The sequence below is a fragment of the Lolium rigidum genome, chromosome 7 (assembly GCF_022539505.1).
Source record: "Lolium rigidum isolate FL_2022 chromosome 7, APGP_CSIRO_Lrig_0.1, whole genome shotgun sequence".
Lineage (NCBI taxonomy): Eukaryota > Viridiplantae > Streptophyta > Magnoliopsida > Poales > Poaceae > Lolium > Lolium rigidum.
The window spans coordinates 153562909-153634997 of NC_061514.1; the positions used below are offsets into that span (position 1 = coordinate 153562909).

Below are 72089 nucleotides of genomic sequence, written 5' to 3' on the forward strand. Positions count from 1 at the left end.
CACCAAGTGTTGATGGTCAATAAGACCACCAAGTTCAAGAAACAGGGCAAACCTAAGAAGGACCTCAAGAAGGGTGGCAAGAAAGCTGCCGCTCATCCCGAGAAGCCTAAAGGTGGCCCTAAACCCGATACTCGATCGCTATTACCGCAATGGGAAGGGGCACCGGAAGCGGAATTGCTCCAAGTATCCGGCCGATCCGAAGAGCGGCCTTGTCAAGAAGAAGAAAGGTATATCTCGATATACATGTTATAGATGTTTATCTCACTCGGTTCTCGTACTAGTGCCTGGGTATTTGATACTGGTTCGGTTGCTCACATTTGTAACTCGAAACAGAACTACGGAATAAACGAAGCCTAGCGAGGGATGATGTGACGATGCGCGTTGGAAATGGATCCAAGGTCGATGTGATCGTCGGTCGGCACGCTCCCTCTACATCTACCATCGGGATTAGTTTTAGACCTTAATAATTGTTATTTGGTGCCCGCGTTGAGCATGAACATTATATCTGGATCGTGTTTAATGCAAGACGGTTATTCATTCAAGTCTGAGAATAATGGTTGTTCTATTTTTATGAATAATATCTTTTATGGTCATGCGCCTGAGAAGAATGGTTTATTTCTATTGAGTCTCGATAGTAGCAATACACATGTTCATAACATTGATGCTAAACGAATTAAATTGAATGATAATTCTACTTATATGTGGCACTGTCGTCTTGGTCATATTGGAGTGAAACGCATGAAGAAACTCCATGCAGATGGACTACTTGAGTCACTTGACTTTCAGTCACTTGATAGATGCGAAGCATGTCTAATGGGAAAAATGACTAAGACTCCATTCTCTGATATTATGGAGCGAGCTACAGACTTATTGGAAATCATACAAACTGATGTGTGCGGGCCAATGAGTGTAGCCTCGCGCGGTGGTTATCGTTATATTCTAACCTTCACAGATGATCTGAGTAGATATGGGTATATCTATTTCATGAAGCATAAATCCGAGACTTTTCAGAAGTTCAAGGAATTCCAAAGTGAAGTAGAAAATCAACGTAACAAGAAGATCAAGTTTCGCGTTCGATCGCGGAGGCGAATATCTGAGTTATGAGTTTGGCATGCATTTAAAGAAATGCGGAATACTTTCACAGTTGACACCGCCGGGAACACCACAGCCGCAATGGTGTGTCCGAACGTCGTAATCGAACTCTCTTAGATATGGTTCGTTCTATGATGTCTCTTATCGATTTGCCGTTATCTTTTTGGGGTTATGCATTAGAGACAGCAGCATTCACTTTAAATAGGGCACCATCGAAATCCGTTGCAATGACACCGTATGAATTATGGTTTAATAAGAAACCTAAGCTGTCGTTCCTTAAAGTTTGGGGTTGTGAAGCCTATGTAAAAAAGTTACAACCGGACAAGCTAGAACCCAAAGCGGAGAAATGCGTCTTCATAGGATACCCTAAGGAAACTATAGGGTATACTTTCTATCACAGATCCGAAGGCAAAATCTTTGTTGCTAAGAATGGAACCTTTCTTGAGAAAGAATTTCTCACTAAAGAAGTGACTGGAAGAAAAGTAGAACTCGACGAGGTTACTGAACCTTCTCTCGTTGATCGAGTAGCGCAAGATCGGAAGATGTTCCTGTGCCGCCCGCACTGGTAACGAGGAAGCTAATGATAATGATCATGAAACTTCGAGCGAGGTAGCTATCGAACCTCGTAGGTCGACAGGGAGCGTACCACTCCTGATTGGTATGATCCTTGTCTAAATCTCATGATTGTGGACAACAATGATGAGGACCCTACGACGTATGAAGAAGCGAGGATGAGCCCAGATTCCAACAAATGGCAAGAAGCCATGAAATCCGAAATGGGATCCATGTATGATAACAAAGTATGGACTTTGGTAGATCTACCTGATAGCCGCAAGGCTGTTGAGAATAAATGGATCTTCAAGAGAAAAACAGATGTCGACGGTAATGTTACTCGTCTATAAAGCTCGACTTGTCGCAAAGGGTTTCCGACAAATTCAAGGTGTTGACTACGATGAGACTTTCTCACCTGTAGCGAAGCTAAAATCTGTGAGGATTTTGTTAGCAATAGCTGCATTTTTCGATTATGAGATTTGGCAGATGGATGTCAAAACGGCGTTCCTTAATGGTGACATTGAGGAAGAGTTGTATATGGTACAACCCAAAGGTTTTGTCAATCCTAAAAATGCTGGCATGGTATGCAAACTTCAGCATTCCATTTATGGACTGAAGCAAGCATCCAGGAGTTGGAACCGACGCTTTGATAAGGTGATCAAAGACTTTGAGTTTATACAGTGCCATGGAGAGGCCTATATTTACAAGAAAGTGAGTGGGAGCTCTGTAGCATTCCTGATATTATATGTAGATGACATATTATTGATTGGGAATGATATAGAACTATTAAGCAGTGTAAAAGGTTATTTGAATAAGTGTTTTTCAATGAAAGACCTTGGTGAAGCAGACGTACATTTTAGGCATCAAGATTTATCGAGATAGATCAAGACGCCTAATAGGTCTTTCACGAGTACATACTCGGACAAGATTCTAAAGAAGTTTAGAATGGATGAAAGTAAGAAAGGATTCTTACCGATGTTGCCAGGTAAGGTCTTGAGCAAGACTCAAGGTCCAACTACGGCAGAAGAAATAGAGAGGATGAATCAGATCCCCTATGCCTCGGCAGTAGGCTCTATCATGTATGCCATGCTGTGTACTAGACCGGATATAGCACATGCTGTTAGTTTGACTAGCAGATATCAAAGTGATCCAGGAATGGAACACTGGACAGCGGTCAAGAATATCCTGAAGTACTTGAAAAGAACTAAGGATATGTTTCTTTGTTATTTGCGGTGACCAAGAGCTCGTTGTAACAAGTTACACCGATGCAAGTTGGAACACTGATCCTGATGACTCTAAGTCTCAGTCTGGGTACGTGTTTATATTGAATGGTGCTGCGGTAAGCTGGTGCAGCTCCAAGCAGTGCACGGTGGCGAAGTCTTCAACGGAATCGGAATACATAGCGGCTTCGGAGGCTTCATCGGAAGCGGTATGGATGAAGAGGTTCATTGTTGAGCTCGGTGTGGTTCCTAGTGCATTGGACCCACTAGTCATTTATTGTGACAACATGGGTGCCATCGCCAATGCACAAGAACCAAGGTCACACAAGAAGCTAAAGCATATCAAGATGCGTTTTCATTCGATTCGCGAGTACATCGAAGATGGAGAAGTAAAGATTTGCAAAGTACACACCGATCCGAATGTAGCGGATCCGTTGACTAAAGCTCTCCCTAGGGCAAAGCATGACCAACACCCGAATGCCATGGGTGTTAGGTACCTTACAATGTAATCTAGATTATTGACTCTAGTGCAAGTGGGAGACTGTTGGAGATATGCCCAAGAGGCAATAATAAATTGGTTATTATATATCTTTGTGTTTATGATAAATGTTTATATACCATGCTATAATTGTATTAACCGAAACATTGATACATGTGTGTTATGTAAACAACAAGAAGTCCCTAGTAAGCCTCTTGTATAACTAGCTTGTTGATTAATAGATGATCATCGTTTCGTGATCATGAGCATTGGATGTTATTAATGACAAGGTTATATCATTATGTGAATGATGTAATGGACACACCCAATTAAGCGTAGCATAAGATCAAGTCATTAAGTTCATTTGCTATAAGCTTTCGATACATAGTTACCAAGTCCTTTCGACCATGAGATCATATAAATCAGTTATGCCGGAAGGGTACTTTGATTACATCAAACGCCACTGCGTAAATGGGTGGTTATAAAGGTGGGATTAGGTATCCGGAAAGTATGAGCTTGAGGCATATGGATCAACAAGTGGGATTTGTCCATCCCGATGACGGATAGATATACTCTGGGCCCTCTCGGTGGAATGTCGTCTAAATGGCTTGCAAGCATATGAATGGTTCATAAGAGACCACATACCACGGTACGAGTAAAGAGTACTTGTCAGGAGACGAGGTTGAACAAGGTATCGTGATACCAATGATCAAACCTCGGACAAGTAATATATCGCGAGACAAAGGGAATCGTTATCGTATGTAAATGGTTCATTCGATCACTAAGTCATCGTTGAATATGTGGGAGCCATTATGGATCTCCAGATCCCGCTATTGGTTATTGGTCGGAGAGAAGTCTCAACCATGTCTGCATAGTTCGCGAACCGTAGGGTGACACACTTAAGGTTTGATGCCGTTTTGAGTAGATATGGAATTTGGAAATGGAGTTCGAAGTTTTGTTCGGAGTCTCGGATGGGATCCAGGACATCACGAGGAGTTCGGAATGGTCCTGGAGAATAAGATTCATATATAGAAAGTCATATTCCAAGTTTGGAAATGATCCGGTGCATTTATGGAAGGTTCTAGAAGGTTCTAGAAAAGTCCGGAAGAAACGCACTATGGAAGGTGGAGTCCCGGAGGGACTCCACAACCCTGGCCGGCCAAACTCTAAGGGAGGAGTCCCAGGTGGGCTCCACCTAAGGTGGCCGGCCACCCCCCACCAAGGAAAGGTGGGAATCCCACCTCAAGTGGGACTCCCTCCTTGGGTAGGTTTCCCACCAAAGGTAGGTTTGCTTTTGGGGTCTTATTCGAAGACTTGGGATCCAACACTTTGGGGATTCCACCTATATAATGAGGGCCAAGGGGAGGGGGCCAACCACACCCAAGCCATCTAGGACAAAGCCCCCAAGTGGCCGGCGCCCTAGTCCCTCTCCCCAAACCCTAGCCACCTCCTCCTCCATCGCAACTCCGCATACGCTTAGGCGAAGCCCTGCCGGAGTTCTCCACCACCACCGCCACCACGCCGTCGTGCTGCCGGGATTCCGAGGAGGATCTACTACTTTCGCTGCCCGCTGGAACGGGGAGAAGGACGTCGTCTTCATCAACACCGAACGTGTGACCGAGTACGGAGGTGCTGCCCGTTTGTGGCACCGTCGAGATCAAGATCTTCTACGCGCTTTTGCAAGCGGCAAGTGATCGTCTACATCCACCCCGAGATCTAATCTCGTTAAGCTTTGCGAATCTTCGAGGGTTAGTCTCATCATCTCCTTGTTGCTACCGTCTACTAGATTAGATCTTGGCTTGGTTTTCGTTCTTGCGGTAGGAAATTTTTTGTTTTTCTATGCTACGAATCCCATCAGTCATAACTAATTGATTATTTCTACACTCTATGGAAGTTCTGCATGGCTATCAGTGACAAAATGCAAACCCCATATATAGTGGACTAGAAGAAAACAACTTTAGTTTTTTCACTACACAGATGTATACATATGAACACATGTACATATCTTCATACATGTATGTCTACAAGTGAACACATATACTTATATATCCCCATCCATAGATGTATGATACCTGCCTAACAGTAAAAACAAATTGTAAAACAATTTTTTATCATAATGATCAAAGTAAATAATAGATACAATGTAATTGCTTTTGTTTTGAACCCTCCCACATGTAAAAATATTACTTTGAGAAATAATTGGAAATTTTAATGTTTAATCCAAACATGACTAGCTTATTGTATCCCATTTTACCTAGGGTCACAAGGAATAGGGTTCATAGACTTAAGAGTGAAAATACAACATGAAAAGGTAGTTCATAATTATGAATTTAAAACATGAAGGCATAGTGATGAATTCAAATTTAAACATGCATAACGGTTGATATAAAAAAGTAATGCCTATGAATTAATATGTCTAGCATGATGAAAAGTATAACTTCCCCTTCTGTTTCCGAGGATACATTTCAACTCGTAAACGAACAATCCTCGTAATTTATGTAGACAATATGTGGGAACAATTGCAATTTACTAAACTCATCAAAGTTAAGAGCTAAATAAAATCAAAGTACTGCAGGACATTAATATTTATAATTAAAGAATTCTAGGAAATATGGTGGAAAAATGGGTCCATAGGGATAAAGAATTGCAAAGATATGATAATCTCGATGATTGATTCAACTTCCAAAATTGAATTCAAACATATTTGACCATTTATAATTGGTTGTTTTAATATATGACAAGTTCATACAAATCTTGTAAAAAATGAATTGTTTTGAGTAGAAATAGTAAAGACACAAGGTTTGAAATTTGAATGGATTTCTTTCCTAGGGAGTTGTCACATGGTACAATATTGGGGCTGTTGATGCAGAGGAGAAAGTGAAAAAATCCAACTATAATAACACTTGGTATGGTGTCCATCTCCTCACACCATCCGTCTCCACTCGGGTCTCTAATCTTAGTAACCCTAAATGATTTTGACTCTTATAATTTGTAAATCCATTAATAATTGTAAACAAAATCCCAATGAAGAAAATTAATTATATTAGGCATACAATAAAAATATTCAACCAAATTATACTTTTACAAATTCCTTTTATTTTTTAAATAACACAAATATGTCATTAATAAATCCCTAAAATTGATTTTTGGGTTTACTAAATTCCCAATAATACGGATAAGAAGTTCAATACTTGAGTGGGACCAAAATAAAAAAAATCAATTTATTATTTATTTCAAAATTCCATTTTATTTTCTCTCTTAAAATTAGCATGTGGTGAAAAATACTAGAAAAGGCCAAAAAAAATCCAAATGTATACAAATAAAATGCAATATTAATAGTTTGTATATCTATAAATATTTTCATACCAATTTTCTGGATAGTCATGTTAATACACTCCTAGATGTTGAACAAGGTTAGGATAAAGATAAGCAAGTCCTGGAAATATTTAATTCCTTCAAAAAACTTCAAGGTGGTCACTTGTAAAACCATAATATTCATTAAAAATAATTTTATATAGCATTACTATAGAATGTTTTTTTGGGGTGTTTCATTTAACTTTTTAGAGACGCCAACGTATGTAAAAAATCAATTTTGATTATTTGTTAGGATGCCATATTTAAAGTATACTTGTACTCTTTATCCACCTAAAGTAAAATTTGAATGTTTCTAGTACCGTAAACTTGTTATAATGAAATTTATTAAACCTATACCAAATGTAAAAAGGAGGAACATTTTTTTCTTGCTTATTACCATTTTGTTATTTTGACCCTTTTAGAACTGAGAAATAAATCTGCAGTTCGTAACACGCCCAACCAAACTAGCTACCATATTGTTTTGCACTTTAGTCCTTAGGGGTGAGAGAAAGGACTGTCTTAAGTGGATTAATTTGAGGTGAAGAAAGTTTTTATCTTTTCCAATACTAACGTATATTCTCAAAGTTCACTTTCGTCCTTAGTTTTCAAGATTACTTGCTAGTCAACTTTGTTGGGCTAGAAGGACACTTCTCCACCAACTAACTTATATTTAGACATGAGAGACATGCACTATCATAGGAGTTCATTGAAAACGACAAGCAGGCGTTTCATGGGATATCTGACCAGGGCATTTAGAAAAATGGAAAGAGTCAATAATTGCGCCTCATTTCCGAGACAAGGACAAAACTCTTGTGAATCGAACATACCTCTATCTTGCAAAGCCTTATTGAGAAGTGTATCCCTACTTGGGAAAGAGCTATGCATGATCATAGAGGTTTTTTCTTAAAAGAAATATTTAAAAAATGAGAGAAGGAAGCTCCCCAAGCTATTATAAAGTTTTGTCCATGATGGTGTCAAAACTAATTAATAATTGATTAGTTTCACACTGTATGGATAACCTACATTGCTTTTCAGGTGCCTATTGCAAATCCTGACCCATCCATATTGGACAACAAAAAAACACTTGTAGGTTTTCTAGTACACATATGGCTACAGAAGATCACATGTAAGTATCTTCATACATGTATGTCTACAAAAGAACACTTGTAGTTATCGCCATCAATAGATGAACGATTCATGTCTAAGAGAAAATTTTAATCATGTATAATGGTTATTAAACAAAAGTTGTATCTATGAAATAATATGTTTAGCATGTCAAAAAGTATATCTTACCCTTGTGTTGATGAGGATACACTTCGACCTATAAACTTGGACTCCTCGTAATCCATGTAACCAGTACGTGAAAACAACTGCAATTGAATAATTTCTATATTCAAAGTTAAGAGCAGAATAGAAATTAAAGTATTGCAAAATAGTAATATTTTTAAAGAATTCTAGGAAATCTGCTGGAATATGGGTTGATTGGGATAAATAATTGCAAAGATATGATCATCTCGAGTATTAATTCAACATCCAAAATTGAATTGAAATGTACTGACAAAATTGACCTTGTAGAATTGGGTGTCTTAGCTATATCACAAGTTCATACAATGCTTGTAAAATACTCAATTGTTTTAAGTGGAAATGGAGATAATAACATGCTTTCATGGTAGCATATTGGGGTTGTTGAGGCAGAAGAACAAGTGAAACAATGATGTTATAATCAACCTTGGTAGGGAGTCCATCTCCTCACATAGCCTGGCTCCACTCAGGTCTCTAATCTTAATCACTCTATATGATTTTGTCTCTTATAATTTGCAAATCATTCATAATTTTAAAGAACACCTTATGAAGAAAATAATTATATTGGGATTAATAAAATATTCCCACCAAATCATAGTTTTACAAATTCTATTTACCTTAATAAATCCCTAAAAAAAATTGTGTTTAGTTAATTCCGAAAAGTGTGGTAAGAACTTAAGTACTTAAATGGGGACAAAATAAAATCATTTTATTTTCTTATTACATTTCAAAATTCCATTTTATTTCCTATCTTTTGAAAATTAACACGTGGTGGAAGGCTAAAACCTAAATGGATACAAACAAAATGGAACATAATTACTTTGTATTTCTATAAAATATTTCCATATTAATATATAAAATATTTGGATAATCATGTTAATTCAATATTCGATAATGTTTTGAGCGAGGTTAGGAAAAAACATAAAAAATCCCAAAAAAATTATCTCCTTAAAAAATTCAACGTAGTTAATGGGAAAAGAATAAGATTCATTTAAACAATTATTTCATTTAACATTCCTAAATTTAATTTTTCTTGGATATTTCAGATACCATAGTATGTGCAGAAATCAACTTTGATTATTTGTTTGGGTACCATATTTAAAGGAGACTTGTACTCTTTATCTACCAAAAGTATGAGTTGAGGTCTATTTGATTCAAATAATTTCTAAAGGAATTCTGTATGATTCAGACCCATAGAAAAGTTTTCTATAGAGGCTATTTGATTCAAAGATTGAGCTTTCCAAAATTTCTATGGATTGCTTTCCTATACTACAATCCATAGGGATACTAGCAAGAGGTTAGACCTCTTGGAAAATTATCTATGTGTCTGCAACAATGACATGTACTCAATCTCCATAGAATTTCATGTGTTTTTCTTGTGTTGCAATCAAGCGACTTGTTCAACTAATTCATGCTTTTTTATTCCTTTAGAATTTCATGTGCCATGCCATGATGTTCCTGCATTTTTCCTATTCTTGTGCTTTCAAAATACTTTGAATCAAACAAGGCCTGAATGTTTACATAAACTAGTTATAGTTAAATTTATTAAATCTATATACTTAATATTAAAAGTAGGAGGGACGAGGCGAATTGGAGTGGGGAATAGGGGTAGGAGGATGTAGTGGTTGTCATGGCGACCTTATCTTCCGAAAGGGTTGCACAACAGTGGAAATCACTACCACATACAGCCAATGGCTGTAGAACCATTGAGGTGCTAGGAAGACGGCGAAGTGGAGCTAGTGGGCTGGGTTGTGCCAATGCTAGCTAGGCCAGTTACCGGGGTGTACGTGCGAGGAAGGGGATGGAAAGAGGAGGAAAGAGATGTGCGAGAAACCACCCAAAAGGGTAGAAGTTAGGTTTTTAACCTAATCCATTTATTTTATCTGTTTTCAGAACAAAATATGCTTGTTTTGAATTAGTTCGTGATTTGAACATAGCTTGGAAATATTGAAAACGACAAAGCAAAACAACTACGAGGCGAAGTATGTTGATTACTGACATCAGCGATGATGTCATTTATGCATGTATCACATTGCAACTCCTCGGTGAAACGGAGGGCTCACCTTTTTTGCAGCACAAACGTACTGCTCACCTATTGGCTCGGACACTGCCCCTGATTGAGTTCGGTCTATTCTGTTTGACTCTGTACGAATATTGTTGTTTGTGTAATCTCAACCCTTATAATATTATTTAGCACATATTATCATATTTTTGCTTCGCATTATAATACTGTATATATTATACGGTACATTACGTTCCTAATTGCCAAATAGGCTTGACGCATGCAGCATTGCAGTAAGTAGACATACCATAATACTTTTTGTACAACAAGCACGCATCAAAAGAGGTCTGCAGGGTCTAAAGTCGTATGTGTCTCATAAGCTTGTCTACTATCGAAAACATACATTTTACGTTCTGAAAAAGAAGAAAGCATTCCCTTCTCCTTTCCATGGCGACGCACCTTGCGCGCCATAAAAAAAAGTACCGAAACGCCCCTGACACTCCTCTATATATACGTACGCGTCCTGTGTGACTTGTAGTTCGCCAGCCCTAAATTAAGCAGCTCTCGTTAGCTCTCGCAAACCACCTCTCGCTTAGCTACTTAGTTAGCGGTCGGCTCATTAACCACCTTGCTGCTAGCTAGGTAGCTAGTTTCCCAACGATCTTGAAAATGCAGTACGGTGCGGCAGCGGAGCAGGCGTGGTATATGCCGGCGATGCCAGTCGCGGTGGCCGCGGAGATGGCGGCGGAGCGGGTAGAGCGGCTGGCTTCGGAGAGTGCCGTAGTGGTGTTCAGCGTGAGCAGCTGCTGCATGTGCCACGCCGTGAAGCGCCTCTTCTGCGGCATGGGCGTGCACCCCACCGTGCACGAGCTGGACCTCGACCCGCGGGGCCTCGAGCTGGAGCGCGCCCTCGCCGCCCTCCTCGGCTCCGGCGGGGGAGCGGTGCCGGTCGTGCCCGTTGTCTTCATCGGCGGCAAGCTCGTCGGCGCCATGGACCGCGTCATGGCCGCGCACATCAACGGCACCCTCGTGCCCCTGCTCAAGGAGGCCGGCGCGCTCTGGCTGTGAGCTAGCGCCGCCGCCCGTCGCCGGCCGTTTGGCTACTGCTTGGGGCTAATGGTAGGATAGACGATTACATTTCACAGAGATCAGCTGATTATAGATCGATCACTGCGTGTGCCGGTGCGTGTGTGTGGTGTGGGGGAGAGAGTGAGAGGTCGGTGTTTTTTTACTACTACTGCCTCCGTCTTGTTTGAGCTTGTGGGAGCTAGTGCGTGCATGCTTGCACTACCAGTCTATCTACCGGCCGGTGTGTAGGTGTGTGCTTACTTGGTGCTAAAGAGAGATTTGGTGTTCATCTCTCTTTGATCCCATCAATTAGTTATTTGGTTTGCCTTGTTTTAATCTCTCTTATTTATGTGTTCAACCTTAGCTCTTGACATTTTGTATTGTGTGTATCACTCGTTGAGGTGCTTCGGATTTAATTTGGTTGTCACTTATATACAGTAATGCTGGTTATAAATTAATCTAAGAGCTAAGAAGATACACTTACACTCTGATAAAATTTATACTACGAGTACGTCATTTTCTCGAAAAATGCAATACATGCATATAGAGTACTCTCATCGCCAAGAAAAAGATGTTCTATATTTTTCTAAATTTTAATGTATCTAGACGTCATTTATTGTAAAGAAACATCTAAATTTAAACAAAGCTATGATTTTTTTTAGGCGGAGTAAGATGTAACTAGATGTTGCAAAATGGAAGCTATAAATAATTAGTGTAAGCATATTTTTTACGACAAGTGGGCAACGTGCTCGTACTTAGTCGGTGCTCGCCGGCCGGCGAAATTTTATTAGGGGACCTTTCTGCATGCATGCTCATCTTTTTGCATGAGCTAGCTAGCGTTGCGTGTATGCATGTCTTTATGCTTTGTCCGAGATAGCTTTACACTGTTTGCTTCGCCTGTGTCTACTCGCTGCTTGCTTCTTGCCTCCTCCTGCCCATATCCCAGCCATGCCTTTTTTTTAAGGGCCCTGCCTTTTGTTAACATGCATGACCGCGTAAAGTTCAAATGGATATTGTAGTTTGAATACTTGCTAGCTAGTTAGCTTGGCTTCTACGTGCATGCAGCTATATACGCAGGATATTGGACTGTACCGGCCGGCAGCAAAAGGTGATGCTTAGTTAACCCAAAGTGTCATTTTAATAAATAAAAAATGAATAAAGTTTCTCATAGATTAGCATCTCTCAGATTGAGGTATGGTTCCTTGCAAATTATTCAGAATTGAGATTTTTAGTCGAAGATAGTTTAGCTACTCCCTCAGTCTATGTATACAAGGCTACTATTTATTTTGGATACCAAACAAGCAAACTACAATAATAACTACTCCCTCCATCCCGTAAAACATGGAGTATAAATTTCGTTAAAAGTCAACAAATGTAGTTTGATCGAACTTTTAGAAATAATTATTAATCTTTACAATGTGATATCAATCTTATTATACACTATTAGACATATTTTCACACTATGTCAATATAGCATCATAATTGTTGATAGTGTTTCTCTCCAAACTTGGTCAAACTTATGTTGTATGATTTCTGAAAAACATTATACACCTTGTTTCATGAAACGGATGGGGGGCATGCTTAATTGCTTGGAAAACTCATCGTGTCCCAGAATAATATAACATGTTGCATGTCACGCCCTATTCTATTTGGCTCCATGTAACATGTGCAATAGTAAGCACCATTGCACGAGAAAGAAAGAAAATCAACTCTTCTCTGAAGAGATAGTGGCCTTGTATTTGTAAAAGAGAAAACTTTAATAGTGTATTTGTATGCCAAGACAAATGACTAGTTAGATTTTTTTTCTTTGAGATGAAGGCAAAATTAAGCTTTGCCTTATCCATCCATCAATTAAGAAGAAGATACCTAGTTAATTAGCGGGAAACCTTACAAAAGCCAATAAAAAACAGGAACACATTGGGGCCACACCCAGACCCGTGAAGGGGCCAAGCCCAAGACCCACAATAAGTAGATTTATGATTGTGAATTCGGGTTATTCCAGCCTAACAAGTTTGGGATGTTTTACTAGTTGATTCACCAATATTTTCTTACTTTATCATAATTTGAATTAGACTTTTTTGTTCGTAATCATTCAGTTGTAGGGACATTGATGGATAGATGCGTGTTAATGAGATAGCATCAGCGCCACCGCTAGTATAGCAACCACTAGGGCCCACCAACGTCTGCCAAGAATTTTGAAATTGCAAAGACGACTATTCGAGTCACTCCATTTATGCCAAAAGGTGGTAACATGTTTCTACTATTAAAATTATAATTATAATAAAATTTTGAGTAGATTATTACAAGAAAACAAAAGAAAAGAAACACCGGTTAACTGGGAACGTCAAATGCAGCACATGTGAAAATGGCTTCAGGCGGCAAATTTTATTTTCTCCAAAACGGGAAGCAAATAGGAGCCCCAAGCCACGGCCTCCTCGCAGCATTGATTGGGCCGAGCTGGCTAAATCCAGACCAGGCTTTTTTCTTCACCAGACTGTTAGGTAATCAAGCACCCTTCTTTGGGCTGCCATTTTTGGGCCAGATAACCCTGAATAAAGTCGCGTGCGTACGTGCTACATCATCCCTACCGTCTGAAACCCTGAATAAAGTCGGCAAACCTTGTTTATGACTTCCATTTCTCTTGTTGCACGGCTGGTCCATCCATGTGCTCCTAGCTGGATCTATATCCTTATCTGGCTGCAGTTGTTGAGATGACCCGATCCCAAGTCAAGTCATATATATATACACGTAGGAGGTAGGTTCTTTCGTACTCAAGTACTATACATACGAACGCTGGAATGAAAGCAGGTAATATCTATCCAACTATTAATTTTGTACTGAACTGGAGACTTTGCGACCCCGTTACTGAAATAGTAGGACAAACACCAGCACTTTGATATATTTATGATATATGATATACCGCTGGTTGTACGTGCTATAGATGGCTATGTGGCATGTAAGGAGGCCGGATTCCTATCGCTGCAAGTCTAAAATATTTATCCTGTGTTTGGATGTAGAAATTTGGGCTCGGGATCTTGATGGGATTGGGACAGAAAATATGATGATGGCTGAAAGTGACAAAGGTCACATGCAACAGATGCTTGTTTCAAAGTGGCTTTGGATGAGATTGGGACGAAAACATGGTATAGGTGAAAGTGACGAAGTGCGGACACAAATGTGGATCGGAGGTACTTAAGAATAACTTTTTGTGTGTGATTAATTTTACACCTTCACTATCATCTCTACTATATGTGTGTATTGTGTAGGCTAACAAGGCTGCAGGTGGCTACATGAACAAGTTAGTGAGGAATTGGGATTCAATCGTCAGTTCATTGCTATATATATTCAAAAGACCATGCGACTGGTATAGGTGCTAGGACGGGAGATGAGTATGTTCAAGAACATGCCACACAAGTTCCCGAAGAATCTCCAGAAGTGCCTCAAAAGAGGCAACACACTAGGGATGGTAGTTCGTTCATGATAAGAGAGATGAAGAAATGTTTTGATGATGCTTTGAAGACAACCGAGCCACTTCATATGCCAAAGGTGACTCCTCCAACTATAATCCTTGATGCACTAAACGTACCAGGTTTGGAGGATACTGTGATATGTAATATATAAACATTCTAATATTCGCATACTCCCTCCGTCTATAAATAGATATATGAGGTTTGTCAAAAGACACTAAATGGTGTCTAGATGCATCCAAATTTAGACCTCAGACGTCTATTTATAAACATAGGTAGTACATTATTATATTGTCCATACTCTGCGAAATATTCAGTTCCCTAGTTTGTACATCTAAACAAAAATTGGAATTGGGCAGTACCGTTTAATTCTAACAACAAATATCATGCACACCCAAATAACAGAAATTGGAGGCAACTTCCTTTCCATTTTCTGTCCAATTCAATTCCAAGGTTCCAAACACAGCATTGGGGCAATGTATCTAGTGCAGCGCATTGGGCTACAAAACGGACAAGTTCCAAAAACTAAATTCTGTATCCATGGTGACAAAGACAATGTCTGTGGATAATGCAGATATATAATATTACTTGGCAGCAACTTGCTACCGGAAGCGAACGGTACGTTGAATGCTGCAGGCCGTACTTGTTTCTAGCTAATGTAATAACCAAACATAAATTACAGGTTTAAGTACTCGTTAGGAATGATGAGCGGCCTATCTGAACCAACTATCTAACGATACAATACCAACTGCATGTGGGGAGGCACATGGGTTTCTGATTCCACACGCACAAAAGGTACGCAGATGGGGAGCGTAACTAATTTACTCCATGAGCGCTAGCATGCATCTTATACAGCTAAGAATAATTGAAACGCGTTTAGCTTTTTCCAAGTCTCCAATGCAATTTTTCCAAAAAAAAAAAATACATGTGATTTGGTGACCATGTGAACCAACTATCTAACTAGTCATAGGCCCAGAGGTGTACTACTCCCTCCGTCCTACCAAAAGTATCTTAACTTTATCAAAATTTAGATGTATCTACCTACTAGATATATCCAAATTTTAGCAAAACTATGACACTTTTGATATGGGACGGAGGTAGTACTAGATATGAGTTATGACACCCAAAAACATTCTGCTCCTTCCAACATGGCTAATAAATCCCCAAAATAACATTGCCCATTTTAAGCCCCTTATCCTTCCTCGGCAATCAACATCTTATTGGAACTTTCTCCCGATTCATGTTGAATTGTGTTGTCTCCTATACATCCATGCAAAACCTAAGCGATCCAGATTTTTTTTAAACATAAGGCCTAAGCCCAGCTTTAAGTTAATAAAGCCACAACGGCAGAGTACATGGATGCTGAGAACAGCTTACAACCCAAAGAAGCTACAAGCAAAAAACAACAAGATGAAACACAGCTTGCAACACCAAGGCCTCTTCAATGATCAGCAGCCCGGCGCCGGTGGATCTCAAGAGGGAGACAGCAAGTGTGGCCTGACATGGAAAACCCCACGGAATCGAGCATCAGCCTCAGCCATACCATCGCCGAAGAAGGCTCCCTGCCTCCTCGCCCTGGCTCGAAGGGCGCGAGACAAAAATGGCTGATCGAAGTGTCATCAGTTTCATAATTATAAGCTACATTTTTTTTACGTGGGATTGATCTTGAAGACATGTGTTGAGGATTTAAATACCACACTGGCGTGTATTTATACAATGATATTGTAATTCTGCACGGGAATTGAACATTACAACAACAAAAAATTGCATAGAAAAATGCGCTCCCACAAAGAAACATAGTTTAAAGGAAAGCTTAATAAATTGAATTTTGCATGGCCAATAAAAGTGCACAAATCATAAGTATGAAAAGACTAGAGTATGATCTAATAGCATCCCTAACAGTCAAAATCGCAGAATAACCTCCTTTTTACGGGTTTTTGCAAAATAATGTTCATTCCAGATCTCGTAAACTGGAATATCCCGTAATTTTTGTACAACAAACCGGCAAAACTGGCTCCCATCATACTTGCAGCAGCGGTGTGTGTTTTTGCGCTATACCGTATATGAAGATCATGTTGATGGGAGATACTTTCACCCAACTACTGCGGGAAATCTCAATATCAATTTTTTTTTACAATTCCCATATGGATAAATAATTTTTGCATTACCAATTTTTTCAATATCTATTCCGGGTGGACACTCGCCATACAGTAAAATTATAATGCATAATGCTTTTAAGTATGAGGTTCACTAGTGTAGAGGTGCAATTTGTATGAATTCCAACAATTAAATTATTTGAAAATAACAAAAAAGAATTGCGCGCGATTTGAATATTTTAGTGAGAGCCAGTCAGCATAGCATAGGTCCATGCCCTGCCATGGGCTGATGCTCCTAGCAATTCCTTCCGTCCCAAAATCCGCAACCTCTAAATATAGCTCTAGACAAAGCTGTGACACACATTTTTAATAGAGGTAGTATATGTTTGAATGGATAATGTAAAACAAGTATTTGGTAAGTCGCTTGAAAAAGATCTACTAGTAGTATTTAGTAACCAATCTCAATTGGGATAGAAAAGGAACATTAGGAAGACGGCCGGATCGCTACACAGTGTCAGGTTGCTTGAGCAATCCGATCGCACATGGAGCTCAACCGACCGATCGATCGATCGAGATGCTTGGAATCAGCTGGTCCCAAATTCCATCTCACGCACCTCATGTCATGTTGCGTGCACAGTACTCCGTGTATCACATGGATCCATACAGCTTTGGATCGAGCTCGGACGGAGTCATCGCTATCTTTCTTGCTGCTGCTGCTCCTCAGGTGTACGCACTGGCACTGGTCCATATGTAGCAGCGTCCCTTGATTCGTCGCCGAAATATATCGATCTTTGATCCTCCCTTTTCCTGGGAAACAGGATGGGCCTGATTGATCGCGATCTTGGCTCAACACTGCCCATTCAATTTTTTTCTTTATGCGGGATACGCTGCCCATTCAGATCTTCAACTCTATGTCTTTTCTTGCAAGATCATTCGTTCTAACAACTAGCATAAATTGTCTGTATCATTTTTGCGACCATACTCCGGTTTTACATTAACCAGCATACTGGAAATTACACATAGTGACATATGAACTCAGCGACCATAAACTATTTCATTACTACTCTCTCTGTTCTAAATTGCCCTAACATTCTAGGTTTAATCGATGTCAAACTCCGTAAAGTTTGATCAAATGTGCAAGGCAAAATATCAACATCTATAACACACCAAATGTACATACTATGGAACTATATATACTTTGTGATGATTCTAATGATATTGATTTTATATTGTAGACTATGATATTTTTTGTTATACGTTTGGTTAACTTATAAAGATATTGACTAAAACCAGAATGCCGGGTAATTTAGAGGAGAGAGAGCATACCAATTGATTATTCCATTACTTAAACAAATTAAGCTACTTTGGGAAAACATTGGGTTTGTTCCCCTAACATGGCTCGATTGGTCAATCTCGATCTATGCTAGTCTTCTCCTTCATCCTCCTAATTTAACTAAACCAACAAACTAATCACATATTTGGTCCTATCCGACCAATTGGTTGCCACCGCGTGAAATTTTTTCTCTCCAAGCTCAAGCCAAGTCATCAGATCCTCGGCGGAGACATTCCTTACATTTCTAACTCACTCTCAGAACAAATAACAGTGCAATATCTTATCCATTTCACTTTCTAACAATATGTGTGTGTGTGTGTGCGCTCGCGCGCACACGTGTGTTATAAAGTGTCAGGAGGAAATTTGCGCAATGCAATGCACCGAGGTGCACGTTAGCACGGCGAGATAGTAATTACCTTATAAATATATAGTCCAAAGAAACGAGAATTCGTTATTTTTACCCAAAATGACTAATGCCACTCTAGCTATATCTTTTTTCAACTCCTGCATGTGGATCACGCTGAAAAGCAGAAAAAGTAATGGCCGCTATCGGGATTCAGTCACAAATTTTGTTTCTGCAAGAGTCTAATTGTTCTATCATGGCTGCATGCATCAACCTATGCAAATGGCTCTTTTCAATTTTTTTTAAAGAATCCCTATGTCAAATAAGTATGCTCAAATATTGTCCACATTAATGTAATTAATTTGTTTTTAATATGGGTTCTTAAAGGCCATCAAGCACGTTTAATATGGAAATATGCAATATTAGTGGGTACTAATGTTTTATCTCTTATATATGAATAAAATTTAAGTGCGAGATATGACATTTATGAGACAAAACACGTAAAATAAACTAGAATCAAATCAACACTCTAGTGAAAATGAAAGTTGCATTTTGAAGAAAATTTCCAACTTGAGTAATGATTGTACACGTAGGATCGAGAATGTTGATCAGATCCATGTCACACTCACCCAACTGGTTTCATAAGTTCATATTGCTCTGGGGTTTCATGCGTTGGACACATATTTGAAAAACTTCAAGTCATTAGATTTTTTATTGCATAATTAGTTCAAGAACAAGCATGTATTTTCCTATATATTATGAATTAATTAAATATTTTAAATTTGTATGTGAAACATACACAATCTCATTAATTTTTATTCCCCGAACAATAGCTCACCACCGGGCTAGGGTTAGGGTTCACTGGAGCTACAGACAAGATCAACCCATTCACTCTATAGCGTATTTGAGGGAAGTAAATAATATCGTTGTGGTCGAAAAGTCCATGGGTCTAGTAAGACAATAAAGATGGTAGTCAATGATTCGGTGTTAAGGCTAATATATTGTGACATTCATTCTAAGGCCTACATGTCATGTGTTAGTAATTGGGTCGAACGATTATTTTGGGGGGTCAAGCCCCCTTCTTGCTAGTGTAGTTGAGGCGGAAGTCAATCTATTGGTGGTCGATAAGTAAATCGATGGACCTAGTGGAACACAACAAACATGGTACTACACGGCTCAAAGTTAAGGACAACGTGGTGTGGCAGTCGTGTTGCTATGATAGTAGGGACACAACACCACATCAGATCTGGAGAAAGGGAAGGGAGGGGGTTGAGGCACAAAGGTTTTAGCCATCGCTGAAAAAAGAAGTAAGGTCTAATCACACAACATTGTAGAACTCCTTGAGGGAGCAATTACCTATTCTTATTATTTTTTGTACTTTTCCATAGGTGAAACTATTGTAATTGGGTCTCTTAAGTCTTAACCCGCAATGGTTAATTAGGTGAAGTATGGAAGAGAACATTTCAACTGCCTAAGTCGAAGGTTTCTTGCTAACAACTAATAAGTAAACAAGGCTGTCGCAAATATCTAAGACTACAAATGACTCATATATGTATACGACACACAACTTTTCTTTCGAGATTGTCGCACACTATCGTCTATGTCATCCTCACGCTTCAGCCATTGTCACCATGTCACAATTTTGGATTCGGCGTCCAAAAGTATGTAAAATGCTTGCGTGCAATGCGACTACACGACATTTAATGCCGCGGAAGCACCATCAGATCACGACAATGTATACCGCACGACACTTGTCCCAGTGCTAACAACCATGATCACATGATAGTCCCCGGAAACTAAAATGATGCTGTAACACCGTGGCTGTGCACGCCATTCTAGAGCACACCGCTATTTTCGTGCCATCTTTCTCCTTCCTCTCATTTTTTTTTACATTCTCGCAAATTCCCTCTCTCACTAGTCCCAAGTCACAATATCCTAGAAAAAGAAACAACCAAGATCATCACACAATTATCCTCGGAAACGATATGGCAAACATGATGGAGATGGATCCACACACGCATTAGCTCTTATTTTCGTCATGGTCTATGTGTGTGGCATACAACATAAACCACAAGTAATATATGTTGTGGGTTGAAAGTAACCAGGAATTAGGGTTTCTCACCCTCACCAGCAAGGAAAAGGAAAGAAGCAGTCATAGCAGGAACACTACTAGTAGACCGCAGGATATTTATCCAAGTCAGATCTTTTCTCGGAAAAGAAGGCAACCGGGATCACACGGAAGAAGAGAAGAGAAAAAAAAACAGAGCTGAAAATGAGAGGGAAGTCCTAACCTCCCATAGACCAGAGCATGGTTACCTTACCTGTTTCTTACCAACCCCGGTCCCCGTTAAGACGCCGCGGCAGCGCCCAAAGCCAAGGCCGACGCCCAGCTCCAGTCCACCACCACTCTCTTCCTCCTACCCCCGCCCGCCTCCGGGGCCCGCCGATTCGCTCCGGGAGCTCTCGAATCCAGCGGCGCTCGCTGCGTGAATGCGGCTGCCTCTCGGCGGCGCGGCGAGGCGTTGATTCGGTGGGCCGCGCGCGCGCGATGGGTTGCTTCTCCTGCTTCGATTCCAGGTCCGACGACGAGCGCCGCTACCCCAAGCACGGCGGCGGCGGAGGCGGGAATGGCGCTGGCGCCGGCGGACGGGCCGCGGCGGCCTCGGCGTCGTCCTCCTCCGCAGGCGCCCGTGGCCGGGACGAGAGGCCCATGGCGGCGCCGCGCGTCCCCGCAGGTGCGTTCGCTTCCTCTCCGATAGGGCCTTCTCCGTCGGTTGGTGCGGGTAGGATCCGAATCCGATCCGCGAATCGCCCCATGCTCTCCCCCGCCGCTAATTACTCTCTTCTCGCTGGGGCGGCTCTGGTTGGTCGGTAGACGGTAACGATGGGCACGGCGATCCTCGCGAACGCGGTTTGACGAAAAACGACAGCAACAAAATTGCACTTATCGATTGATTCCCTTCTTAGATCTTCCAGCCGGGAAGAGGGAGGCGACGAACCAGTACATGAACCACCTACTACGGCGAATTCCTGCAGTTTCATCTTACTACGATGCTTCGTTCGTTACAGCAGAATTATTCATTCGTTGGCGGCTTTGCTTACTAAGGTGGACTCCCCTAGGGTGGCCGGCCAACCCACCTCAAGGAAAGGTGGAAGTCCCACCTTGGGTAGGACTCCCTCCTTGAGTAGGTTTCCCACATATGGGAGGTTTTAGTGTTGGGGTCTTATTCGAAGACTTGGACTAGAACTCTTGGTGCTTCCACCTATATAATGAGGGGCATAGGAGAGGGGGCTGACCACTTCAAGCCTCAGCCTTGGCCGCACCCCTTAGAGGGCCGGCGCCCAAACCCCCTCTCTCCCCAAACCCTAGCGGTCTCTCTTCCCCACCACATCCCGCACGCTTAAGCGAAGCTCCGCCGGATTTCTCCACCACCACCGACACCACGCCGTCGTGCTGTCGGATTCAAGAGGAGCTACTACTTCCGCTGCCCGCTGGAACGGGGAGGTGGACGTCGTCTTCATCAACAACCGAACGTGTGACCGAGTACGGAGGTGCTGCCCGTTCGTGGCGCCGGAAGCGATCGTGATCAAGATCTTCTACGCGCTTTTGCAAGCGGCAAGTGAACGTCTACCGCAGCAACAAGAGCCTACTCTTGTAGGCTTTGGAATCTCTTCAAGGGTGAGACTCGATAAACCCCTCGTTGCTACCGTCTTCTAGATTGCATCTTGGCTTGGATTGCGTGTTCGCGGTAGGAAATTTTTTGTTTTCTATGCAACGTTATCCTTCACGACTGCCTAACTCGAAGGTTTCTTGCTAATAACTAACCATTAAACAAGGTCGTTGCAAATATCTAAGACTACACATGGCTCATATATATACGACACGCTACTTTTCTTTCAAGATTGTCGCACACTATCGTCTATGTCATCCTCACGCTTCAACCATTGTCACCACGTCACAATTTTGGATTCGACATGCAAAAGTATGTAGAATGCTTGCGTGCGATGCAACTATACGACATTTCATGCCGCAGAAACACCATCAGATCGCGACAATGTATACCGCACGGCACTTGTCCCAATGCTAACAACCAGGATCACATGATAGTCCCCGGAAACTAAAATGACGTGGTAACACCATGGTTGTGCACACCATTCTAGAGCACACCGTAAATTTCGCGTCATCTTTCTCCTTCCTCTCATATTTTTTGTTTTTTACATTCTAGCAAATTCCCACTCTCACAGTCCATAGTCACAAATCTACAAAAAGATACAACCAAGATCATCATCACATAATAATCCTCGAGAAAATGATATGGCAAACATTATGGAGGTGGATCCACACACACATTAGCTCTTATTATCGTCATGCTCTAAATGTATGACATACAACATACCACAACTAATACTCTTAAGAATATTAACCAATTAAGAACTAGGGTTTCTCACCCTCACCAGCAAAGATCTTTATGCGGGATACGCTGCCCATTCCGATCTTACACTATATGTCTGATTTTTGAAGCTTCACTCTTATGTCTTTTCTTGCAAGATCATTCGTTCTAACAACTAGTATGAATTGCATGTATCATTTTTGCGACCATACTCCGGTTTTATTATGGTAACATATGAACTCAGCGACCATAAACTATTTCATTACTACTCTCTCTGTTCTAAATTTCCCTAATGTAATCGATGTCAAACTCCGTAAAGTTTGATCAAATGTGTAAGGAAAAATATCAACATCTATAACACACCAAATGTACATACTATGGAACTATATGTACTTTGTGATGATTCTAATGATATTGATTTTATATTGTAGAGGATGTTATTTTTTGTTATATGTTTGGTTAAACTTCATAAAGATTTTGATTAAAACCAGAATGCTAGGTAATTTAGAGGAGAGAGAGCATACCAATTGATGATGAGTGGTGAAACGGGAGGCTACCGTTACAAAACAATTTTAGGGTGAGGGAATTAAAATTACTTAAACAAATTAAGCTACTTTGGGAAAACATTGGGATTGTTCCCTTAACATGACTCGATTGGTTTTTCTACTATTTCTACTTTGGGAAAACATTGGGATTCAACCCTTCCATGTCAATCTCGATCTATGCTAGTCTTGTCCTCCATCCTCCTAATCTAACTAAACCAACAAACTAACCACATATTTGGTCCTATCCGACCAATTGGTTGCCACCGCGTGAATTTTTTCCTCTTCAAGCTCAAGCCAAGTCATCAGATCCTCGTGCGGAAACATTCCTTACATTTCTAACTCACTCTCAGAACAAATAACATTGCAATATCTTATCCATTTCACTTTCTAACAATATGTGTGTGTGTGCACGTGTGTTAAAAGTGTCAGGAGGAAATTTGCGCAGTGCAATGTACCGAGGTGCACGTTAGCACGACGAGATAGTAAATACCTTATAAATATATAGTCCAAAGAAACGAGAATTCATTATTTTTACTCAAAATGACTAATGCCACTCTAGCTATATCTTTTTCAACTTTTGCATGTGGATCATGTTGAAAATCAGAAAAAATGACTAATGCCACTCTAGCTATATCCTTTTTCAACTTTTGCATGTGGATCACGTTGGAAATCACAAAAATTAATGGCCGTTGTCGGGATTCAGTCACAAATTTTGTTTCTGCTAACTGTTCTATCATGGTTGCATGCATCAACCTACTGACTCTTTTCATTTTTTAAAGAATCCCTATGTCAAATAAGTATGCTCAAATATTGTCCACATTAATGTAAATTAATTTACTTTTAATATGAATTCTTAAAGAACATCGAGCACATTTAATATGGAAATATGCAATATTAGTAAGTATTAACGTTTTATCTCCTATATATGAATAAAATTTAAGTGTGAGATATGACATTTATGAGAGAAAACACGTAAAATAAACTAGAATCGAATCAACACTCTAGTGAAAATGAAAGTTGCATTTTAAGGAAAATTTCCAACTTGAGTCATGATTGTACACGTAGGATCGAGAATGTTGATCAGGTCCATGTCGTACTCACCCGACTGGCTTCAGAAGTTCATATTGCTCTAGGGTTTCATGCGTTGGACACATATTTGAAAATGTTCATGTCATTAGATTTTTTATTGCATGATTAGTTCAAGAAGAAGCATGTATTTTCCTATTGTGACTTAACTATTTTAAATTTGTATTTGAAAGATACACAATCTCATTAGTTTTTATTCCCCAAACAATAGCTCACCATTGGTCTAGGGTTAGGGTTCACTGGATATGGAGAAAAGATCAACCCATTCACTCTATATCATATTTGAGGGAAGTAAATAATATAGTTGTGGTCTACAAGTCGATGGGTCTAGTAAGACATCAAAGATGTAGTCAATGGTTCGACGTTAAGGTTAATGTATTGTGGCACTCATTCTAAGGCCTACGTGCCGTGTGTTAGTAATTGGGTCGAACCTGGTTCTGATTATTTTTGGTATCAAACCCCCTTCTTGCGAAAGTCAATCTATTGGTGGTCGATAAGTAAATCGATGGATCTAGTGGAACACAACAAACATGATACTACTTGGCTCAAAGTTAAGGATAATCGTAGTGTGGTAGTCGTGTTACAATGATAGTAGAGAGACACAACACCCCATCATATCTGGAGAAAGGGAAGGGGAGGGGGTTGAGGCAAAAAGATTTTAGCCACCGCTGAAAAAAAGTAAGGGTTAGTCACATAGCACAGTAGAACTCCTTGAGGGAGCAAATACCTTTTTTTACATTTCCATAGGTGAAACTAATGTAATTGGGCCTCGTAATTCTTAACCCACAATGGTTAATTAGGTGAAGTATGGAAGAACATTTCGATTGCCTAACTTGAAGGTTTCTTGCTAATAGCTAACAAGTAAACAAAGCCGCTACAAATATCTAATACTACAAATGGCTCATATATATAGGACACGCTACTTTTCTTTTGAGATTGTCGCACACTATCGTCCATGTCATCCTCACGCTCCAACCATTATCACCACGTCACAAATTTGGATTCGGCGTGCAAAAGTACATGAAAATAGCTTGCGTGCGATGCGACTACACGACATTTGATGCCGCGGAAACACCATCGGACCGCGACAATGTATGCCGCACGTCACTTATCCCGATGCTAATAACCAAGATCACATGATAGTCTCTGGAAACTAAAATGATGCGGTAACACCGTGGCTGTGCACGCCATTCTAGAGCACACCGTTATTTTCGTGCCATCTTTCTCCTTCCTCTCATTTTTTTTACATTCCCGCAAATTCCCTCTCTCATGAGTCCCAAGTCACAATATCCTAGAAAAAGAAACAACCAAGATCATCACACAATTATCCTCGAAAACGATATGACAAACATGATGGCGGTGGATCCACACACGCATTAGCTCTTATTTTCGTCATGGTTTGTTTATCTATCTATGTAACATACAACATAAACCACAAGTAATGTATGTTGTGGCTTGAAAGTAACCAGGAATTAGAGTTTCTCACCCTCACCAGGAATGAAAAGGAAAGAAGCAGTCCTAGCACGAACACTACTAGTAGACCACAAAAATAAAGACCGCAGGATATTTATCCAAGTCAGATCTTTTCTCGAAAAGAAGGCAGCCGAGATCACACGGAAGAAGAAGAGGAAAAAAACAGAACCGAAAATGAGAGTGAAGTCCTAACCTCCCATAGACCATGGTTACCCGTTTCTTACCAACCCCGGTCCCCGTTGAGAACCCGTTAAGACGCCGCGGCAGCGCCCAAAACCGAGCCGACGGCCGGCTCACCCAGTTCACCACCAGTCTCTTCCTCCCTCCTCCTACCCCCGCCCGCCACCAGGGCCCGCCGATTCGCTCCGGGAGCTCTCGAATCTAGCGGCGCTCGCTGCGTGAATGCGGCTGCCTCTCGGCGGCGCGGCGAGGCGTTGATTGGGTGGCCCGCGCGCGCGCGATGGGTTGCTTCTCCTGCTTCGATTCCAGGTCCGACGAGGAGCGCCGCTACCCCAAGCACGGCGGCGGCGGAGGCGGAAATGGCGCTGGCGGCGGCGGACGGGCCGCCGCGGCGTCCTCCTCCGCAGGCGTCCGTGGCCGGGACGAGAGGCCCATGGCGGCGCCGCGCGTCCCCGCAGGTGCGTTCGCTTCCTCTCCGATAGGCCCTTCTCCGTCGGTTGGTGCGGGTAGGATCCGAATCCGATCCGCGAATCGCCCCATGCTCTCCCCCGCCGTTAATTACTCTCTTCTCGCTGGGGCGGCTCTCGGTAGACGGTAACGACGGGCAAGGCGATCCTCGCGAACGCGGTTTGACGAAAAACGACACGAACAAAATTGCGCTTAGCGATTGATTGATTCCCTTCTTAGATCTTCCAGCCAGGAAGAGGGAGGCGACACACCAGTACATGAACTACCTACTACGCCGAATTCCTGCAGTTTCATCTTACCACGATGCTTCGTTCGTTACAGCAGAATTATTCATTCATTGCCGGCTTTGCTTTCTCGCGGCTGCATCTCGATCCGCGTGATGATGTGGTTATTACACATGCGCGTGCAGGGGCCGACAAGGGGCGGGCGAAGGGCAATGCCGGCACGAAGGAGCTCTCGGTTCTCAGGGACGCCAATGGCAACGCGCTCGCGGCGCAGACCTTCACCTTCCGCCAGCTCACGGCCGCCACCAGGAACTTCAGGGACGACTGCTTCATTGGGGAGGGAGGTTTCGGACGCGTCTACCAGGGACGTCTTGATGGAGGCCAGGTAACTCGATTTGTTGGCATGATTTTCTTTTGTTTCCCTTCGTATCTTGATTCTTGATGTTGTTAGAGTAGTGCCGAGGTTACTTGGTTGTACCGAAGATGCCATTCATTTCTCTAGGACGTTCAGGAAAGGCATTGTCTGCACATGACCTGTGGATGCCCACAGGCGAAAAAGTCCCATGTTCACTTATAGGCATAATAGGCACAGCAGATCCAGTTGTTCATGGGTACTTTAGTTTTGTTAATTGAGCGAGACAAATCACATCAAACAGCTAAATGATGCATGCCATCTAAATCAAGTTATTTTTTACATCCTAGCCTAGATCATGTGATGGGGCGTGACGCTTTCAGAGCTGAAATGTTTCAGCCATCTGTTGCAGGTTGTTGCTATAAAGCAGCTCAACAGGGATGGTAATCAGGGAAACAAGGAGTTTCTGGTGGAGGTCCTCATGCTCAGCTTACTGCACCACCAAAACCTTGTCAATTTGGTTGGCTATTGTGCTGATGGAGACCAGCGCCTTCTTGTGTACGAGTACATGCCCCTTGGATCATTGGAAGATCATTTGCATGGTAAGAATGTTTGTTGTTTTCTATGCTGGTCCAGTGCAGATTAAGCTGTTAGGCACATGTCCATGTTTCTGTCTGGCTACTGTGCGCGTTTGGGCTACTGGTTGTTTTTCACATGTTTGCTTCAGTACATGCTGTCAATCTGCTATGTTTGTTTTCCACCCCCATCTGTCCGCCAGTCATCATCTTTTCCATGACCGTGACACATTTTGCTCTTCAAGTCCTTTTGCTGCGTGACATGCACAGTATCCAGTAGGTTTTCCGGTCTTGTCCATCTCTGACCCCACTTTTCTAAAAAAACAACCAGCATTACCTAATTTAGTAGGAGGAACTTACTGTGTTCGTATGTTGTTTCTTAGTATGGTATAATTCAATGTACTACTTATCTGGTTATGTCCACCATTTGAGACATGTCTGATACATATGCTGTTCTATTCTGGGAAATATCTGAAAAGTGTAAATTAGGCAACCTGACTTTATGTACTGATATGATATGTGGTCGAATCTTCGTTATCATCCATGTGTATGTCGTTTAGTATCGGTGATCCACTCAAAACCCCATGTGTACTTTCTTGATCATTTCTTTTCACAAGGCACAAATGAAATTAATGTTAAAAATTGAATTTCATTCAGATCCATTTTGCCAGCAAGCTCACTGAAATGAAACCGAAGCAATTACTGCAATGTTAGAGCCACTAGATGCGTTGGTTAATTTGATTATTTGAGCAAATGGGTGATGTAAGTTTTTGTTCTGATGAATATAGTTGGTGACCAAAGAATATAGTACTAGCTAGTCAGGCGTGCCAATAATTGGAGCGTAGCAAAGAAACATGTTGCTGACAAAACAGTGCTCAACCCTGTTCCATACTCGTCACTTGATCTGGTGTGCTCTGGCCAATGTTTTCACCAGAAACCAAATCACTGCACTATATCATGTGAGCTCAGATCTAGCTATGCAACTGTGCACTGGGAAAACTTTCATTTGGACCGATGGTCCACTGATTCATTCATACCTTAATGAGTCAATGTCGGGGACAGGAATCTGTATTCATTTTAAAGCAAGTTTTGTAAATTTAAACCAGTAATTGCAAAATGTCTATGCAGGAAAACAAATTTGTGCAACTCTTACCTTCTAACCTTGTTCCAAGTAACTCTGAACATGTTGCAGTACTATCAACGATGGAATATATTTTTGGCTAAATTAACTTGTGCGTGACACTTATGCAGATCTCCCTCCTGAGAAGGAACCTTTGGACTGGAACACTAGGATGAAAATCGCAGCAGGTGCTGCTAAGGGGCTGGAATACCTTCATGACAAGGCACAACCACCAGTTATATACAGAGACTTCAAGTCATCAAATATTCTACTTTGTGATGATTTCCATCCAAAGCTGTCAGATTTTGGTCTTGCTAAATTGGGCCCTGTTGGTGACAAGTCTCATGTTTCTACGCGTGTGATGGGAACATACGGCTATTGTGCTCCAGAATATGCTATGACAGGGCAACTTACAGTCAAGTCAGATGTCTACAGCTTCGGAGTTGTGTTGCTTGAGTTGATTACTGGGCGTAAGGCCATTGATGGCACCAGAACGCATGCAGAACAGAACCTCGTGTCATGGGTAAGCTATCCACTGCCATTAAGCCCTGAAAGGAATTTCTGTTGCTTGAACATATTTTACATACAATATTTCTCCATTCTAAATTGCATACAATACAAGTAGAATCTATGTTAGGAGTAGGGCACGGAAACTAAATCAGCAATGAGTATCTGTTGTACAATCTTATTTATCTTCCATCTGTCATGCAATAGATCAAGTGTATATAGTAATGCTCTTCTTTATCCGTTGCCAGGCACGCCCTCTTTTCAATGACAGGCGGAAGCTCCCAAAGATGGCTGATCCAGGGCTGCAGGGACGATATCCCATGCGTGGGCTCTACCAAGCCCTGGCGGTGGCGTCAATGTGCATTCAGTCAGAGGCTGCTTCGCGTCCAGTTATCGCTGATGTTGTGACTGCTCTTTCCTACCTGGCGTCCCAAAAATATGATCCTAATGCGGCCCATGCCTCAAAAAAGGCAGGCGGCGATCAGCGAAATAGGGTTGGCGACAGCGGACGGGCGCTCCTGAAGAATGACGAGGTAGGCAGCTCTGGTCACAAGTCAGATAAGGATGACTCCCCCAGGGAGCCGCCTCCTCCGGGGATCTTGAGTGACAGGGAGCGGATGGTGGCTGAGGCGAAGATGTGGGGCGCGAACGTGCGGGAGAAGAATCGTGCTGCTGCCAATGCACAGGGGAGCCAGGATTCTCCAACCGGAACCGGGTAGCGGCAATTGTAAGGTCCAGCCTCGCATATTCTCTATGTCGACCGTGCTTGCTGTCTGTTGGCAGGGACAGAAGAATTGGGTGCTTTCCTGTTGAGTTAGATGTACATTTCTAGGGGCAAAACAAAACTAAAGAAGAGGGGGAGGAGAATTGGGTGGCTTTGTACTGGATATGGTCGTACCTGTAAATTCTCGGAAAATTTTGCGACGTTGGAGGACATATCTGGACTCAGTCTGTTGTCCTTGTTCCTTTTTTTTCTTCTTACATTGTTTTGTTTTTGGCGGTTTCAGTTGATTGATCTTCTTTGGTCAGAAGGAGGCTTCGATGGTTTGGCGCTTTACAGGTAGACATATGTGCTTGTTTTGGCTCGTCAAACTCCGGCGTGGGGTCTAGAAAATTATATAGATTCTGCGGGCTTTCGTTCTGATTGCTCCGGCCTTTGGATGGATGGCTCAACAGCTTTGACCAGGTAGTTTACTGGTTTAACCGATTGTTGGTGGTTAGATGAGCTATCGACACATGAGCCCACATGCCGATTATTGTACTAGCCCACTAGTGCTCAACTTGACAAAGATTGAACTTGACGATAGCGAAGGAGAGGGAGAACATCTGCTAGTGAAGTAGTGATGCTGGAGCATCTATCAGTTCGTAACTTTCAGGTGCTGTTGCTTACTTTACTTGTTTTGACAGCACTTTTATAGTTTTATAGTACTATTCCTACTTGATATCTGTAAATTCGGTTTATTAGTCGCATGCTTTTGTGGAAACGATTTTTCCCAACAGACTTAGCTACGTAACTCAGTTTTCTAAAAGATTCTGTGGCAAGGTGCCATTAGGGCATGGCCAATGCATAGCCCCGTGGGTGTTGCCTCGCAGTTTTATCTTGATTCGGGTGGTCTAAATTAGGTTTGGATAAGGAGCCAGCCTCTTCATCAGGATGCAGCTTCTTCAGGCATAAAGTGAAAACTGAGTGAAAATGTGAGAGAGAAAGAAAAAACCAAATCAGCTTTGAGAGAAAGACATATTAATGAAACTATAACATGGCATGCATATGTCAAAAGTTTTATCCAAGCTTAGTTGGAGAGCTGCCTCCACTGCTCATGCCCTTAGCAGTATTTCCGGGTTACACGAAAATTCCATTGCAAACTGTCTCACTTTAGTACTTTACAGATTCCTACAAGTCGAAAAGTGTCTTTGACACATGGGCGCCAATCTTTTAGATTTTTTTTAAAATTTCTAAAACCTCACACTTCTATGTCTATAAAAATTAGATTTTTGAAATTTCTAAAACCTCACACTTATATGTCTCTGAAAATTATGGTGTTAAATATATAGATAGATATATACAATACGGATGTATGCAAACAAGTCCGTTAAAAAATACACTGTATTTTGGGAAATATAGAAAAGACAAATTCCTGACAGTAAATGGTAGTACAATAGTATTAAAATAGTATATATTTTTGTCAGATTTGTTTTTTTTTGAATTTCTCAAAATACAGTATTTTTACCAGGACTTTTTTGTGTAGTCTCATCATTTACATATCTATCTATATATTTAACGCCATAATTTTTAGAGACGTAGAAATGGAGGTTTTGAAATTTTCAAAAATCTGAAAGTCCATAGAGCACTGACCCATGTGCACCAAATCCCCTCTCCTTACAAGTTCACTAGTAAAGGAACAGCAGTAAGAGGCAGGTACTTGCCCAACAGTAACAAGGGGCTGGCAACTCCAGAGTTGTAAGCAATCTGTATCGTTGCAAACAGCATCTTTGAGGGAAGCCTCCAAGCCCGGCCCATATGTCTGATCTAGTCCGTGTGGACGTTGCCTAGGTTAAAACTGCATCCAACGACGGCCCCTATCACGTGTCCGCGGGTTAGGGCATCTTCAGCAGAGCGACCTAAACCGGTGATCCATTCAGTCTGATTATGTTCGTTTTAGTTGGTCTGCGAACATATTTTGGGTGATGGTCCGGCCTGCCCAGTACGTGCGTCCATCGGCGTGACCTACTAGAGTAGAGACACAAGCTTGGGAGGGTCCGGTGGGATGTTGGGTAAAGGTCCCCTAAAAACATTTTTTTTTGAGAAACCTAAAAACGATATTGGGCGAGGAGAACCAACTAGTGGTTGGATGGTTAGGAGAGTAGTGGCACTCCTAGCTCACCCAGTGATCAAATTTCAGGTTTAACACTTTTGTGTCTCGTAAAAGGTGGAATATTTCTTCGGTGGGAGGCGATGTTCTTGTCGATATCGAGACACATCTAGTGATTTCGATAATCCCAAGACCAGTCGGATTAGTTTTTGAATTCGGTTTGTCGGAGGTATTCATGGAGGTAAGGTGCGCGTCCGTACGTGCATTCATAAAGGTGAGCATTTACGTCTGTATTTATGTATTGTGTCACGGAAAAAAAAATTGTTGGGCGACGGTTCTAGAACCTAATAAATGTACATCTCGCCGGGCCGAACTACTTTTGAGGTTATTATGACGTGCTAACATGGATGTTATTATCCATTACCAGAAAGAAAGAGGATGGTATCCACCACTGGCACCTCGTAGATGTCCTAAGCATCACGTTATATTTCCACTTGAATCAGTATTCACCCTCGATCGTCATCCCCACATGTCCACGTCACGCGCCACCTTCATGTTCTGATCATCGATCGCGCACGTTCCATACTTCGGGCCGTTAGAGCATCTCCACTCGTCCCCCCGAGGAAGCCCCCGGCGAGCGTTTTTTCCATCCGGACGGCGAAATTCGGCCCAGTCGCGCCCCCGGTTCCTCGTTTTCGTCCGGATTTGGGCCTAAATTCATCCGGCGATCCCACGCCACCCCGGCCCCCGGGAGCTCTCGGGGACTCCGGACGAGTGAAAAGCGGGGAAGGGTCCGATGCTGTCGGTGACTCGACGCACGAATCCCACCGCCACGTCGCTCAAAATCTCCCCCACCCCTCGTATCTCTCTCGCCGCCGGCACCACCCCGCCGGCTTGTTGCCCGATTGCGCCGCCCCTCCTTCCCCACCTGCCTATATTCCGCCGTGTTTGGACGACGGCCTATCTGGCTGCTCTTCCGCCGGCCTGTTTTCCGGCCTGCTTGCTCGTCGTCGCTCGCGGCTCGGGTTGCCTCGACCACGCCCGTCAGGTGTTCGTCCATTTGCCTCGCCGGCCACGGACTCGGACGAAGAGGAGGAGCAGATGTTCGTCGAGCTTATGCAAGAAGAGATGGCAGCAGCCGCCCAAGACGACGAGCACATGATGATCCTTGGTTGCTTGGCAAGCATGTACGCCGGACTGGCAACTCGTCGGCGTGGTGGGTCGGCACGAGGTCGCCGGAAGTGCAAGCCGAGACAGCGAATGGAGGGCTACTGCATGTTGTACGCCGACTACTTCGCCGACAATCCATTGCACGGTGAGAGTGTTTTCCGGCGTCGTTTCGGGATGAGCGAGAAAGCTATTTCTGCAAATTGTGTATGCCATCCGCCACTTTGATCCCTACTTCGGATGCAAGGCGGATTGCACTGGTTTGGTTGGATTTTCGTCACTGCAGAAGTGCACAGTGGCTATGAGGATGCTGGCGTATGGAGCTCCCGGTGATACTGCAGATGACTATCTTCGGATGGCGGAGTCCACCGCCAACTAGTTATTTGAAAAATTGTGAAATTTGTGTGCTTCATTTGTTTCAGCACTTGTTAAACATTGTACTGTTATCGCCGAATTTGTTTCAGCAATTTTCGTCCTCTTGTTTGCCGAACTTGTTAAATTTTATGTTGAATTTGTTTGAAATATGTCAAATGGTCGAGGTTGGGCCTGCCGGGGGGACGGCTGGAACTTCGGCGCTCCCCACGCCAAATCTTCATCCAATCCGGACGAAAATTTCGCCGGATTTGGGCGTGGGGAGCGCCAACGAGTGGGGATGCTCTTAGCAATCACCCTCGATCCTCTAGGAAACACTCCAAGAGCATCCCTGCATGAGAAACAACATGTGATTGGATGGTTAACTCCCGATTTAGTAATTTGATGTTTTATAAAGACGGAAAAGCGAGGCACGTGTGATAACTTTGTTAATCTTAAGATCTACCGAATAAGTTTATTACTCGTAGGGTAAGATGTATTTATAGAGATGAGTGTCTGTACTATTAGTGATTTATTTATGCGTTTGTACTGTATTTCGAAAAAAAAAAAGAATCTGCAGAGGAAATTGAGATTCCTGTGACCTGGGAGAGCATATCCCGCGCGCTGGCATAAACCTCGGATATTCCTCCCCTCCGCCCGCCTGAATCCAATTCGCTCATCCAACTTGGCCTGTCCCGATTTGTAGCGATCATGTCACTTAATCTCGGCGCCTTCGTAATAATCTCGTTCCTTCTCTGTATTGCCACATTCATCGCACGTTAAGCACGGAGGGACAGACAGCGAACGTGAGTGTATATATAGCATCCTCTCTCCGCCGGCGGCTCCAGCGCATCCGCAACCAAGAAAGGGTATAAGAGACGACCCTGCCTGCCGTTGATCATCTCGGGAGTCGGGACCCTGTCGAGGCAAGTCAAACGCCCCCACGCCGCGGCCGTCCGGCGGCACGTTCATCGGCCTTGTCTCGTGCATCATATGGCCGCCCAGCTCATGGCAGCGCGCGCCGCCGCCGCGCCGGACATCGCCGACCTCGCCACGGCGTGCGCCAACGGTACGCAAGAACACATGCACGACTGAAATTCGTGCGTAGCGATCGATCGGCAGCATAATAATTAGCCTGTTCGTACGTGCAGGGGCGGCCGAGTCGATGCTGGCGAGGGACGCGGCGGCGCCGGCGTCCGGCGGGGCGAGGCCACCGCTGGTGGTGATCGGGCACCGCGGGAAGGGGATGAACGCGCTGGCGTCGCCGGACGAGCGGCTGCGGGAGGTGAAGGAGAACTCGGTGCGGTCCTTCAACGACGCCGCGCGCGTCGCCGGCGTCGGCTACGTCGAGTTCGACGTCCAGGTAAGGAATTACAGTTGCCAACGATCGACCCGTTAATAGTAGCTAACGCGCGCCTGGTACAGCTGCACGTACGTGTTATAGCTAGCTAGTCTTCCATCTGCGAGGCACGTGCGTATTAGTCTATGGCGGTCTCGAGTTGTCGTTCCTGAGCGATGCCATCCCTGTAGAGTATAGATACAGCTCGGTCGATCGGCGCGCGGTGGCCGTACGAGCCAGCAGATCGTGCACAAAGCTACACCTGGCCGTACGAGCATGTCGTGTCAGACAGGCTCCATTTTCTTTTGCGGTGTGGGGTGTCATGTCAGGCTCCAAATAAAAGAAAACCACTCCATTCAAATTATTTCATATACTCCCTCTATCCATAAATATATGTCTTAAATTTGATTAAATTTGGATGATATTTATGGACAGAGGTAGTACTTATGATCTTCCCAGCCTCAGACTCCAGCAAACGATGATCTTTTTTTTGCGTCTGGTTCGTCAAATCGTGTTTAAAGTGTGAGAGGCCATTACAAGGTGAACTTCCATTTCATTTTTCAGGTGACTAAAGACGGCTGCCCGGTCATCTTCCACGACAACTTTATATTCACCGAGCAAGATGTAAGCTCCCAACTTTCGATCAACTATTCCACTGCACAACAAGAAAACACACCCATCTCACCATCACGATGCAAATGTCTCACAAAACCCTGACAGGGCGAAATCTCAGGGAAGCGTGTCACCGATCTTGGACTGGAGGAGTTCCTCTCCTACGGCCCTCAAAAGGACCAGGGCAAGGTACCTAACAGAACAACAGAACACAGCTGCAACCATATGTATGCACCATGCATCCTCTGAACAATGGCGACATGATTCAGGTAGGGAGGCCCTTGCTCCGGAAGCTCAAGGACGGCCGGATACTGAGATGGGACGTGCGGTCCGACGACGCGCTCTGCACGCTGCAGGAGGCGTTCGAGGACGTCGATGCACGTGTTGGGTTCAATGTCGAGCTCAAGTTCGACGACGACCTCCTGTACCAGGAGGAGGAGCTCACCGGCACCCTGCAAGCCATCCTCAAGGCATGAGCATGAAACAAGCAGCCTTCATGCTGCAGCATTCTCTTCTGAAGATATATACATCATGTCGAATAACAGTTCCGGTGTTTGTTTTGTTCAGGTTGTTTTTGAGCATGCTGAGGAGAGGCCCATCATTTTCTCCAGCTTCCAGCCTGATGCAGCGATGATCATGCGGAAGCTGCAAGATCAATACCCTGTAATTAAAATTACCACTAGCGCATCTACTCATTCATCGAATAGTACATTCAGATAGCAAGGCGCAAGTTTTCGGATCGTGAACAGTGACTGAGCTGCCAAAGTTGCCCTGCAATATTTCTGAACCAGGTTTACTTCCTGACCGACGGAGGGACACAGCTCTACGCCGACCCGAGGCGGAACTCGCTAGATGAGGCCGTCAGGCTGTGCCGCGCCGGCAGCCTGCATGGCATCGTGTCGGAGGCCAGGGCGGTGTTCCGGCATCCCTCGGCGGTGGCCAGGGTCAAGGACGCCGGCCTCTCCCTGCTCACCTACGGGCAGCTAAAGTAACTCACTGACCATCTCGCTCCTAGTAGCTTTGCTCTGTGTTTTTTTCTAGATAAGAGGTTGCAGGTAACTGATGAACTGACATTGTTGCTGCAGCAATGGTCCGGAGGCCGTGTACATGCAGCACCTGATGGGCGTCGACGGGGTGATCGTCGACCTGGTAAAGGAGATCACCCACGCCGTGGCGGAATTCTGTGCTGCAGTCGCACCGGAACCCGGCCAAGAAAACACTGAAGTGGGGAGGTTTGAATTTCTGGATATGGCCGCGCCAGTACAGATGACGCCGCACTTCTCGCAGCGGGAGATCTCCTTCTTGCTGAGGCTCATACCGGAGCTCGCACAGTAGCGTGTATTACTATTGTTGTCACTCAGTCTCATCAACAGTAGGTTGACCAATCTTTGACCCCTCCGAACTGAAACCCCAGGCATGGCCGCATGGAATGTTTAGCTGATTTTTTTGGCAAGCAGTATCACCCTCTATTCTTAGTTTTGTACAACGTTCATGGCATTTCTCCTGCCATATAGTAAGATGAAAAACACATGTTCAGATGACAGAGCACTTCCACTTTACTGAAGAAACTTGTCGGCAGATCAGAACAGGGCACCAACCGCTCCACAAGCCTATCTTTGCTATAAAAACCAGTCTAATTAGTGTATTGTAAGTAATTGATCAACCCAACTATTGTTCGATTTATTTCCTCGAAAACTAAAGAGAAGGGCAAGCAAACTCACATTAAAGATTATTCATCTTCTGGAGAGTACAGACCAACTGATGCAAATATGGGCTTATTCTTCCATCCTGTTAACAGGATCCAACAGGTAGTCGACATCCGGGGTTACAACGGCGCGCTTACTGATCTCTCCCAGGGTGCAGCAGTGTTTTTCTCTAGTGTTAACCGCCGCAACGTCCTGTATAAACATACAATTTGACCCAGGAGAGACCTGCATAGTATGTTCATTTTTAGTATTGCACTGTGAACATCTATGCTCACATAAAACGCAGTAGGCTACAGGACCGATACTCACATCAAACAAGGCATCTCCGATCTTCATATTCACTTTACCGCTTTTATATATAAGTATCTTTCCCATGAGACCTCCTGGCAAATCTTTGATCTTAGAGCCCTGGAATGATGATGGCCTCTTTTGCCCTCGTGTCACTTCAGATGTTGCACTTCCAGGTTCAGCATTCTCCTCGGCGCCTGTATTTGGCTCCTCAACAGACTTTGTCTGCTTTGGTAAAGGAAGAGATGAAGGTAACTGGAATATGAGAAACTGTGGTGTGGCAGACCGAACCTGTCAATACAACAATAAAAATAAGAGAGCAGCTATACTCTCCTTTCAAGCAATTAAACGACAGACTGCAAGAAGATAATATGTACATTTAAGTTTCCACTAGCAAGGTTTTTTCTCTTTAAAACACAGGATAATAAGCGACAGTGCTGTAAAAATTTGATAATAAATTACTTTACCATTAATCCAAGTTCTTCGGCTGTGGTTAATTTACCATCCTGAGCTCTGTTGGCAGAAGACTCTCCAAACTCCTCTTTATCAAGAATTTCTGCAATAGAAATGTAGGACATAAATTAGGAATGTGTGAAAAGGAACAACATTGCAACATAAAACCAGACGGAACAAGAATATACCAGGATCCCCAGAGTAGGGCCTCGTAAGTGGCAGAGTAACAGGATAATCACTATGGGTATAGTCCTGTATAAAGATGGAAATTAATCGAATGAATAATGTGTGCAAAGGAAGACGTTCACATTGGTGCACTTGGTATCTCCACTCACTCATGGATCGACATATTCTTTTGATACTTTTGGCGCTGTACATGAAAATAAAGGGTGTTAATGCTCCAAATGCAGCAATGTGTGCAAGGTCTTTATCCAAATACAGTCAAGTGTACAGCTAAATAAGCCTTCCATATTCTCTGTTTCATTCTAAAAGAGAAGCAAGATAGCAATGACAGCCAACGGACTGTAAATATAACTGTGATATGATATGCTTTATTTATCCAATTTTCATAAAAATATATTAAACCATTTAGTAGAATGTTTAGCTAAACCATAAAACATAAAATCGTACAAAATACCTGCTGAATAATGCCGCGTAGGAAAAGATCTTGGATAGGTAGAGTCCCCTTGCCCAAATGCAACCCGTGTATGGATTTCTGATACGACAACAGATTGATATATCATTAGCAGTGCATCTAATTTACAGAGAAAATGCTGGCAATATTAGAAATAGTGGGCACATCATTAACGGGGCCAAACTAGCTTGATGCACGTAATATGGTAGAGTCAGCTAGTCTACCTGGTCTAGGGCGTAGATTGTAGGGGTGGAAGTGTGCTAGACGAGGGAGAGGAAGGCGGCGCCGGCGGCTGGCCGCCGTCGCGAGGTTGGAGGAAGGCGGCGCAAGGGGAAGAAGCGGCGGCTAGGGCAGGGAAGATCGACTCCTCAAGGAGTCGGCAGTAACGATCTATAAGATCAGTTTATTGCCTGATTTCTCACGTACGTTTTACAGCAGTATAAATAAGCTAATGAAAAGGATAAATGGGCTAAGCCCCTAATTTAGGCCCACTAATGGGCTTCCTCCTGCTATAGGCCAAACCGGTCATAACATCTCTCCCCGCCTTCTCAAACAGCTCGTCCTCGAGCTGGATAGCTGGAAACTGCTGGCGGAACTCACCCCGGAACGGCGTCGGCCTTGGAGACGGCCACGTCAGCCAGCCCAGCTGTGACGACATCAGCCGCAATGTCGTCTACGGTCTCCAAGTAGAACAGGCGTGGACAAACGTGGCCCGGTACATAGAGCTCGTCACAGTTGAAGCACAACCCTTTACGACGGCGCTCAAGTTGTTCGGCCGTGGTCAGCCGACAGAAAGTCCGCGTCGCGGCTGGATCGGAGTGCCCCGCATGAGTCACGGCCGTGAGCGCTGGCTCGGTGGTGTCGGTGGAGGGCGGGCGGCTGGCCGAACGTCGCTGGCCGGGAAGGCTCGTTGCATGGCCCGCGCGCGGCTGCTCGAAGGCGCGAGCGTAGTACATGGCCGACCGCAGGTCCCGGGGATCCCGCATCTGCACGTCGACGCGAATGTGGTCCGGCAGTCCGCCAATGAAGAGCTCGGCGCGCTGCTTCCCCGTCACCCCGGGCGCATGGCATGCGAGGGCCTGGAAGCAGTCGGCGAAGTCCTGTACCGTGGTGGTGAAGGCTAAACGCCCGAGTCCGCCAAGCGACTTCCGCGAATCGAGGGGCCGAAGCGTAGAAGGCAGAGCTCGCGGAAGCGGTCCCATGGGGGCATGCCGCCCTCGTCCTGCTCGAGGGAGTAATACCATGTCTGGGCGGCGCCGCGGAGGTGGTACGAGGCGAGCCAAGTCCGGTCCGAGGCGAGGGTGCGCTGCCCTCGGAAGAACTGCTCGCATTGGTTGAGCCAGATGAGGGGGTCCTTGTGGTGACCCTGCATACCACTGCATGTTGTAGTATGCCAGTCGTTGATATAACATTCACGAAGTACCATTCCGCGAATATTACATCCCTCAGAGTAGTACAACAGAACATAGCAGGTCCATAACTCATTCATTTATTATTACAAGCATAATACACAAATTGTCTCGGAGCTCCTCTTGGGTCCTAAGAGGGATACTCCTGGGTTCGAGGCGAACCCAACTTAGCTTACAATATAGAAGTCTCATTAAGTTATACATTTATTTCCTCGAGCAGCTAAATACTAAGAGTTCGCACTGCTCGGCTAATACCACTACTCGGTGCTTCTAGGCTTGATCTCCTCCGGAAGCCTCCCCGGTTCCGTAGACTATGAGGTAGTCTATGCCTTCAATACCTCCAGAGAGGTCCGGTTCTTCATAGCCGATGATCTCGGCTCCTTCGAGGTTGTCGTAGTCCTCCTCCAGACGATTCAAACAATCTAAGCAAGGGATTTAAGAGTGGGATGAGTACGAGCGTACTCAACAAGTTCATTATAGATAAGAGGTGTTTAATGCACTAACTACGATATTAGACCAGAAAGTCTAATACCAATGCAGGTTTTGATAAACATTTCTTCAAGAGATTGCTTTTATTTCAAAGAGCTATGTCCGTCAGCCTTCGCCGGTTTACTAGAACTTCATGGAGCTCCTTTCCGGCCGCGTTCGCAGCTTCCATATCCCGGAACAGGGAGTGACGAGGCCACGGTTCTTTACACTCGCAGAGGTGTGTTGCTTTACCCATAAGAGATCTTAACCTTGGTGCCAACCGGGCAGCTTTCCCGTCCACACTTCCTATGGTGTGAGGCCCGGTATAAGGTCTAGCCAATCATGTTCCTCCGCTACCTCGCACACCCACCCTTTGTTGCATACCCCGACCACGGGTCCTCGCCGGTCCCATTATTCCCACTCACGGGTGGACCCTGACCACGACAACAATTTGGGACTCGTTAACCAAACTCCTTCGGCTGGTAGCTGCAACCCATCATAGACCGCAATACCGTGGGGACTTAAGGCTTCCCGACCAACCGCTTGTTCTTCGGGCGACAAGTGTCTACGGACTATGCCGTGGGGACTTAAGGCTTCCCCGACCAACCGCTCGCCCCGACGGATACAAGTGTCTACGGTAGAGCGCATCCGTTGATGTACGAGAGGTGGAAACACTTTTGACTACTCCGTCTCACTCCGGATCTTATGGTTAACACGGGTATTACGGCACAAGAATCAACTGGACGACATTTGTTGTTAATCCTAGATGGATATTAACCCTTGCAATGGAACCTCCACCATATCCACACAATCCATGGTTCCATTGCCCACCACATAGTCATATTCATAGTTATGAAAATAGTGATTTTGGTTTTTTATGCAATAGTGATAATCATAGTACTTTGCAAGTAATTTGATAAAGATACTCAAATGGTATGAGCAAGCGATGAACTTGCCTGAACACTGCAAAGTTTTGCAGTTGGATGGTGTGGACTGACCCTTGTCCTCTGGTTCTGAAAAAATAGCATCATTGTACGATAAGGGCAATGGTTAAAGAAGCAATTATGCATGATTCAGCTTTTAGGGTTGGTTCCCCCCTTCCGACGTCATTATTATTTCATGTAAGAGGTTAATACTAAGATTGATTTGGAGATACTCTATTTAGGGTAAATACAACCTTGAAATGTTGTCAAGGTGTTTTTAAAGTCCAATTGCATTAATGGAACTATTTTCATTATTGAAAATAATATGTATGATTTAAATAATTATTTAAATCATCAAATTAAGACTTATTCTTAGTTGTCTTCAAAAATTCTCTTTGATATTTTATTTAGATAGATAATTTTATACTGAGTGGTTTTCATATTTTTAATTATTTTTTTAGAGCTAGGAAACATTTGCTATTGATTTTTGAAGTTTCATGATTTTTGTTAATTGGTGAAATGGCAAAAATGCCCCTGGGCCCACCTGTCGGTGTAACCCAGTGGGTTAGGTCGACCGACCCACCTGGTCCGGCTCGACCACCTCACTTCTCTCCCTCTCTCTCTCGCGAGCGCGTCCGAACCCTAACCCTAATCCCCTCTCTGGCGATTCGCGTCGCCACCGCCGTCGCCGCTCGATTCAGGCGAGCTCCGCCGGACTTGGCCCCCGCCATGATGTGCAATCGACGCGCCTCACGACGGCGGTCATCTTCCTCCGCGTCGATCTGGAGCGGGTGCTGCTCCAGCTCGTCTTCGACCTCCTCCGCGGCGGCTAGGGTTACGGGATCTGGGCGATCCCGCCGCTCCTGGCGCCCTGGTGCTGTGGTGCCACCGTGGCTCCGCCGCCGTGGTGCGTGTGGTGCTGTGGTGCTGCCATGGCCTGGCTTGGCCTGGCGCCATGATACGTCTCCGACGTATCGATAATTTCTTGTGTTCCATGCCACATTATTGATGATACCTACATGTTTTATGCACACTTTATGTCATATTCGTGCATTTTCTGGAACTAACCTATTAACAAGATGCCGAAGTGCCGGTTGTTGTTTTTCGCTGTTTTTGGTTTCAGAAATCCTAGTAACGAAATATTCTCGGAATCGGACGAAATCAACGCCAAAGATCTTAGAATCCCCGGAAGCATCCGGAACACACCGGAGAGGTCGGAGGGGGGCCACGAGGCCCACCAAACCATAGGCCGGCGCGGCCGAGAGGGGGCCGCGCCGCCCTATGGTGTGGCCCCCCGTCAGCCCTCCTGCGCCGCCTCTCCGCCTATATAAAGCCCCCGACCTAAAAACCTCGGGGCGTTCGACGAAAACCACGAAACCTTCCGGAGCCGCCGCCATCGCGAAGCCAAGATGCGGGGGACAGGAGTCTCCGTTCCGGCACCCTGCCGGAGCGGGGAAGTGCCCCGGAAGGCTTCTCCATCGACACCGCTGCCATCTCCACCGCCATCTTCATCACCGCTGCTGCTCCCATGAGGAGGGAGTAGTTCTCCATCGAGGCTCGGGGCTGTACCGGTAGCTATGTGGTTCATCTCTCTCCTATGTGCTTCAATACAATAATCTCATGAGCTGCCTTACATGATTGAGATTCATATGATGATGCTTGTAATCTAGATGTCATTATGCTAGTCAAGTGAGTTTTACTTATGTGATCTCCGGAGACTCCTTGTCCCACGTGTGTAAAGGTGACGAGTGTGTGCACCGTGTGGGTCTCTTAGGCCATATTTCACAGAATACTTACTCAATGTTGAATGGCATAGTGAGGTGCTTATTTATATTTCTTTATGATTGCAACATGTTTTGTATCACAATTTATCTATGTGCTACTCTAGTGATGTGTTATTAAAGTAGTTTTATTCCTCCTGCACGTGTGCAAAGGTGACAGTGCGTGCACCGTGTTAGTACTTGGTTTATGCTATGATCATGATCTCTTGTAGATTGCGAAGTTAACTATTGCTATGATAATATTGATGTGATCTATTCCTCCTACATATGCATGAAGGTGACGAGTGTGCATGCTATGCTAGTACTTGGTTTAGTACTGTTGATCTATCTTACACTAAAGGTTACTAAAACATGAGCATTATTGTGGAGCTTGTTAACTCCGGCATCGAGGGTTCGTGTAATCCTACGCAATGTGTTCATCATCCAACGAAAGTGTAGAGTATGCATTTATCTATTCTGTTATGTGATCAAATGTTGAGAGTGTCCACTAGTGAAAGTGTAATCCCTAGGCCTTGTTCCTAAATACTGCTATCGCTACTTGCTTACTTGTTTTCTTGCGTTATTACTGCTTGCAATACTACCACCATCAACTACACGCCAGACAAGCTATTTTACGGCACCGTTGTTCACTGCTCATACTTATTCATACCACCTGTATTTCACTATCTCTTCGCCGAACTAGTGCACCTATTAGGTGTGTTGGGGACACAAGAGACTTCTTGCTTTGTGGTTGCGGTGTTGCATGAGAGGGATATCTTTGACCTCTTCCTCCACGAGTTCGATAAACCTTGGGTGATCCACTTAAGGGAAAACTTGCTGCTTGTTCTACAAACCTCTGCTCTTGGGGGCCCAACAACTGTCTACAGGGAAAGGAGGGGGAACGTAGACATCAAGCTATTTTACAGCGCCGTTGCCGGGGAGGAAAGGTAAAAAGGCACTCATACTCGGTTCCGAGTAACGGTACTTTTACGGCGCCATTGTGTTTGTGCTCGAAGATATTTCCTTTAGATCCTGCAATTGCATCTTTTTGTTTCTTGTTTACACTAGTTTGGCATAATGGACAACAATGAGCTTCTTATTCTATTTCCTGATTTAAAACATGGATTGTTTGATGCGAAAATTAAAAAACCTATGGAATCTTATTTGCATGCTGGTAGTAATATTAGTATGAACGCTTTGAACACCATTGTTGATAATGATATAGAAAGTTCTAAGCTTGGGGAAGCTGGCTTTGATGAGCATGATATTTTTAGTCCCCCAAGCATTGAGGAGAAAATTTACTTTGCTGATACTTTGCCTCCTATTTATGATGATATTGGTCTTTTGGTACAACCTACTATGGAGAGTAAATTTTATTGTGATTATACTATGCCTCCTACACTTGATGAGAATAATAATGATAGCTACTTTGTTGAATTTGCTCCCACTACAACTAATAAAATTGATTATGCCTATGTGGAGAGTAATAATTTTATGCATGAGACTCATGATAAGAATGCTTTATGTGATAGTTATATTGTTGAGTTTGCTCATGATGCTACTGAAAGTTATTATGAGAGAGGAAAATATGGTTGTAGAAATTTTCATGTTACTAAAATGCCTCTCTATGTGCTGAAATTTTTGATGCTACACTTGTTTTATCTTCCTATGCTTGTTACTTTGCTCCTCATGAACTTGTTTATTTACAAGATTCCTATGCATAGGAAGCATGTTAGACTTAAATTTGTTTTGAATTTGCTTCTTGATGCTCTCTTTTGCTTCATACTCTATTTTTCATGATTGCATCATTAAAACTGCTGAGCCCATCTTAATGGCTAAAAAGAAAGAACTTCTTGGGAGATAACCCATGTGTTATTTTGCTACAGTACTTTGTTTTATATTTGTGTCTTGGAAGTTGTTTACTACTGTAGCAACCTCTCCTTATCTTAGTTTTGTGTTTTGTTGTGCCAAGTAAAGTCTCTATGGTAAAGTTGATGCTAGATTTGGATTGCTGCGCGAAACAGCATTGCTTCGTGCATCACGAATCTGGGTCTAATTCTCTGTAGGTAACTCAGAAAATTATGCCAATTTACGTGAGTGATCCTCAGATATGTACGCAACTTTCATTAGTTTTGAGTTTTTCCATTTGAGCAAGTCTGGTGCCATTTTAAAATTCGTCTTTACGGACTGTTCTGTTTTTGACAGATTCTGCCTTTTATTTCGCATTGCCGCTTTTGCTATGTTGAATGAGTTTCTTTGTTCCATTAACTTTCAGAAGCTTTGTGCAATGTCCAGAAGTGTTAAGAATGATTGTGTCACCTCTGAACATGTGAGTTTTTGATTATGCACTAACCCTCTAATGAGTTTGCTTAAAGTTTGGTGTGGAAGAAGTTTTCAAGGGTCAAGAGAGGAGGATGATATACTATGATCAAGAAGAGTGAAAGCTCTAAGCTTGGGGATGCCCCGGTGGTTCACCCCTGCATATTCTAAGAAGACTCAAGCGTCTAAGCTTGGGGATGCCCAAGGCATCCCCTTCTTCATCGACAACATTATCAGGTTCCTTCTCTTGAAACTATATTTTTATTCGGTCACATCTTATGTACTTTACTTGGAGCGTCTTTTTGTTTGTTTCTATTTTTGTTTGTGTTTGAATAAATTGGATTACATCATGCTTGTGTGGGAGAGAGACACGCTCCGCTGGTTCATATGAACACATGTGTTCTTAGCTCATAATATTCATGGCGAAGTTTCCTCTTCGTTAAATTGTTATATGGTTGGAATTGGAAAATGATACATGTAGTAAATTGCTATAATGTCTTGGATAATTTGATACTTGGCAATTGTTGTGCTCATATTTAAGCTCTTGCATCATATACTTTGTACCCATTAATGAAGAAATACTTAGAGCCTGCTAATTTGGTTTGCATATTTGGTTTCTCTAAAGTCTAGATAATTTCTAGTATTGAGTTTGAACAACAAGGAAGACGGTGTAGAGTCTTATAATGTTTACAATATGTCTTTTATGTGAGTTTTGCTGTACCGTTCATCCTTGTGTTTGTTTCAAATAACCTTGCTAGCCTAAACCTTGTATCGAGAGGGAATACTTCTCATGCATCCAAAATCCTTGAGCCAACCACTATGCCATTTGTGTCCACCATACCTACCTACTACATGGTATTTTTCCGCCATTCCAAAGTAAATTGCTTGAGTGCTACCTTTAAAATTCCATCATTCACCTTCACAATATATAGCTCATGGGACGAAATAGCCTTAAAAACTATTGTGGTATTGAATATGTACTTATGCACTTTATCTCTTATTAAGTTGCTTGTTTTGCGATAACCATGCTCCTGGGGACGCAATTAACTCTTTGTTGAATATCATGTGAGTTGCTATGCATGTTCGTCTTGTCTGAAGTAAAGGGCGGTTTTCACAATCAAATGGTTTGAGTATGCATACTGTTAGAGAAGAACATTGGGCCGCTAACTAAAGCCATGAATCATGGTGGAAGTTTCAGTTTGGACATAAAACCTCAATCTCTTATGAGAATATTAAGCTGTTGTTGAATGCTTAAGCATTAAAAGAGGAGTCCATTATCCGTTGTTTATGTTGTCCCGGTATGGGTGTCTAAGTTGAAGAATGATCAAAGCGAGAAATCCAATGCGAACTTTCTCCTTAGACCCTTGTACGAGCGGCATAGAGGTACCCCTTTGTGACACTTGGTTGAAACATATGTTATGCAATGATGATCAGTGTTAACCCAAGCTAATTAGGACAAGGTGCGGGCACTATTAGTATACTATGCATGAGGCTTGCAACTTGTAAGATATAATTTACATGATACATATGCTTTATTACTACCGTTGACAAAATTGTTTCATGTTTTCTAAATCAAAGCTCTAGCACAAATATAGCAATCGATGCTTTCCTCTTTGAAGGACCATTCTTTTACTTTTATTGTTGAGTCAGTTCACCTATTTCTCTCCACCTCAAGAAGCAAACACTTGTGTGAGCTGTGCATTGATTCTTACATACTTGCATATTGCACTTGTTATATTGCTTTGCATTGACAAACTATCATTGAGATATATATGTTATAAGTTGAAAGCAACCGCTGAAACTTCATCTTCCTTTGTGTTGCTTCAATGCCTATACTTTAAATTATTGCTTTATGAGTTAACTCTTATGCAAGACTTATTGATGCTTGTCTTTAAATACTATTCATGAAAAGTCTTTGCTTTATGATTCAGTTGTTTACTCATGTCATTACCATTGTTTTGATCGCTGCATTCATTACATATGTTTACAATATGATCAAGTTTATGATGGCATGTCACTCCAGAAATTATCTTTGTTATCGTTTTACCTGCTCGGGACGAGCGGAACTAAGCTTGGGGATGCCGATACGTCTCCGACGTATCGATAATTTCTTGTGTTCCATGCCACATTATTGATGATACCTACATGTTTTATGCACACTTTATGTCATATTCGTGCATTTTCTGGAACTAACCTATTAACAAGATGCCGAAGTGCCAGTTGTTGTTTTCTGCTGTTTTTGGTTTCAGAAATTCTAGTAACGAAATATTCTCGGAATCGGACGAAATCAACGCCAAAGATCTTAGAATCCCCGGAAGCATCCAGAACACACCAGAGAGGTCAGAGGGGGGCCACGAGGCCACCAAACCATAGGCTGGCGCGGCCGAGAGGGGCCGCGCCGCCCTATGGTGTGGCCCCCCGTCAGCCCTCCTGCCGCCGCCTCTCCGCCTATATAAAGCCCCCGACCTAAAAACCTCGGGGCGTTCGACGAAAACCACGGAAACCTTCCGGAGCCGCCGCCATCGCGAAGCCAAGATCCGGGGGACAGGAGTCTCTGTTCCGGCACCTGTCGGAGCGGGGAAGTGCCCCGGAAGGCTTCTCCATCGACACCGCTGCCATCTCCACCGCCATCTTCATCACCGCTCGCTGCTCCCATGAGGAGGGAGTAGTTCTCCATCGAGGCTCGGGGCTGTACCGGTAGCTATGTGGTTCATCTCTCTCCTATGTGCTTCAATACAATAATCTCATGAGCTGCCTTACATGATTGAGATTCATATGATGATGCTTGTAATCTAGATGTCATTATGCTAGTCAAGTGAGTTTTACTTATGTGATCTCCGGAGACTCCTTGTCCCACGTGTGTAAAGGTGACAGTGTGTGCACCGTGTGGGTCTCTTAGGCCATATTTCACAGAATACTTACTCAATGTTGAATGGCATAGTGAGGTGCTTATTTATATTTCTTTATGATTGCAACATGTTTTGTATCACAATTTATCTATGTGCTACTCTAGTGATGTGTTATTAAAGTAGTTTTATTCCTCCTGCACGTGTGCAAAGGTGACGATGCGTGCACCGTGTTAGTACTTGGTTTATGCTATGATCATGATCTCTTGTAGATTGCGAAGTTAACTATTGCTATGATAATATTGATGTGATCTATTCCTCCTACATATGCATGAAGGTGACAGTGTGCATGCTATGCTAGTACTTGGTTTAGTCTGTTGATCTATCTTACACTAAAGGTTACTAAAACATGAGCATTATTGTGGAGCTTGTTAACTCCGGCATCGAGGGTTCGTGTAATCCTACGCAATGTGTTCATCATCCAACGAAAGTGTAGAGTATGCATTTATCTATTCTGTTATGTGATCAAATGTTGAGAGTGTCCACTAGTGAAAGTGTAATCCCTAGGCCTTGTTCCTAAATACGCTATCGCTACTTGCTTACTTCGTTTTATTGCGTTATTACTCGCTGCAATACTACCACCATCAACTACACGCCAGCAAGCTATTTTCCGGCACCGTTGTTACTCGCTCATACTTATTCATACCACCTGTATTTCACTATCTCTTCGCCGAACTAGTGCACCTATTAGGTGTGTTGGGGACACAAGAGACTTCTTGCTTTGTGGTTGCGGGGTTGCATGAGAGGGATATCTTTGACCTCTTCCTCCCTGAGTTCGATAAACCTTGGGTGATCCACTTAAGGGAAAACTTGCTGCTGTTCTACAAACCTCTGCTCTTGGGGGCCCAACACTGTCTACAGGAAAGGAGGGGGAACGTAGACATCACGCCGCCGCGCTCCGGCGTGTGCCGCCGTGGCCGCCATGGCTGCGCTGTTCTCCTCGACTCCGGGTAAGTGCGCCTCCTTTCCTGCTCCCCTCCTGTGCCTGACCTTCTTCCTCCTCTAGACCTACTGCTGTGCTTTGCTTGCCTGCGCAAGAGCTGTTGTGCTCTTCTGCAGCGCCATGTTTGCCCGCTCCTGTTGTGCTATGCTGTTGCGCTATGCGCGTGCTACTGCTGTGTGTAGCACCGCCATGCCTCTGTGCAAGAATTCCTAGCCTAATCACTTGATGTGCTAGCATTTCTTGTCTATATCCATCCCTGTGCCTCTGTTCTTGTTGATAAGCTTGCCAGATCCTCAAGTGTATTCCTTTCAATTGCTATGGCTTGATTACAGTGTGTAATTCTGGCATATTTGCAAGTGCCTGAGCCATTGTGGCTAATTCGTGTGCTCGATTTATGATTATGCTCAATTGAATATCACTGTGGCTTATCTGTGTTATACAGTGATGAATTTATATGTTTAGTCTGGTGTATTATGATCCAATGATTCATCAAGCATTTGATGTGCTTCTGGATACAATCATAAATTATTTATGTGATTAGCTGTGAAGCAACTGCTGATGAATTGGTGTTGTGTTAGTCAAATGATTCATGATTTGTTGCTAGGTTGGCTCTAGCATGTACTGGCATGCTCTAGCAAGCTGCTGATGATCACATGATCATCATTTGCATGTAAATGTTGCTGTTTCATAATTGTGCCTCACTATTTCTCTCTCTGTATTGTGTGTGCATCACACAGGCTTGGCCTGGTGTGTGCTGTTGCTTGCTCAAGCATCTGCTGATGCTTGCAGTGATCCTCTGGATCATTTGCAAGTATCTCACCACTGGTTGCTTGTGTATTTCAATTCTCTGTCTAGTTTGGCTTGGTCAAATGGATAAATAGATGAACTGTAATTCAGTGATGATTCTTTTCTTTGATTTTCTTGAGCTAGAGGGATGCCAACCATTTGTTGGGAACCCTAGCTCATACTGAACCCCATGGGTGATGATGTATGTGCTGGACTTGGTGGTTAAGGGTTGAGGTGACCCTGTGTAATGTCCCAGGTTTAGAGACGATCGAGGGGTAGATTTTAGAAAGGGATGTGCATTGCATAGTAAATTCTGGGGAAATTTCGCGCTTTTTAACAAAAACTGCATCGAAGGGGGACAAGTTTCTCTCTCGACACCTTACAGGGTTAGGGTTTCGAGAGTGCGACAAACTTGCTTCTTTCTAATTAAACTAGGGTTTTGAGAAGAGAGGGGAGAGTTTGCATCATAACTTAAGTTGCATGATTGAATTCAAACTTAAGTTGAATTTGAATTTCAAATTCAAACATCAAATGAATATCTCATAAATTCAATTGTGAGGAAATTCATCAAATAAATTATAAATAATAAACAATTTAAGCAATTAAAGTAAAGTAAAGCTCATTAGAGAAAACTTTGAGCTTTATTGATCATCACACAATTTACATTGTCATTACAATATTCATAATGGAAATAAATGAATATTACAACACATTACAAGAATTGGGAAATTGATAAATAAAAGAGAATAAAAAGAAAAGTACAAGTAATGACCCTAGACTAAATACTACAAGATCATCTTCACTTGATCTTGGATTTGATGAATTCCATGTCCATTTTTTTGATCAATTGTTGATTTCCTGCACAAATCAAAGCAAAAACAGAATTAAGACAAGTGGCAAAGCCACTTGGCAGGTTAAAAAGAATGGAAAACAGTGGATAATCTCTAGTCTGCCGAGCTGATCCACTCTCAGCCCAGTTACAAGCCAGATACCAAGAATGTGCACACACACACACAGCTAGGCTGCTCACACAGCTGTGTGCATGCAGCACACCACACACACACAGCTGGTGAGTCACCAACAGGCTGCCAGGCCTTGTTGTCGACCAAAGGTGGAGAGGGAGATCATATAAAAACCTCTCCAACAGTGAACCCTAGCTCATTCATCGACATGCAGCTTGGTAAGTCATCAGAGAGCAAGAACACTTAGAACAGGAAGAACACATGGCTAGAACCTCATCCAGGAACAGCTCAAGCAAGGAACTCGTCTCCCGTTGAGAAGTAAACCATGGAGTAGATCAAGCACAAGCCACAAGGAGGAGCAGGGCAAGCTAAGAAATCAGCACGAAGCAAAACCTCTACACCAACACACTATTTCTAGGAGCCGGAGTGAGGTATACACCTTAACATGAACAAACCGGATGGTTTTGTTCATAAATTGCACAAGCATGATCTCCCAGCACACCAACAAGGGTAGAAACCCTATATGTGAGTCATCATATGGCTACTGGCCAAAATGGTGCAAGTGAACAAGAGAGAAACAAATAGGAAAGCACCCTGGGAACATTGGCTATGCCAAACAAGTGACATAATCAAAGAAATCCAACAAGGGATAATCCTATCTAGCTAGTCAGTTTCACTTAGCACCTATAGCCACTACACCATCGGACTGTATAGACTATCAAGTGTCTATGCATGTTTATCAACATCAAAGGAAACTGGAAAAACCACAAGGATTCTTCCAGTAAAGTATTTCCCAAATCACAGCAAGCCAACACATGTGGGAGCTACCCTAACAGCAAGGAATTGTTGTCAGGGCCACCTCAACCACTATACCAAATTCCACGGAGAAGCCATGCACTAATATCATCACCCAGATGGGTTCAAAAAGGAGCCAGGGTTCCCAACAGATGTTGGCATCCTTCTAGCTCTAACCAAATCCACTTATATGATCATCACTGCAAGGCAGTTCACATCGAATATCCAAATATCAAGGCAAACTAAGCGGATAAATGAAGCAGTGCAAGCTAATGATGCACCGGATCTTGCGGATGAACCAATGGATCATTGCAAGCATCCACCGATGCTTAGACAAGCACCGAACACACACGAGCTAAGCCTCGTATGAAGCACAAGCAACACACTGGTGTGCATCAGTGAGTCACAGTGGAGAGCACACATTTGCTCACAAGCAAGAAATTATAAATTGATCATCAGAGCATCACTAGCTCTTGCTACAGGTCACCACAGTCTAGCATAGCATCATCACATGGCCCATATAAATAAATTAACCATATAATTGAACAATTGCATCATAGATAAGTGAATAGAGCATTATAATTGTATCCAGAAGCACTCCATCAAGGGATGGAGCTGCCAAGTCAGTAACAATGCTCAATTGAGCATGATCATGAATTATAGCACAGAGATAGCACACCAGGAGCACTGGCATTTGCCGAAGGCAAGGATCATGCACCATGATCAAGCCAGGGAGTAGTAATTGCTCACACAGGAGAGTCAGGAGCAAGATAGCAACAGCAGTAACAAATGAATAAAGCAAAGCATCACAGTATGCTCATGAGCAAGAGTTCATGAGTTGCAACAGCAAGCTACAGAGCACAATAGCATAGCACAGCAGCCAGAATCCATGGCAATTGCACAGCAGCAGCATACGCATAGCAGTAGCTAGCACAGCACTAGGGCTAGCTTGGCACAAGGCACACAAAGGCGCAGAAGCAACAGCAGCAAGCAGTGCCAGCATCTCCATGAGGAGGGACAGGCAAGTAATTAGAGCATGGCATAGAGGAGGATGAAGAAAGGGAGAAGATGGAGGCGCATGTACCTGGAGCGAGCAGACGGCAGGCGTGGCCGTGGCGGCCACGGCGGCGCGCACCGAAGGCACGGCGGCACCTGGCCAGGCCATGCCAGGCCCGACTAGCGCCGCAGCGCTCCGCAACACGGCGGCGAAGGCCGGCGGCGTCATCACGCCATGGCGCCTGGCTCGTCGGCAACGACGGGATCGCGGCGATTCGCCCGCGGTCATGTCACGAGAGTGTGGGGGAAGAACGGCGGCGGCGATGAAAAGCAGATCGACGCGGATCAATCGAAGCGCCGTCGAACGGCGGTTCTATTGATACCCATCTCACCGCCGGCGATGGCCGGAGTCGGCCGGAGAAAATCGGCGAAGGCGGCGGCGACGCGGGTGTCGCCGCAGCTCGAGGGGTTAGGGTTAGGCGCGTGCGCGAGAGGAAGGGGACGGGTGCGTCCGACCGAGCCGGACGAGCGGCTCGGGTTAGGGTTAACCCACCGGGCCACCCCGACAGGTGGGCCCGAGGGGCAAAAAGGACTTTTTACAATTCAATAAAAGTATGAAACTTGGAAATTCAATAGAAAATTATTGAAAGCTCTTAAAAATAACTTAAAAATATGAAAAATGATCAGCATAAAATTCTCTATTTAAATAAAATATCTAAGAGAATTTTTGAAGACAATTAAAAATAAGTCCTATTTTGATGATTTAAATAATCATTTAAATCACACACCTAATTTTATATAGTGAAAACAAGTCCATTAAAATAATTGGACTTTAAAAACACCTTGACAACATTTCAAGGTTGTATTTTACTTTAAATCAAGTATTCCCAAATTATTCTTAGTATCAACCTCTTACATGAAATAATAACGACGCTCTGGACGGGGGAACAAACCCTAAAAATGGAATCATGCATAATTGCTTCTTTAACCATTGCCCTTATCGGACAATGATGCTATTTTTCAGAGACGAGAGGACAAGGGTCGAGTCCATACCTTCCAACCGCAAAACTTTGCAGTGTTCGAGCAAGTTCATCACTTGCTCATGTCATTTGAGTATTTCTATCAAATTACTTGCAAAGTATTATGGTTATCACTATTGCATAAAAATCAAAACCACTACTTTCATAACTATGAATATGACTATGTGGTGGGCAATGGAACCATGGATTGTGTTGATATGGTGGAGGTTCCATTGCACGGGTTTATATCCATCTAGGATTAAACAACAAATGTCGCCAGTGATTCTTGTGCCGTAATACCCGTGTTAACCATAAGATCCGGAGTGGGACGGAGTAGTCAAAAGTGTTTCCACCTCTCGTTCATCAACGGATGCGCTTACCGTAGCAGCTTGTGTCCGGCGGAACAACCGGAGGGTGGGGATCCCATTCTAATTCCCCACGGTAAAGCATTGCTTGCCGTAGCAGCTTGTGTCTTGCGGAACAACCGGAGGGTGGGGATCCCATTCTAATTCCCCACGGTAATGCGGTCTATGATGGGTTGCAGCTACCGGCGTAGGAGTGTATGGTAGAGCCCAAGCACTGTCGTCGTGGTCGGGGTCCACCCTGAAATTACGGGAATAATGGGACCGGCGTGGACCCAGGGTCGGGGCATGCAACAAAGGGTGGGTGTTCGAGGTAGCGGAGGAACATGATTGGCTAGACCTTATACCGGGCCTCACACCAAAGGAAGTGTGGACGGGATAGCTGCCCGGTTGGCACCAAGGTTAAGATCTCTTATGGGTAAAGCAACACACCTCTCGCGAGTGTAAAGAATCGTGACTCGTCACTCCCCGTTCCGGGATTGAGGAACTGCGAACGCGGCCGGAAAGGAGCTCCATGAAGTTCTAGTAAACCGGTGAAGGCCGACGGACATAGCTCTTTGAAATAAAAGCAACCTCTTGAAGAAATGTTTATCAAAACTCCGCATTGGTATTAGACTTTCCGGTCTAATATCGTAGTTAGTGCATTAAACACCTCTTATCTATAATGAACTTGTTGAGTACGCTCGTACTCATACCACTCTTAAATCCCATGCTTAGATTGTCCGAATCGTCCGGAGGAGGACTACGACAACAATGAAGGAGCCGAGATCATCGGCTATGATGAACCTGACCTCTCAGGAGGTGTTGAAGGCGTAGACTATCTCATAGTCTACGGATCCGGGGAGGCTTCCGGAGGAGATCAAGCCTAGAGATAACCGATAGTAGTAGTAACCGAGCAGCCCGAACTCTTAGTATTTAGCTGCTCGATGAAATAAATGTTTAGTTTAATGAGACTCTGGTATTGTAAGTTAAGTTGGGTTCGCCTCGAACCCAGGAGTATTCCTCTTAGGACCCAAGAGGAGCTCCAAGATAACATGTGTATGATAATTGTAATAATAAATGAATGAGTTATGGACCCTGCTATGTTCTGTTGTACTACTCTGAGGGATGTAATATTTGCGGAATGGTACTTCGTGAATGTTATATCAACGACTGGCATACTACAACATGCAGTGGTATGTAGGGTCACCACACCCTGACAGCCCTTTGGTTCTGTCATGGTGGCTCCCCTCTCTTTGTGGCTGGTTGTGGCTTGGTGAATGCATCACTGGACAATCTCTTGTTGGATTTCCAGTGATCTTTGCTGTTGACAAACAAAATAGACATCATTAAGTCTATCTGTCTGATGGTTTAGCTAGCTATGGTTGTGTCTTGTAAATCTGGCTGACTAGACAGGATCCATCAATGATGGATTCCTTTGGTTATACCAACTGTATTGATATGACCAATGTTCCCTTGATGAATTCCTTCTAGCTAGGTCACTGGTTTGCTGGCACCAAATGGCTTGGCAGCCATATGATGATACAAACAGGGTTTTCCACCCACTTTGCTTCTGTGATGCAAGTGTATGCTTATTTATGAGCAAATCAGTGTTTTGCTCAGGTTCTTTTGTGTATACCTCACTCCAGCTCCTAGAAATTGGGTGTTGGTGTAGAGGTTCAGCTGCTGATTGAGTTCTTGGCTTGCCCTGCTCCTCCTTGCAAGCTTGATATCTTGGTTTATTTTCTGGTGATTGGGGAATGGGTGAAACAGCTCTAGCTGTTCACCTGTTCTTGGTGTTCTTGAGCTGTTCTTGGTATCTGATGGTTACCTTGCTGCCTGTCGATGGATGAAGCAAATGGCTAGGATTTTGGCTGTGAAAAGCTTATATATGACCATCCATTGCTTCCCTGGTCGACAATCGAGCCCGGCATGTGTTGGTGACTATTCTCTTGCCTGTGTGTGTGTATCGCATGCACACATGCTGTGTGTGCAGCTCGTGTGTGTGAGTGTACCAAGCTTGGGACTTGGTCCATTTGGTGGATCAGCTCGGCTGATCTTTGAGAATATCCTCTCACTTCTCATTTTTCTTCTAATCTGCCAAGTGGTAATACCACTTGGCATAACTAGTTCTTTGCTTTGTTGTGTGCAGGGAATCAGGATGATGATCAAGTGAAGATCAAATTGTAGTTTAGGAATTCCATTTGAATTGTAATCTTCTTTATTTTTCTTATTTCTATTTATTCCAATTCATGTAATATGTTGTAATATTTCACATTGCATTTCTGGATATTGTAATTGACAATGTATCATATGTGATTATCAATAAAGCTCAAGTTTTCCTTAATGAGCTTTGTCTAAGTGCTATATTATTTATATTCTTGATTACTTTTAATTATTTATTGAATTATCTCAGGTTTGAATTATGTGATATCAATTTGTTGTTTGAATTTGAAATTCAAATTCAAATTTGGTTTGAATTCAATCATGCAACTTAATTTTGAATTCAATCATGCAACTTAAGATTGCAATGTAATCTCTCTTCTCTCTTCTCAAAACCCTAATCTAGTTAAGTAGGAACAAGTTTGTCGCACTCTCGAAACCCTAACCCTGTAAGATGTCGAGAGAGAAACCTGTCCCCCTTCGATGCAGTTTTGTTTTAAAAGCGCGAAATTTCCCCGTAATTTTCAATGCAATGCACATCCCTTTCTAAAATCTACCCCTCGATCGTCTCTAAACCTGGGACATTACATCCTTTCCCCCTTAAAGAAAACTTCGTCCCAAAGTTGTGGTTGTAATACTTGAAGAGTTCGGGGTATGTTTTCCTCAGGTCTTCCTCCTTTTCCCAGGTGGCTTCCCTCTCGGGATGATGCTTCCATTGTATCTTGCGGTATTTTATGGCTCGATTCCTGAGTTGTTTCAAGTTCTCCTCGAGAATCTTCGATGGCTTCTCGATGTAGGTCAAATCTGGTTGCAACTCAAGCTCTTCATGTGATACCGGCTCATCTCGGGGTCTTCAAACACTTTCCGAGTTGCGACACATGGAATACGTTGTGAACCCGAGATAACCTTCCCGGTAGTTCCAATTCAAAGGCTAACCCTCGGTTTTGACTCGAATCTTGAAAGGTCCGACGTACCTAGGGCTTAACTTTCCCTTTACTCCAAATCTCTCGAAGTCCTTTCATCGGGCTCACCTTGAGATATACCATGTCTCCAACTTGTGGCTCCCATGTTCTTCTCTTCGATCGGCGTAACTTTTCCGTCGGCTTTGGGCTATCTTCAACCTATCTCTTATGATGTCAATGATTTGTTGCTTTTCCTTGACATAATTAGGATTAAACTCCTTGCTTGCTCCAGCTTCATACCAAAGATATGGGTGATCTACACTTCCTTCCATACAAAGCTTCGAACGGTGCCATCTTGATGCTCGCTTTGATAGCTATTATTGTATGAAAACTCGCTAGTGGCAAGTGCTCCTCCCATGATCCTCCGAAGTCTAGGGCACAAGCCCTCAAGCATATCCTCTAGGATCCGATTAGTTCTCTCCGTTTGTCCACCTGTCTGAGGATGATAGGCGGTACTATAGTCCAACTTGGATCCTAAAGCTTCATGTAATTGCTTCCAGAATACTGACGTGAACATGGATCCTCGATCTGACACGATCTTCTTGGGCACTCCATGTTTACTTACGATCTCTTTGATATAAAGATCGATGAGTTTCTCTCCTTTATCTTGCTGGTTCACCGCTAAGAAGTGTGCACTTTTCGTCAACCGGTCCACGATTACCCATATCATGTCCTTCTTTTTATTGGTCATGGGTAGTCCGGTGATGAAATCCATTCCTATCTCCTCCCATTTCCATTCTGGAATGGGTAAAGGTTGTAACTTTCCTGCCGGGCTCTGGTGTTCAGCCTTCACCCTTTGGCAGGTATGGCATTCCGCCACATATTGTGCTATCTCTCTCTTCATGTTTTTCCACCAGAATAGCTCCTTTAGATCCATGTACATCTTCGTACTTCCCGGATGAATGGAGTATGGTGTTTGATGGGCTTCCCGGAGTATTACTTCCTTGATTTCAGCAATATTCGGAACACAAATCCTCTTCTGAAACCATAATGATCCCGATTCTCCGCGGTGAAATTCTGATGGTATTCCTTCATCTATTCTTCTCATTTCCTCCATGATGAATGGATCGTCCAATTGACCCATCATTATCTCATTCTTTAGGTTAACATTTAGCTCGTCGGCTACTTGTAAAGCCGATAGTTCTTCATGAGCTTCCTTCTCCCAAAGTTGTATTTGGGCTTGACTTATTTCCTTCCTCAACTCCGGTGATAACTCTTGTTCCACTCCTCCAGTGCTCTTCCTACTCAAAGCATCTGCTACAACGTTGGCCTTTCCTGGAGTATAATTGATGGTCAAATCATAATCCTTGATTAGTTCAAGCCATCTTTTCTGCCTCATATTGAGTTCCTTCTGAGTGAAGAAATACTTGAGACTCTTGTGATCCGTATAGAGCTCACACTTGGCTCCATAGAGAAAATGTATCCAAGTTTTTAGTGCAAATACAACTGCTGCTAATTCTAAGTCATGTGTTGGATAGTTCACTTCATGAGGTCTAAGTTGCCTTGATCCATAAGATATTACTTTCCGGTCTTGCATGAGTACGCAACCCAATCCATGCTTGGATGCGTCACAGTACACGGTGTAATCCTTGCCAACTTCGAGAACCGCTAACACCGGTGCTCGTGGTGAGTTTCTCCTTCGGAGTTTGAAAACTCTTCTCACACTCCTCTGACCACACGAATGGTGTGTTCTTTCTTAACAACTTTGTCATTGGTCCTGCTATCTTGGAGAATCCTTCCATGAATCTCCGATAGTATCCTGCCATTCCTAGGAATCCTTGGATTTCCTTGACAGTCTTGGGTGCTTCCCATTCTAAAACTCGCTGCTACCTTGCTCGGGTTTACTGGCTATTCCATCTTTGCTTATGACATGACCAAGAAATTCCACTTGATCTAGCCAAAATTCACACTTGCTGAACTTGGCATAGAGTTGATGTTCTCTTAGTGTTTGCAACACTAACCTCAGATGTTCAGCATGTTCTGCTTTGTCTTTGGAATAGATCAAGATATCATCAATGAATACGATGACAAACTTGTCTAGATATGGCATGAAAATCTTATTCACGAGATTCATGAAAATTGTTGGGGCATTGGTTAACCCAAAAGGCACTACAAGGTATTCATGATGTCCATACCTTGAGACAAAGGCAGTTTTCGGAACGTCTTCCTTCTTGATCTTTATCTCGGTGATAACCGGATCTTAGATCAATTTTGGAGAAGACTCCCGCGCCTCTAACTTGATCGAATAGATCTTGTATTCTTGGAAGTGGGTACTTATTCTTGATTGTGACATTGTTCAAATTCCTGTAGTCTCCGCACATCCTTCTACCTCCATCTCTTTTATCTACGAAGATCACAGGTGATCCCCATGGTGAAACACTTTCTTGTATGAATCTTTTCTGTTCCAAGTCATCCAATTGCTCCTTGAGTTCTTTCAACTCCTTAGGACCCATCTTATAAGGTGCTTTAGCAATCGGAGCTGTTCCTGGAAATAGGTCGATAGTGAATTCTATCTCCCTATCTGGTGGCATTCCAGGTAATTCCTTAGGAAACACATCCTGGAATTCATTCACTACAGGTATATCCTCTAACTTCACCTCCTTCATGCTGTTTAACTGTAGCTCGACTTCGATCTGTGTATGCTTGTCTCCTTGGTAGATCATTCTACTTCCATCGGGGCTTTTCAAGGACACAGTCTTGTTCACACAGTCGATCAATGCTCCGTTAGCTTCTAACCAGTTCATACCAAGAATGACATCAATATCCTTCATCGGTAAAATGAACAGGTCTGCGTCGAATGCGCACTTATTGATCATGATGACTTGTTTTTGTTTGGTATGGGTTACTACGATCGTTCCCCCCGCGGAAAGTATGGTTATGGGTGTTTCTAACTTAGTGCAACTAATCCCATGTTTGATGATGAATTGCTGAGAAATGAATGATGTAGTTGCACCAGTATCAAAAAGTACTTTGCCAGGATGAGTGAGTATCTGGAGCGTACCTATCACTGCTTGATCGGAGTTAACCACCTCCTCCAGGCTGGTGCAGTTCAACTTGCCGAAGGGTTTCTTGTTTTTCCAGCTTCCTCCTCGGCTTCCTCCTCCTCCTGACCGACCTCCTCCAGTATTTCTCTTGGGAAGTCCTTCAAGCATGTGCCCCTCCTCGGCGACAACCAAAGCATATTATCCTTGGTTTCTTGCAATCCTTGGCAAAATGCCCTGGAAGTCCACAACTTCGGCAAACCATTGGATTTGCAGTCTGAAACGCTTGGTTCCTCCTGCTATTGTAGTAGTAGTAGTAGTAGTAGTAGTAGTAGTAGTAGTAGTAGTAGTAGTAGTAGTAGTAGTAGTAGTAGTAGTAGTAGTAGTAGTAGTAGTAGTAGTAGTAGTAGTAGTAGTAGTAGTAGTAGTAGTAGTAGTAGTAGTAGTAGTAGTAGTAGTAGTAGTAGTAGTAGTAGTAGTAGTAGTAGTAGTAGTAGTAGTAGTAGTAGTTGTTGTTGTTGTTGTTGTTGTTGTTGTTGTACCTTGGCTTGAAACTCAAGCTGGTATTTGGCTTGTTGCTGACAAACCTCTTAGGCTCAAATTTAGCCTTCTTCCTTTTCTCATCCTGCGAGCTTGCTTGAAATCATCTTCAAGAGTGATGGCCGCATCCATCAACTCTTGGAATTCTCGTCGCTCTCATCATCCGGAGCTGTACCTTGAACTGGGGACTTAACCCCCGCAAGAACCTCTTCTTTTTCTTGTCCTCGGTGTTGACCTCCTCAACAGCAGTACCGGACAACTTTGAAAACTCCCTGACATAAGTCAGGATAGCTTTATCCTTCTGCTCGAGACTTTCAAATTCTCGACGCTTCAGTTCCACAATGCTTTCAGGGACATTGGATTCCCTGAACTTCTTTGCAAATTCCTCCTAGGTGAATACTTTTCCAGCCGGATAAACGGCTACAATATTGTCCCACCATGATGCGGCAGGTCCACACAACAAGTGTGTTGCATATCTGACCTTCTCCAGGTCATTGCATCCAACAGTGTTGAGCTTTCGCTCAGTGTCCATAAGCCGCTCTTCCGCGTCCATTGGCTCCGGCGCGTATGCGAAAGATATAGGCTTTGTGTTCCGGAAGTCCGATAAGGTGACTCCTCGATTCTCGGGTCTCTCCACCCGGTTCCGTTGTAGCAGCTCCCGGAAGAATTTATTCTCGCTGCTCCAACGTTACACGTTGTCTCTCTTCCATCATCCGCATGTACTCGGACAAAGTTCCGCCGCGTCATGGGTGGTGGTGGTGGAAACCGATTCCTCGGCTGCTTCATCAGCCTCTTCCTTTTGCTTCGCCTCGCGCTCCATGCGCTCGCACTTCGTCTCCTCACCTACCGGTCCCGACATAACCCCCTAGTTCCGCAACACAAGATGATACTCATAATTACTCCATGCGCAAGTTTTCCGAGCTCAACTTTGTGCACAGAACTAGTCACGCAATGGAAATCAAGAAGCAAATCCAAATCATTCAAAACATATACCATGTATATACATACTTAAGTGGTCTTATTACAATACTCACGTCGATGTGAGTATGCAAACTCACTTATTAAAGTATATGTACAAATTTCTACAAATATTACACACTACAATACACGTGGTACTTGTGTATTGTAGTCTCGCCTCCCTTGGTGGTCTCTAGTCGATCTTCACTCCCGATACATCCCAGGCTTCCATCCGGTCGAACGTGTCGTCCTCCTGACAAAACCTGGAACATAAGGTCTCCCCGTCGGCTGGAAGTCGGAATCAGATGATGATCCTAGGGAGAAATCAGTGTTCACGAACTGATCATTCAGTGCATCATAGTCCACCCATCGGGTGTACTCCCCTGTGACTCCACCATAGGTATCTCCAACATTCGTATCCGACTCAACCTGTGTCGGATACCCTCCATCTTCTTCCCCATTCCACGGATAACTCGGTGCTGGGTCGTGGCGTCCTCATTCATCTCCCCGTCATAATATACTGAAGTACTATGGGTTCCAGTATCAGACCCCCAACGCCAACCCGTGGAATTCTCTATAGGAGTCTCGGAACGCTGATTGTTTCCGGATTCCTCTCCACCCTCATATCCTCTATAGGAACTACTAAAATAGTTCCCAGGTGTAACGGGTGTAGTTTCTCGTTCGGGGTGGTCAATACTAATATAGTCACCAGCTGAGTAAACTGGTGTGTGCACCTCATTCTCCATAGGTTCCTTCCCCTTAGTCTCCTCCTTGGGTTCAGTAAACTCCTCTAGCATTGTATCAATTGCTCCCGTCAAATGACGGTTCAACTGAAAGAACAATGATAGTAAGTTGCGGCTATTATCCATGTATTTTGCAGCTTCTGCTGGCTTGCGTTTTGCATATTTGAAGTGGTTAAGCATGGGATCATCTTCCTCCTCCATATGAGGAATGTGCGTGAATTCGGAACCCATAATCTCTTTCGTCTTATGCTCCCGAATATCGGTTATGGCTCTCATAACGGCTATATGGTAGGTTGTGTTGATAGTTCTGGCTTCACCTGCTGGCATTACTACGCTCATTCCCAAAGATTCGGGAAGTCGTAGCCCTACCCTACACTTTGTCAATACAGTACCATCGTAGTACATGTATTTCTTTACTTGGATCTGGGGATCACACCCAAATTCAAGTAACATGGTACGAAGAATATCTGTGAGTCCTCCTTCATATTCACTCAGTGTGGAATCCATCACTTTCACGTTTCGTCCCGGACGTGAACTTGCCATTGTTGGCTGTAGAAATAGAAAGAATATAAGATTAGTAATAATGCATCATAATAGAGATAATAAAGAATTATCGCACTAAAAGATATGATTGTTGTATTCTCAATTCAATATACACCATATTTTTAGAGAATTCTTTACTAGTCCTATTTGACTCCTAACGTTCGGTCCCATTTACAAGGTTCCAACCTAAGGTCAAAGCTTTTGCTCTGATACCAAATGTGGTGACCCTGCATACCACTGCATGTTGTAGTATGCCAGTCGTTGATATAACATTCACGAAGTACCATTCCGCAAATATTACATCCCTCAGAGTAGTACAACAGAACATAGCAGGTCCATAACTCATTCATTTATTATTACAAGCATAATACACATATCGTCTCGGAGCTCCTCTTGGGTCCTAAGAGGGATACTCCTGGGTTCGAGGCGAACCCAACTTAGCTTACAATATAGAAGTCTCATTAAGTTATACATTTATTTCCTCGAGCATCTAAATACTAATAGTTCGCACTGCTCGGCTAATACCACTACTCGGTGCTTCTAGGCTTGATCTCCTCCGGAAGCCTCCCCGGTTCCGTAGACTATGAGGTAGTCTATGCCTTCAATACCTCCAGAGAGGTCTGGTTCTTCATAGCCGATGATCTCGGCTCCTTCAGGGTTGTCGTAGTCCTCCTCCAGACGATTCAAACAATCTAAGCAAGGGATTTAAGAGTGGGATGAGTACGAGCGTACTCAACAAGTTCATTATAGATAAGAGGTGTTTAATGCACTAACTACGATATTAGACCAGAAAGTCTAATGCCAATGCAGGTTTTGATAAACATTTCTTCAAGAGATTGCTTTTATTTCAAAGAGCTATGTCCGTCACCTTCACCGGTTTACTAGAACTTCATGGAGCTCCTTTCCGGCCGCGTTCGCAGCTCCATATCCCGGAACAGGGAGTGACAGGTCACTGGTTCTTTACACTCGCGGAGGTGTGTTGCTTTACCCATAAGAGATCTTAACCTTGGTGCCAACCGGGCAGCTTTCCCGTCCACACTTCCTATGGTGTGAGGCCCGGTATAAGGTCTAGCCAATCATGTTCCTCCGCTACCTCGCACACCCACCCTTTGTTGCATACCCCGACCCTGGGTCCTCGCCGGTCCCATTATTCCCACTCACGGGTGGACCCCGACCACAACAACAGTTTGGGACTCGTTAACCAAACTCCTTCGCCGGTAGCTGCAACCCATCATAGACCGCAATACCGTGGGGACTTAAGGCTTCCCCACCCAACCGCTTGTTCTTCGGGCGACAAGTGTCTACGGACTATGCCGTGGGGACTTAAGGCTTCCCGACCAACCGCTCGCCCCCGACAGATACAAGTGTCTACGGTAGAGCGCATCCGTTGATGTACGAGAGGTGTAAACACTTTTGACTACTCCGTCCCACTACGGATCTTATGGTTAACACGGGTATTACGGCACAAGAATCACTGGACGACATTTGTTGTTAATCCTAGATGGATATTAACCCTTGCAATGGAACCTCCACCATATCCACACAATCCATGGTTCCATTGCCCACCACATAGTCATATTCATAGTTATGAAAATAGTGATTTTGGTTTTTTATGCAATAGTGATAATCATAGTACTTTGCAAGTAATTTGATAAAGATACTCAAATGGTATGAGCAAGCGATGAACTTGCCTGAACACTGCAAAGTTTTGCAGTTGGATGGTGTGGACTGACCCTTGTCCTCTGGTTCTGAAAAATAGCATCATTGTCCAATAAGGGCAATGGTTAAAGAAGCAATTATGCATGATTCAGCTTTTAGGGTTGGTTCCCCCCTTCCGACGTCATTATTATTTCATGTAAGAGGTTAATACTAAGATTGATTTGGAGATACTCTATTTAGGGTAAATACAACCTTGAAATGTTGTCAAGGTGTTTTTAAAGTCCAATTGCATTAATGGACCTATTTTCATTATTGAAAATAATATGTATGATTTAAATAATTATTTAAATCATCAAATTAAGACTTATTCTTAGTTGTCTTCAAAAATTCTCTTTGATATTTTATTTAGATAGAGAATTTTATACTCGAGTGGTTTTCATATTTTTAATTATTTTTTTAGAGCTAGGAAACATTTGCTATTGATTTTTGAAGTTTCATGATTTTTGTTAATTGGTGAAATGGCAAAAATGCCCTCGGGCCCACCTGTCGGTGTAACCCAGTGGGTTAGGTCGACCGACCCACATGGTCCGGCTCGACCACCTCACTTCTCTCCCTCTCTCTCTCACGCGCGCGCGCGTCCGAACCCTAACCCTAATCCCCTCTCTGGCGATTCGCGTCGCCACCGCCGTCGCCGCTCGATTCCGGCGAGCTCCGCCGGACTTGGCCCCCGCCATGATGCGCAATCGACGCGCCTCACGACGGCGGTCATCTTCCTCCGCTTCGATCTGGAGCGGGTGCTGCTCCACGCTCGTCTTCGACCTCCTCTCGCGGCGGCTAGGGTTACGGGATCCGGGCGATCCCGCCGCTCCTGGCGCCCTGGTGCTGTGGTGCCACCGTGGCTCCGCCGCCGTGGTGCGTGTGGTGCTGTGGTGCTGCCATGGCCTGGCTTGGCCTGGCGCCGCCGCGCTCCGGCGTGTGCCGCCGTGGCCGCCATGGCTGCGCTGTTCTCCTCGACTCCGGGTAAGTGCGCCTCCTTTCCTGCTCCCTCCCGTGCCTCGACCTTCTTCCTCCTCTAGCCCCTACTCGCCGTGCTTTGCTTGCCTCGCGCAAGAGCTGTTGTGCTCTTCTGCAGCCGCCATGTTTGCCCGCTCCTACTCGTGCTATGCCGCTGCGCTTATGCGCGTGCTACCGCTCGTGTGTAGCACCGCCATGCCTCCGTGCAAGAATTCCTAGCCTAATCACTTGCCGTGCTAGCATTTCTTGTCTATCTCCATCCCCGTGCCTCTCGTTCTTGTTGATAAGCTTGCCAGATCCTCAAGTGTATTCATTTCAATTGCTATGGCTTGATTACAGTGTGTAATTCTGGCATATTTGCAAGTGCCTGAGCCATTGTGGCTAATTCGTGTGCTCGATTTATGATTATGCTCACTTGAATATCACTGTGGCTTATCTGTGTTATACAGTGATGAATTTATATGTTTAGCTGGTGTATTATGATCCAATGATTCATCAAGCATTTGATGTGCTTCGGATACAATCATAAATTATTTATGTGATTAGTCGTGAAGCAACTGTTGATGAATTGGTGTTGTGTTAGTCAAATGATTCATGATTTGTTGCTAGGTTGGCTCTAGCATGTACTGGCATGCTCTAGCAAGCTGTTGATGATCACATGATCATCATTTGCTTGTAAATGTTGCTGTTTCATAACTGTGCCTCACTATTGCTCTCTCTGTATTGTGTGTGCATCACACATGCTTGGCCTGGTGTGTGATGGTGCTTGCTCAAGCATCTGCTGATGCTTGCAGTGATCCTCTGGATCATTTGCAAGTATCTCACCACTGGTTGCTTGTGTATTTCAATTCTCTGTCTAGTTTGGCTTGGTCAAATGGATAAATAGATGAACTGTAATTCAGTGATGATTCTTTTCTTTGATTTTCTTGAGCTAGAGGGATGCCAACCATTTGTTGGGAACCCTAGCTCATACTGAACCCCATGGGTGATGATGTATGTGCTGGACTTGGTGGTTAAGGGTTGAGGTGACCCTGACAGCCCTTTGGTGCTATCATGGTGGCTCCCCTCTCTCTGTGGCTGGTTGTGGCTTGGTGAATGCATCACTGGACAATCTCTTGTTGGATTTCCAGTGATCTTTGCTGTTGACAAACAAAATAGACATCATTAAGTCTATATGTCTGATGGTTTAGCTAGCTATGGTTGTGTCTTGTAAATCGGTCGACTAGACAGGATCCATCAATGATGGATTCCTTTGGTTATACCACTCGTATTGATATGACCAATGTTCCCTTAATGAATTCCTTCTAGCTAGGTCACCTGGTTTGTTTGGCACCAAATGGCTTGGCAGCCATATGATGATACAAACAGGGTTTTCCACCCACTTTGCTTCGTGATGCAAGTGTATGCTTATTTATGAGCAAATCGGTGTTTTGCTCAGGTTCTTTTGTGTATACCTCACTCCAGCCTCCTAGAAATTGGGTGTTGGTGTAGAGGTTCAGTCACTGATTGAGTTCTTGGCTTGCCCTGCTCCTCCTTGCAAGCTTGATATCTTGGTTTATTTTCTGGTGATTGGGGAATGGGTGAAACAGCTCTAGCTGTTCACCTGTTCTTGGTATTCTTGAGCTGTTCTTGGTATCTGATGGTTACCTTGCTGCCTATCGATGGATGAAGAAAATGGCTAGGATTTTGGCTGTGAAAAGCTTATATATGACCAGCCATTGCTTCCCTGGTCGACAGCTGAGCCTGGCATGTGTTGGTGACTATTCTCTTGCTGTGTGTGTGTAATGCATGCACACATGCCGTGTGTGCAGCCGTGTGTGTGAATGTACCAAGCTTGGGACTTGGTCCATTTGGTGGATCAGCTCGGCTGATCTTTGAGAATATCCTCTCACTTCTCATTTTTCTTCTAATCTGCCAAGTGGTAATACCACTTGGCATAACTAGTTCTTTGCTTTGTTGTGTGCAGGGAATCAGGATGATGATCAAGTGAAGATCAAATTGTAGTTTAGGAATTCCATTTGAATTGTAATCTTCTTTATTTTGCTTATTTCTATTTATTCCAATTCATGTAATATGTTGTAATATTTCACATTGCATTTCTGGATATTGTAATTGACAATGTATCATATGTGATTATCAATAAAGCTCAAGTTTTCCTTAATGAGTTTTGTCTAAGTGCTATATTATTTATATTCTTGATTACTTTTAATTATTTATTGAATTATCTCATGTTTGAATTATGTGATATCAATTTGTTGTTTGAATTTGAAATTCAAATTCAAATTTGGTTTGAATTCAATCATGCAACTTAATTTTGAATTCAATCATGCAACTTAAGATTGCAATGTAATCTCTCTTCTCTCTTCTCTCTTCTCAAAACCCTAATCTAGTTAAGTAGGAACAAGTTTGTCGCACACTCGAAACCCTAACCCTGTAAGATGTCGAGAGAGAAACATGTCCCCCTTCGATGCAGTTTTGTTTTAAAAGCGCAAAATTTCCCCGTAATTTTCAATGCAATGCACATCCCTTTCTAAAATCTACCCCTCGATCGTCTCTAAACCTGGGACATTACAGTCCTCGACGCCGTCTACGTGGCGAAGTCGAGCTTGGCGTAGCGTGGGGGGTTGGGCCGGCGGCGCCCTGGCCGGGGTACTCCGCGCGGCCAGCGGAAGGCTCCGCAAAGCGCGAGTATGCCGGCTCCGAGAAGGAGGGCCTCGGAGGGTCCCCGGCGGTCGTGTAGACAGGAGGAGGCGCCGATGTGCACGAGTAGATGGGCGGGGGCTCCGTCGCGGTCACCCACGCCGGGAGCCGCGAGGGCGACGGCGGAAACTGCACTCGCTGGATGGGGACGCCCTGGGGCAGCGAGGCGGGCCCGGCGCTGGGGGCGATATGATATACTATGACGAAAATCCTCGTGACAGTGGTCTGTAACGTCATGGAATGTGGTAATATGTGACGTTCTGTACCTAGCGTCATGGATTCTCAATATTCCGTGACGTTGCAAAATCACCGTCACTCAATGACATATTCCGTGACAATTTGGATAGCTTCCATGACAAACCGTTCCTCGTCACAGAAGAATCAATCGTACACCCGTGCGTGAATCAAACCTTGCAACCTTCCGAAAGGCGTGCAATGCCTTAGAGTATCAACTTTTTATTGATTTATACAACACTCAAATACTTTAAATTTGAGTTTAATAGTAGACACACGAGACCTACTAACTTAGTATAATTATATTCAATATACTCGCTCCATCCATACAAAGATATCGTATATGTGTCTAAATTCGGATGTATCTATACACTAAAAGAAGTCTAGATGTATCAAAATTTAAACAAACTTACGACATTCTTTTATGGATAGAGGTAATATAACACATATCTCCCGTGAATTAACCTCGAATCTTGAGAACTTTTGAGAGAACTATGGCTACATGGTACATGTAAGTTTGCATGTCAACATAAATTTATTGACATTTTAGTAACTTTTTTCTTTCGATGTATTATCTCATAAAAACATGATTTGTAATTTCAAAGTTTAAGATAGCATTAAAACAATATGTACAGGAAAATTGAACTAGCTCTAAAATGCGTGGGGCAAGGATTACACGGTCCCATTTACAACCACACTAGCAACAAAACTTTACGCTAGGAAAAGTTCTCAAGTTGTCAAATTTGTTTTGTGAGGTACAAGTGCGGGAGCTGAAAACTGAAAAGCAACGCGCGATAACTCAAAATTTGGACGGCGTGGCGGTCATATTTTCCTCCCCCGTGTAAAAAAAGAAGAAAACTGCACTCCCCACGAACCCCCACCTCCCCGCCTTCCACCCCACCAAGTTCTTTCTCTTTCCCGTCTTCGATCTACCTCATCTGCGACCATGGACCTCTTTCCTGACGTGTTGTACGTTGCCTCCTCTGCTCCACTGGCGGGGTCAACTGCATCGATGGCGGCCACCGGATCTGTATGCGGGCACTGAGCCGATTGGCGGCGTTCACCATGCCGACAGTTCCCCCTCTCGTTCTAGTCTCCAACGACAAGACGGCGCCTCTCTGCCCTTCGCCGTGCCACGGGGTCTTCGTCTAAGCGGTGGCTCCCTTGACGGGACTGTACAACGAGGTCGTCGATGTCAAGGACCATGGTGGCTGTGCCTCGATGTGGTTTCTCCTTGCTGTCAACGTGGCCTCTGGACCCCGCTCTCCTTGGCGCCGCCTCCGTGGGCTTCCATCTCGCCTAGAGTACAAGGTATTCCCCATCTTCACAACATGTAATATATTCCTCTCGGTGCTTATTCTAGACAGCATCAGCAACCTGCAGGTGCTGATTGAACTAAGGAGGATAAGAAGTATTGACAAATATTCACCTGATCTCTGATGTCCACATGCAGTTCTGTTGTTTCATATGTTATGATGTTCACAATTCCTTTTTTAATCTTAACAGTTACCAATCTACACTTAATTATTCGAGGTTGGTTATATTAATTAACCTGATTGGTATTTTTGGTAGCTTCTCTACTATCAGTAGTTTGACATATAGATTGTAGAGAACGAATTTGCATATTCTTGTATAAGCTATGACCAGAGAGCAGACCAGCGTAACTTTACCATGGTGCAGAACATAGGCACAGTTTTAATCTGCCAAGTATGTGGTAGAAAGTAGCTTATCTAATTCATTGTAGTGCAAATAACATGAGTTCCTTTTTTTGTTCGTTGGATAGCCGAAGGCCTAATTGTTCTGATGTATTAATTATTTGCCTAAATATGAACATGACTAATATTGGGTTACCTGTTGTGTGTTCTTGTACAAAGAGTATGTCCTATTTTAACTGAAATTGCACCTATAGTTTGCCTGCTCAATTATTTTAAGTATTTTGGTGCAGCATTTTTTTTATTCAAACCTACTCAGACATGAGCATTTTATTCAAACCTACTTAAAGATATCTCGGGTTCTGTGTATGTTTGCTGAAATATCTCTGAACTGTGACTATTTTGAACTCTTCTTTGGCATGATCTACATGAACTATTATGCCACTGTTGTATACTTCTATGAATAATCATTCAAACAGTCTTTTGCTGTTGTAGCTACTCATTTTTTCCAGCTCTTTTAGTATGAGAGGACCAGGTTGGCGTTGTTGTATATTGTTGGTACTGACTTTTGATTGAATTGCCAGCTGCTTGGAGGTGATTTTTTTGACACTTTCTACTGATTACAAACTACAGCCAATTGAGAATATCAAGGAAACTTATTAGGCTGTATGATACTCTTTTTTCAATAATCATTTACTTGCTTGTAAAGATGCTTGCTCTCAAATGTCTGATGCGGCTTTTCCTGCCTCCTTGCATGCTATTTATATACTCATGTCTAGCATATTTGAAAGAGGAAATTGAACAGTACTGCTGAAAGAGCAATGTTTGTGTTGCTTTTTTACTTCATATATATCATTTTAGTTATATAGTATAATAAATTGATGGGTTGCTTTGATGGACACATGCGCAAAATATATAAATTGATGGGTTGCTTTGATGAAATTCCAAACTTCATTGGTCTATACATGTCACATCCGTGTGCTTCTCTAGCTCAGTCCCTTGGTTTTCTAATTGTTGACTATATGATCTTTGTATGCGATTGATCCATGGAAGAACCTAACAAATACTAATACTCGTTTGCTTCATATAGGTAATTTGTACAAAGAACAAGGAGTACCGAGAAGCTGTCAAGCATCAGTCTTATATACTGCCCATTTCCACCGACTTGCCTGCTTTTTATCCATTCTTTATCCATACTAAGCATTGTTTTTTTTTTCTTTTGAATCTGCAGCAGATTATCACAGACTGTTTACGAAGAATGGTTGATACAGAAGATAAAATAGTGTAGAATGCTGTAAATTTGTAGTTGATTATCACATATTGGTTTTTATTCTTTCTTGTAAGTAGGGAATAGGATTCGACATAATGTAATTTTTTTTTTGTAGTTTGTACTATTTGGTTGAATTTGTGGTGAAAAATGACGTGAATAATACTTCTATAACCTATTTCCTATGCATAATTTAGCGTGGACAAGAAATGTGCTGAGCCTGACGCAGCTTGGATCCATATTCTAACTGAATGAATTGTACTATTTCAATAGTTAAAGGGTCTATACGTGAGAATGGTTCAATAAAAATCTGGAAGAATAAAAAATTCAAAAAAAAAAGAATTGGAAAACCGGGATATGACATCACATATGACATCATTTACATCCGTGACGGTAATCCATGACGTTTTTAACCCATGTGATGGTCTCCTATGTGCTGACATCACACATGACATCATC

The 72089-nt window shown here is 43.4% G+C and overlaps 3 protein-coding genes across 3 annotated transcripts; all 3 read left to right on the forward strand.

Moving 5' to 3' along the window:
- Positions 1-10669: 10669 nt before the first annotated feature.
- On the forward strand, positions 10670-11068 carry LOC124669427 (glutaredoxin-C5-like). Its single transcript, XM_047206047.1, has one exon. It carries the CDS (start codon positions 10670-10672, stop codon positions 11066-11068), a length of 399 nt encoding a protein of 132 aa, XP_047062003.1.
- Positions 11069-26751: 15683 nt separating this feature from the next.
- LOC124670626 (probable serine/threonine-protein kinase PBL7) lies at positions 26752-30209 on the forward strand. The gene is made up of 4 exons (XM_047207103.1): positions 26752-27059; positions 27439-27628; positions 28853-29244; positions 29477-30209. Exons 1-4 carry the CDS (start codon positions 26754-26756, stop codon positions 29945-29947), a joined length of 1359 nt encoding a protein of 452 aa, XP_047063059.1. The 5' UTR covers positions 26752-26753; the 3' UTR covers positions 29948-30209.
- A 4340-nt stretch (positions 30210-34549) lies between these two features.
- LOC124672161 (glycerophosphodiester phosphodiesterase GDPD2-like) lies at positions 34550-37030 on the forward strand. The gene is made up of 8 exons (XM_047208436.1): positions 34550-34625; positions 34708-34919; positions 35460-35519; positions 35616-35696; positions 35777-35977; positions 36075-36170; positions 36299-36495; positions 36593-37030. Exons 1-8 carry the CDS (start codon positions 34550-34552, stop codon positions 36840-36842), a joined length of 1173 nt encoding a protein of 390 aa, XP_047064392.1. The 3' UTR covers positions 36843-37030.
- The last annotated feature ends 35059 nt before the right edge of the window (positions 37031-72089 follow it).

What these genes read in the sequence shown, in the direction of transcription:
- LOC124669427 (XM_047206047.1), top strand. Translation starts at nt 10,670, where the DNA reads ATGCAGTACGGTGCGGCAGCGGAGCAGGCGTGGTATATGCCGGCGATG.
- LOC124670626 (XM_047207103.1), top strand. Translation starts at nt 26,754, where the DNA reads ATGCTTCGTTCGTTACAGCAGAATTATTCATTCATTGCCGGCTTTGCT. An exon ending in GACGTCTTGATGGAGGCCAG is followed by an intron (nt 27,060 to 27,438) that starts GTAACTCGATTT and finishes CATCTGTTGCAG; the next exon opens with GTTGTTGCTATAAAGCAGCT. An exon ending in ATTGGAAGATCATTTGCATG is followed by an intron (nt 27,629 to 28,852) that starts GTAAGAATGTTT and finishes ACACTTATGCAG; the next exon opens with ATCTCCCTCCTGAGAAGGAA.
- LOC124672161 (XM_047208436.1), top strand. Translation starts at nt 34,550, where the DNA reads ATGGCCGCCCAGCTCATGGCAGCGCGCGCCGCCGCCGCGCCGGACATC. An exon ending in CGCCACGGCGTGCGCCAACG is followed by an intron (nt 34,626 to 34,707) that starts GTACGCAAGAAC and finishes TCGTACGTGCAG; the next exon opens with GGGCGGCCGAGTCGATGCTG. An exon ending in TTATATTCACCGAGCAAGAT is followed by an intron (nt 35,520 to 35,615) that starts GTAAGCTCCCAA and finishes AAACCCTGACAG; the next exon opens with GGCGAAATCTCAGGGAAGCG.